The sequence below is a fragment of the Candoia aspera genome, chromosome 18 (assembly GCF_035149785.1).
Source record: "Candoia aspera isolate rCanAsp1 chromosome 18, rCanAsp1.hap2, whole genome shotgun sequence".
NCBI lineage: Eukaryota > Metazoa > Chordata > Lepidosauria > Squamata > Boidae > Candoia > Candoia aspera.
The window spans coordinates 1786692-1854355 of record NC_086170.1 but is presented as its reverse complement, the minus strand read 5'-3'; the positions used below and the strand labels follow the sequence as shown (position 1 = coordinate 1854355).

General features: G+C 51.3%; 5 protein-coding genes across 7 annotated transcripts; 3 read left to right on the top strand and 2 right to left on the bottom strand.

The window, feature by feature from the left end:
• Positions 1–15184: 15184 nt before the first annotated feature.
• Positions 15185–18012, bottom strand: LOC134507156 (F-box only protein 2-like). The gene is made up of 6 exons (XM_063317649.1): positions 17622–18012; positions 16682–16990; positions 16267–16393; positions 15931–16026; positions 15719–15854; positions 15185–15479 (listed from the first exon to the last, which is right to left on the bottom strand). Exons 1-6 carry the CDS (start codon positions 18010–18012, stop codon positions 15345–15347), a joined length of 1194 nt encoding a protein of 397 aa, XP_063173719.1. The 3' UTR covers positions 15185–15344.
• A 601-nt stretch (positions 18013–18613) lies between these two features.
• On the top strand, positions 18614–22199 carry LOC134507060 (F-box only protein 6-like). Its single transcript, XM_063317478.1, has 6 exons — positions 18614–18724; positions 19029–19295; positions 19690–19816; positions 20542–20637; positions 20878–21013; positions 21284–22199. Exons 2-6 carry the CDS (start codon positions 19037–19039, stop codon positions 21428–21430), a joined length of 765 nt encoding a protein of 254 aa, XP_063173548.1. The 5' UTR covers positions 18614–18724; positions 19029–19036; the 3' UTR covers positions 21431–22199.
• Positions 22200–22544: 345 nt separating this feature from the next.
• On the bottom strand, positions 22545–44642 carry MAD2L2 (mitotic arrest deficient 2 like 2). Of its 2 annotated transcripts, none has more exons than XM_063317445.1 (9): positions 44581–44642; positions 44253–44304; positions 43742–43860; positions 42897–42968; positions 42601–42701; positions 41769–41863; positions 41293–41366; positions 40676–40768; positions 22545–22606 (listed from the first exon to the last, which is right to left on the bottom strand). In XM_063317445.1, the coding sequence occupies exons 2-9, from the start codon at positions 44290–44292 to the stop codon at positions 22565–22567; spliced, it is 636 nt and encodes a 211-aa protein (XP_063173515.1). In that variant the 5' UTR covers positions 44293–44304; positions 44581–44642; the 3' UTR covers positions 22545–22564. The 2 variants fall into 2 exon arrangements, with proteins under 2 accessions (XP_063173515.1, XP_063173514.1); XM_063317444.1 differs by lacking the exon at positions 22545–22606 and adding an exon at positions 39429–39881.
• Positions 44643–50574: 5932 nt separating this feature from the next.
• DRAXIN (dorsal inhibitory axon guidance protein) lies at positions 50575–52756 on the top strand. Its single transcript, XM_063317394.1, has 5 exons — positions 50575–51084; positions 51540–51836; positions 52124–52207; positions 52369–52458; positions 52582–52756. The coding sequence occupies exons 1-5, from the start codon at positions 50631–50633 to the stop codon at positions 52692–52694; spliced, it is 1038 nt and encodes a 345-aa protein (XP_063173464.1). The 5' UTR covers positions 50575–50630; the 3' UTR covers positions 52695–52756.
• A 1572-nt stretch (positions 52757–54328) lies between these two features.
• On the top strand, positions 54329–64852 carry AGTRAP (angiotensin II receptor associated protein). 2 transcript variants are annotated; one of them, XM_063317456.1, is made up of 5 exons: positions 54329–54424; positions 60038–60072; positions 60695–60806; positions 61208–61409; positions 64099–64852. In XM_063317456.1, the coding sequence occupies exons 1-5, from the start codon at positions 54398–54400 to the stop codon at positions 64209–64211; spliced, it is 489 nt and encodes a 162-aa protein (XP_063173526.1). In that variant the 5' UTR covers positions 54329–54397; the 3' UTR covers positions 64212–64852. The 2 variants fall into 2 exon arrangements, with proteins under 2 accessions (XP_063173526.1, XP_063173527.1); XM_063317457.1 differs by lacking the exon at positions 60038–60072 and having other exon boundaries at positions 54371–54424.
• Positions 64853–67664: the final 2812 nt, after the last annotated feature.

Here is a 67664-nt window from a genome sequence, read left to right as displayed (position 1 = left end):
GGGAAAGCACGCCTGCTCACAAGTGACTAGTCCTCATGGTACCCCCAGCCCTCTAAGCTGTTCTTTTCCTGGGCAGCATGAGCAGGTTGATCATTGTATGAAACAAGGTATTCAGCTTTCGATACAGACCAAGAGGGCTTTTTTGAACGCTCCCTGAGTAAGCCAATACACTCAAATGATGCCCGGCTCCTGGCTACTACTTAGACACACAGAAAACTGCAGTTTCATTGTGAATTTCCTTGTGGTCTCTCATCCTGTTCTAACCTGGTGACCCTGCTCAGCTATCTTTGGGATCAGCCAAGATTGGCCAAGTGGCAAAACCAGACGGTCTGACCTAGCAGGGTCCCCACTGAGTTCTCCTCCCACTGAGGAAGGCAAATGTGAGCTCCCAACAACTACTTAGAAATCTGGTGCCTGGAATGGAAGGAAGAGCGCAGGAAAGGCCATGGAAGAGGCTCGCTGAATTCCGGGCAGCCGGAAGCACAGGATTTATGCATCCTGACTCTCCTCCAGCAATCCTAAACTTGGTTTTGGAATAAATGTTTGGCAGATCCATCTCGATCTGTCTGGCCTCTTGGGTTCTGAGGTTTTTGCTCCGAAAAAAGCCCATGGAAGATACGTGGGAAGGGACATCAGCTGCCACTTGCCAGCTGTGAGGGATGTGGGAATTTTCTTGCAGGAAAGAGCAAAGATGAAATTGGTGTCGGCACTGAGAGCTCGGGAAAACTAGTTGCCTTCCAATTACATGGAAATTCAGCATAAGGGAGAAGAAAAGCCCCAACACGGGGGGGGGGGGCTGTTTTGCAGCTGGGGAACATCTTCCTCTGTGGGAGAACCCCAAATCCCCAGCCTGCAAAGGGATTGCCCTCCCCATTCATTCCAGCAGCCCCATGTCTCACAAGTTCATTACCATTTAATTTAATCACTGGCTGTCACCCGGCCACCATTTATCCTTCCTGGTCACCGGAAAGATTTACCTATTTATTTTAGATTTCAAATGAACAGCTCGTTATTTCTGGCGAGGGTAGAAGGCGTTTTCTTCTGTAATTCATTTTGCCAATCTTGACAAGTCGAAAATGAAAACTCATCTCTGTTCCCCAATCCCCCGCTCGCTCGCCTGCTTCCTTGCATGTTAATATATTTCCTCCTCTGGGCCCGCCCTCTGAGGTAGGCTATTCATCATCTGCAAAAGAAAGCAGTCCTGTCCTTGGTTGATTCCTGCTGCAAGAAGTTAGCCGGGGCATTTTATCCACGCGCAGAAGCTGCATTTTAGGATCTTGGACCAATCGCTCAAAATGGGGGAGATCTTCCTCCCAAACATGGTAGTTCTTAGTTATCCACAGAGCTCCAGGTCGGTGCACAAGTCTTTGTGCCTGAAACTGACTCTGGAACAACGTTCCAGGCCCCTTGCCAATTTTTGGTCGAAATATTAAAATTGCTCTGATTTTAAGACGGGACAAAGTGGAAGGAAGAGCAGTCAATTGTGGGTGATGAATGAGTGGGAGATTAAGCGTCTGGCAGCACCCAACAAGCTGCCCTTTAAATTTGGCCCCACCCACATTTGCCTTTGCTCCACCCCCCACTGGGCCCCCAAGTCATTCTGCATGTGTAGCCATTGGCCCCCAAGCTTGTATGTCCATAACCTGTCAGATTCATTCGTGCCACAGCACCTGGTTTATTTTCTGCAGCAGTCCACAAAGTCATGTAGCACCACTTCCTGGATGGGTCCCATTTCTGGATTTAGTCACAGTCACCTCCATTACAGCAGTGCCAAAAACTAGCATGCTGCAGAAGACCTTTGTTGATCTGGATATCATGCATCATTCAACATAATCCCACTGCTGACACCTGCCCTCTACATCACAGTTCTTCTGCAGGGGTTATCTGCATTCAGAGCCTGGCTTTAATTTCCATTCAGGGTGAAATCCTGCCAGCATCTCTGCTCTTTTTCTCCTCTTCCTCCTCCTCTTCTCCCTTAATTGGCAGCAGGTAGCTGAAATTGATTTTTTTTTTCCCCTGCTACAATTTTTCCTTGGCACCCAGCAGTCTATTTCCTTCTGCTTTATCATTGCTTTCTCCATTCTTGGCTGTTGAATCCGCCACTGGGCTAACAACGAGAGAGCCGTGAGACGCCACTGGCCGGGAGGCAGGGAAGAGGCATTCAATATCAGGTCTTTGTGGGGTGTCAGCTCCAGAAATCACTGGCTCTTCTATTATGCAGAAAGGTGAGAAGTTAAGGAAACGTCTCTGCTGGCTTTCATTTTTGGCTTTCCTCCTCCCTCCCCATCCAACATGACGCATTGATTTTCTGTTTTGAGTTATGGCCCGCTTCCTTCCCCTGTCTGTAGGAGAAGGCCTCATTCTCCTCCAGGCTGCCAAGAATCCCAATCTCTCACGGCATGACAAGATGCCGAGAAGCTCCCTTGACTTCTGTCAAGGTAGTTCAACGACCTGGACTTTTATTATGAGTTCTGTGGGTGATGATCTTTTGCACATGGCCCTTGTTGTCTTACATGTTCCTCTTCCTCTTCTGGCATCTCTGCACGACACACACCACCTTGCAACACCCAGGAGGGACCCTTATTCCAGTTTCGGTGGCTATAATGGTCTGTCCTGGTCTAAAGCAGGTTTTTACAGCCCACCTCAACAAGCCAGTTGAATTAAGGTGGGTGGATGGGTGCAGAGTATGGTTGGGTTGAATGCCTGAGTGATTTTCCCCAGTTCTTCCCTCTCCTTGGCATGGAAACCATTCCAGTTCAGTCATGCTGGGTCCTGAAATCGTGAACATTTGGGAAGCGGCCCTTACAAAGAAGGTTAAAAGCCTCAAGGTCATTAATCTCAAAAATCAAGTCACGCCAGACGTCGGCTGTGGAGCCACCAAGCTCAATGCCAGGCGCTGGAAAGCCGCTTGCCAGCTGGAGTTTGATTCCAGTTCCTTCGCATCCCTTTGGGTCAGCCCAGACAAAGCGGATTTATTTGCATTGTGGCATTTTTCTTAATTATTCCTCCCCGTCGGAGCTTCATTGGGGATTAATTGGGAAAATTGCAGAGCAGTAGCACCACGCAGGGAATGAATTGTTGATTGTCATCCCAAACTCTGCAGGGAGAAAGCTCAGGTTCAGCTCTGGTTCCCCAAACTTTTGCTGGGGTTAATCGCAGCTTCGCGCACCAGTAGAGATTTCACCCAGCTCCCCTCTGCAGTGTTCATGCAAGCTGCATGGTTTTGCTACACCCAGCAATGCAACGTAGTTTGGAAAACTGACCTGCACCTTGTCTTAATTTTCCTCTCCTCTTTCCTGTGCGGCCAGTTCTCATAGTCCAGATCTGTGACTGGCAGTCCCCAAAATTTGGTGGCAGAGTCCACAGTAAATCCACTCGTGCAGATGCACGCGGTGGCTTTCTTTTGCATTCCTAAATTAAGAGGAAGCATCTGCTGGGAGTAGGGGCTGTCATCTTCAGCTCCACACCTCAGCAAGCCCACTTTCTATTTTACTTTCTCCCCTAGGAATGGGGAAGTCCCTCAAACAACTCAAGGAAGTGTGTTTTTCATACTTCCTCCTGTTCACTTACGCCTCGGTCAATACAAGGCACTCTACTCCTTCAATAAGGACAGGGGAGCCAAGGCCTGCAGGCCCGCAAATTTAATCATTACAGCATCTCTGGTGACGATAGTGGGGACAGATCCCCCGTGAACTGGACAGCTCCTGTTTGGTTCACCCTCTGCTAACTTCTTACGGATCAGGCCCTGGCGTTTTCCAGAGGAGAAAGCGTTAAGGGGTTGGATCTGCCTCGCGCAGCTTGGATAAGCTTTTGGGGTATGGACTGGATGTTAAAAAGCAGGAATATGTTGAACATACTTCTCCCCTGCTGAAAAAATAGGATGCCATGCTGTGTCCGCCTTTCTCTCTTCTGGACGCACGCAGCTGTGCAACATTCCTCCACTTTTCTCCCTTTCCACAAATGCGCAGCGGGGATCTTCTTCCCAGTCCCCGGCCGGCTCAACGTGAAACATTCTGGTGGCTTCTAAGCACCAAGCACCAAAGGGAGGGGGCTCCAGCAGGCGATTTCCAAACTTCTGGGCCTTTTGAATAGCTTGGTTGATCACAGAAGGAGCAATGGGGAGATCAGCAAGGAAGAATCGCTCCCCGGTTGCAGGCTGCAGAGTTGCTTGGGGCGGAAAGCAGGACATGTTGGACTAACCCTGGCCACCCCGGGCTAACGAGGGCACGGGGCTGGCTAAGCGCTTAATTGGAGAATGGAGGAGGCCGAGCAGATGGCTGGGGGCAGACGTTGCTGCCTCATTGAGCAATCTGCCTCCTGTTTCTGGATTTCTTGTCTGCCCTGCGCCAGACTTTTATTGCAAGGGCCGTTTATCGATGCCCGCAGCAGTCCAGGAGCTGCCTGACCAAGGAGGCTACATAATTGTGCCCATAGGTGGGTGGAGACGCTTCGGCTCACGGCAGGGTGAGCAAGGATCAAGCCTCGGCCTGCGTCAAGATCCCGGGGAGAGATCTCGAGGGCTGCCTCTGCTCGAGACGACTTGAGGGGGGGTGGATCCAGGACATGTCCTATGGAGAGCCCTGGTCCTCGGGGTGCATCCTCCATTGTGATACGCAGAGAGTTTAATCCCCAAGCAGATGGGAGATGTTTGACTTGAGTCAGAGTTGGGTTCCCTGATAGAAACTCAGGAAATCTCTTTATACACAGTGCAGATGAAAACCGTGGAACTCACTGCCACAAGGTTTTTCAGTAGCCTATGCTTTTGTGAACTAATGCAACTCTCTTTTGAAGGATCACTGATCAGTCTCCTAGCTGCTGTAAGAGAGCCCTTGCTCCTGGTTTTGTTGGTCTGATCCGGCATGATGCGTTGAGGGGTTTATTTTTGGTAATGGAAACAAGGCATTTTTCTGAGTTAAGATTTCTTTCCTAGTTCTAAAACCTGGAGGTGGGAAGACAGTCCAGTAAAGTGAACCCTTTCACTCTTGAGCTGTTATCCAACCACCCAACTCTTAAATACCAGTTCTAAGCTTGCTTAGGTTTTCCTTTGCCCTCCCCACCTTGTTTTCCTTTTGTGTCATGTCTTTCAGATCCTAAACCATTCTCCCCACTCAGTTGCATGAAAGCCATTTTGGGAAAGACAAAGAGCAAACTAAGCATGTGTTCGGCAACAATTAAGCAATTTTTTTTTTCCTTTTATTTTCTGCACCTTGAAGTCCCACCGATCCACTGTATGGGATTTCGGCAAAATTCGATCCAGCATTTCCTTTAGAAACGTTAAGTCTGAAAAATGGCATAAAAAAAAAAACAGGCTCTACTGTAGTCTTCCCCTGTATTTGTGCCAGCAAGCCTGTTAAACTGGTCGGAAAGTCTGTTTAATTGGAGAAGTGATTGGCAGACTTTTAAGAAAAGGCAATTAGCTCGTCCCGTTTGGGGACCCCCAAAATAAAAAGGTTGAGTCTGAGAGGCCCACAAAGAAGGCAAAAGCGGAATGGGGGACTACAGAAGATAGTTAATTACCAGAGGTCGGACTGAGCTATAAAATGTGTGAGTCTTTCCCTTCTGTTTTATTAGTATCTTTGTGGTTTCAGAGAAGAAGGATCTTGAGTTCCTGCATGTTGATCTTGCAGGAAACCAGACGAGGCCAGGGAACCCCTGGGGTTTTCTGACACCCATCTGAGCCAGGTACGAAGGCAGGGGAGGAAACCAGCAATGGGTACTTTTGGGGAGACATGCCAACAGGAAGGAAGAAGGGTTGGAAAAACCAGAGGGAGGCTGGCAGGACTGAAGAATTCTAGAAAAAAGGGGGGAAAGGGAAATGCGCAGCTAAGTCAGTCTTCAGGGACTGGATTGGACTGGGGTCCTGTGCCGTGATGAGGGAGGCCCAAACAGCCCAGCCAGGCCAGGGTTCAAGGTGGTGGGGGCTGCACATCCCCCCAGCCTACTTCTGCTGCCCCCAAATTCACATCCCTGAAATTATTTGCTACCCAAGGCAAATAATTTTCCTTATGTTTAGCAATTGTGACGTCACCACGATGTCCCCCAAAGGCCACCGTTGACGCATCCTAGGGAATTGCTCCCCCCCACACACCAATTTTTATGCCTCTAAAAGCAAAAATGACTTGCAGAGACTATGGAAGGCTCCAACGATCCAGCAGCATCTCTGCTTACCCAGTCTCTCTGCAGATATTCCTGACTGTAGTTGCTTTGCCCCTTCTGCTGTTGGGTTTGAGTTTTTTCCCCTCCCTTTTTTGGGCCTTGCATCTGGTGGCCCCCTTGCTTACCTGGGGTTTAATATTCCCAGAAATCAAGTGTGGCACCTCAGGGCTTCTCCAGCCGAATAAAACGGGGTAGGTTCCCATCTCGAAAACGGCGGCCTCTTTTTCTGGGCCACAACCCAGTTCCCCCCCTGTGGCTTCCTGCCCACCTTCCAATGTTCTCCACTTGTCTGCTTCCTGCGCCAGATAAAATGCTTTTCCCCATAAAACACATTGTCTGCCCACGAACCCTCACAAGGTAATTAATCAGCAAGACATTAAACCTTTTTGTAATGGCTAACGCTCCCTCTATGAGCATCGCTTGAAATTAATAAGTTTCGAACATCCCAGGAATCGGTCCTCTCTCTCCTCCCCCCTCCCCCTCCCATGCCCCCTACTCTACATTCCCCAAAATGAAATTATGGAATTTAAAAAGGACAGCCCTTTTCATTTATGAGCCCAAATCATTATTCATCAATGAATAATTGCAAGAAACAGAGAAAGAGAGAAATCTTTCTAGTTAATTAGGGAGCCTAAGAATTCTTTCTCTCTTTTCCAACAGGCCAACTTGGGTGGGGGGATACACACACACACACACACACACACACACACACACATGGAAATCCAGTTGAGTAGGAGAAAGTGTTTGGATGAAGGGGGGGATAGCATCACTCCAAGATCTCTTAAAATTGATGTTGGTTTGCCAGCCTAACTGCAGGAAACCAGCTGTAGAGAACAAGCTACCAAGCGAACGGAAGCGCCAACATAGCCGTGTTTTCCATTTATCGACCGGGAGATGTCAGGTTTTGAGATTTCTCCCCATTGTTTGCCTGGTGGAATGGACCGCAAGACCAAAGGCCAGGGAGCGCGGAGCGAGATGAGTGATGGAAGAGGCAGGAAGGGGACGTCACCGAAGACGGATTGAGGGCTGTGGATCTTTGGAGAGCCAACGTCTCCGCTGCACTTCTTACCCAATCCTCAGGGGCCCATTTAAAACACTGCCCTTCTACTTCTTTATTTTTACCATTACTGTGATGTTTATGGCCTTTTCCGACTTGATTTGTAAGCCACCCAGAGATGCATAACTGTGTCAGGGTGGAAAGAGGGGAAATGAAATTTGAAAATGAACAAGGAGGCAAAAGTAGCCGAGTTGGAGCGAGGAGACGGTCAAGAGGGCACCCTCTCGGCGCTTACCCAAGAGGGCGATGGGGAAAGCAAGATGGAGGCCAATGAAGGTGGGGCAGGGGTCTTCCCCTGGCACTTGTCTGCCCCGAGGAACACCCCTGCCTCGAGCCGAACCCCTCAGCTCTGGCCCTCTCCTTTGCTGCAAGGCCAGTCCTCGGCACCTTTGGCTGCCCACCGGAAGGCCTGATGAGTAAAATGTTGCGTTTGCCTGTGACAAACAGCCGGTTGGGATGAAGAGCCTGTTAAGGAAATTAATTGGCTGCACCCCTGACTGGAGGAAGCCTCTTTTAATGAACATTGTGGCAGTGGATGCGGGTTTTCTACCCCCTCTATCCCCTGCCACGCAGAGTCTGGCAATAGTAGAGGCTGCTGTACGTCTTCATTAGCAGACACTTGGCTTTGTCTGCTTGATTTTTATTTTTATTTTATTTTTTGTATAAAACATTGCAAGCAAAATCATCTCTCATCCGGCCTTCTTCCCCAGCAACTAGGAAAAGGTTCGTAGCTTGGGCATAATTATCTCATCATCTTAGCAATTTTTTTTCCTTCAGGGCAATTAAGGAGCAGCTCATTAAATTTGTAGTTACTGAGCTTCTCAAAACAAGACGGGGATGCATATTTATAAAGGCTTTTCTTTTAAAAAATGCCACCCTGTTTACCTAATGAAGCATAATGAATTTGACAATTCATACATGCTAAGCTGCAAATTCCTAGATGTTCAGAAAGAAGGAAGGGATGATTGAAGACTGGTACGATTTTTAAGGCAACGGGAAGCAGGTTAACCTGTGGCACTCCCTGCCACGAGATGTGGCAAAGATCACCATCTTCAAAAACAGACTGGGTGTGTTAAAGAAAGGGAGCAGGTTAATCTATTTATCTCTCGCCAATTTTATCATCGCAGCCTGCCAACCAGATTCGAAATAAGCTAATGTTATGGGATTAAGTTTAAAAATAGCCAATTTAAGGTAGGAAAAGGCAGGGAAAATAGACTTGTAGGGAGGAAGGAAAGCAGAGAAGGTCAACAAATGTGGGGCGCTCTACCCTCAATGCCCCCCTTCTTTTTAGAATTCTGGACATGCCCACATTTTGGCCCCACCCATTTCCCCACCCACACCTGGCCACCCAAGCATCCCTCATGGGCTGGGGGGGTCCACAGGGCAGGGTCAAAAAGGTCAAGATGGCAGCCATGACCGTGTGATGCATCTTAAAAACAGGCAGCGTTGATGTGCCGTAGGGGCCTCCATCTTGCCTTTTTTGACCCTGCCCTGTGGATACCCCCAGCGAGTTATTTTATTTCTTTGTCAAATTTTTTGCTTCCCTGCCGGCAGCTGAACCAGTTCCGAAGCAACACAGACTAAACTCAAAACCTTTAAAACTCTTTTTGATTTCTCCCGCTCTCTCTGCAATACCAACAGCTTTTCTTTTCTCTCTTCCCCCTTTTCTTTTACAGTACTGTAAATCTAATTACCATGCACTTTAGCGGAGTTAACGGAGGGAAGGGTTGGGATGCCCCCAAGCTCCTTTGCAGCCACCGTTCTTCTCCAGAGGCGTTTGCTAATTTCCTAATTATTTCCTTTTATCTCCCAGCGTTATAGATTTTCCGGGCAGTAAAATTAAAATCAGCCGGAGGAACACGGATGGCTTTTGCCTTTTCTAAGCCCAAAGAAAACGAGGCAGGACTTAAAAGGTCTTCCTTTTTTCCGTCCTCGGCTCTACTTATTTACTCCGTGATTCTGTCCTCCGTCACATTTCCAGGCCACCCATTCAGAACCACGCTGGGCAACAGATGACTTAAAAGCAGAAAACATCAGCTCAACAGCCAAGATCATCGCAAGGCCAAGCGGGCCAGACCGGCAGAGCCGAGGAGCGAAAGCTCTCCCCGTGGGCCCACCCCACACCTTCACCGGCGCTCGGGCAAAGCGGCTGGTCTTTGAGGCTCTGCCAGCGAAGAGCAGAAGAGTTGGGTCTCCGTGCGGATGCTGGTTACGTTGCTTGACGGGTGGGACCTGAGGCAGGCTGACCGGCAGGATGGGCAGACCCCAGGTGGAGAGACAGTCCCCCAGGGCACCACAGGGACCACCAGCCCCTTGAAGAGCACCCAAAGGCTCGCTGGGAACCAGGGCAGCCCCACAGCAGAGGGGCCGCATCAGGACATGCCCATCACCGCTTGCACCGCCCCATCCTGGACTGGCTGAAGCTTCAGAGCAGTCTCCAGGGCAGCCCCATTTGGAGCTCACGGCCCAGATGAAAGGTGAACAAGGCCTGGGTGCGAGGCTGAGGATCCCCCAAGCAGGAAAGGGCTCGGTTGGCACAGGAGACGGGCAAGTCCAAAGGCCCTCCCGGCCACAGCTGCCACCCGCTCCTCCGGCAGAAGCTGTGAGGCTCACGCAGCCCCCAGTTGCATGCCGGCTCCACCGAGGAGGGCGACCTGAACTAAGGATGGGAAACTGCCAGAAAGGGGGTCCCCCACGAACCCAGAGCCGCTCGTCTTGCCAGGGTCCGGCCCGTCGGCTTGAACGCCGGGGCGGCTTCTGACGCTTGTAAACTCCGCAAAGGCGCATCCCAAGTTGCAGGATCGAGATGGGCGGCCGTATAAATTACCGAGACAAAATAAAATGAGGGAGGAAGGAGAGGGAAATGTCCAGTCTAGCACAGGGGCTGCCTGCTGGAGGAAACTGCAAGGCATTCTAGATCGGAGAATATCTAAGTTTCGGAGCTGGTTTCGGCCGGCCGAGGACTTGGTTGTGCCGTGAGGCAGCCTGGGGTCTCGGGGTTCTCCCAGCTTGGGGGTTTTCCTGCAACCTGAGCTACGGATCCTCACCCCCGCAGGGGGTTGGTGGCCTTCCTCCCCCCCTGAACCGCCAGGCCAAGGCCTGCGTCTTGGATGCTTCGGGTGCGCCGAGCCACCGAGCCTCCCTGGGTCCCTCCTCGTCTCGCTTCCCTTCGAGCAGGGCACGTTGGAAGTCTGCAGCAGAGCCAGCGGCTGATTCCGACCCACAGAGGGGGCCCACCTAATTGAAAACACCATCTGTAATTTAAATGTCAGCCCTGAGATGGTTATTAGAGCCCCTCTCATCGCCGTGCCTGGCCGCGCGGTTTCAAAACAAGGCGAGCGAGCGCTGCAAATGGAGCGTGGAGGGAGCGCAGCTACGCAGGGCATAATTCTCCCCGCCTGCTGCGATCTCCATGTTTCTGACTCTGCCCTGATCCTTACGTCTCCCTCCAACTGGCACCGATGCCTCCCCTTGATGCTCCACTTGGGAACTTAAGAGGGGCGTGAAAGAACACCTCTGAACATGTGCCTCTTCCCTGCCACCTCTCAGAGGCCAAAGCTGAGCTTTCCCGGAAATCAGACTTTTGAGATCTGCCGTGCGGGAGGCGGAACCGTGCCCCCCTGCACCCTGCTTCCATGGTTTGGTCTTGTCCTCGGAGTAATCCTTGTTCCTCTCTCGGAAACGCTGTTGTTGGTCATGGAGTCCCCAGCTCTGCTTCCTGGGGTGGTTTCACGGGTAACATACGAAGGAAAAAACCCTGTCAGGTCAGCCACACCACAGGAAACAGCAGGTGCACTTTAGCTGTAATATATTGGATTATTTCGCTTGCTGGCGATGTTAAAAACAAGATTTAATTCCCCCAGCAAGGCTGGGAGAGAAAATCACTTTTCCTTCACCATTTCCCCCCCTTTTTTGGAGTCATTTTTCGTCTGTTGCCAGGGGAAGAACATGGCAGATACTGTGAGCTGAAAACCACAAGCTCCATTCTTCATCAGCAAGGAAAGGGACGGCTCCGAAGCCGTTTTTCTCCCGTTCCTGAAAGCTTTCCTGTTTCGTGGGGTTATCGATTTCTGGGTCTCTGGGACGCGATGGCTTAGATTTTTAAAAATCAGTCGAAAGAGCTGCGGGGGAGGCAGGAGCAGGAATGACTGTCAAAGGCGGAAGAAAGGCAGTGATTAAAAGTTGAGGATGTAAACTGGGCTCAGGGAGGCTGGCATTGTGGCTCTGCTCCAGAGTTTGAAAAATAAAAACAAAAATCCATTACTTGTCATTTTTAGACATCTGAAGCCTGCAGGACTCTGCCCTGTGGGAAGTCTTGGCAGATCCAGCATGCCTCATTAGCATGTTAATTAGCATGTAAATTGAGTTGTCCCACAATGCAACTCTGAGGAAGCTGTTTCTTGCCACTCCTACTTCCTCCCTTTCCCCTTCTTCCACCGAGGGAGAAGCAAGCATGCTGCTCTGCTCTCCATTCATCAGGGCCATGTGCTCAGACCTTGATGAAGGATTCTGCCCCTTTCTTCCACACAGCTCTTGGCAGCTGTAGGGCTGAGGGTTTAGGGCAAACTAAGTACTTAGAAAGAAAAGAAGAACAAAGGAACTTCATCTTTTCCACCAAGATGGATGTAACAGAAGCAACAATAAAGTCAGTAAGAAATTCTTTTACTAATCTTAACCTAATCTGTCTAAGCATGTGATTCTTTATGCTTGGGAGGACTGAGTGTGTAAGATCAATAACCTGGGTTTCCCTGACATGCTCACTGAAGCTATCTAAGATAATATTCTTTTTCTGTGCCAGCTTCTCAGCTGTGTTATAAGCTCTGCTCCATTTCAGTGGTTCTAGCAGGCCACTAAATTGGCTTCATGCCCCAACCTCCGCCGTTCACAAAAAGCAGGCTTGGGCTGAGCGAAAGCAGAATGGGACAAAAACGGGAGCAGCATTGCCAGAGGGTGGGAATGGCAAACCCAAACCGGGAAAATGTTTCCCTCCTTATTCCTGTGATTTGTGTCTGGTGTTGAGCTGGCAGTGGGGGGGGCATTTAGATCTCATGGGACTCCCGTATTCTGCAGTCTCTAAGAAGGGGGGCCAAGGAAGGATTGGGACCCAGCCTGCCATTTGGGGGCGAGAGGAGAATTAATAGGCCTTCCTGACCCGCTAGCGGTCGGCCATTTGGCGTTACTGGCTGTTGGGAACATCCTATCCAAGGACGGGCAGACTTGTCCCCCTCATCTTTCTCCCTTCAGGATTTTGATGGGGAGCATTCTGGGTTGCTTCCTTGTGTAAAAAAACAGGTTATCTCTATTTTGGTCGTAGGCCCCTGTTACCCGTTGTGCACTTCAACATGCTGGACAACCAGGTCTTCTTTGCCTGGGGCAGCCGCAAAGGGTGCAATGGCCGCAGGAGGGACAGATTGGGGGGGCCCGGTCTGGCCCTGAAGCAAAGCAGCCCCCCTCAATGCTCTCAACACTGGCTGCGTGCCTTGCAGCCGGCGCTCGTCGGCGGTCTCTGCCCACCAGCCCGCCAGCCAGGCCCCTCTGCCTGCCCAGTGCCAGGGCCTTGCTCCCGTCCCCTTTGTCTGCACCGCCTCCCACCGCCTGGGCCCTGTGCATTGCAGCCGGCACAACCCCTTCCCTCTTTCTTTGGGTACAGCAGAGCCCGCACAAGATATGTCTAATTGCTGCACAGGAATAATCATTGCAGAGTCCCCCCTCTTTTCCCTTGTTTGTTTTTCCCCAGAAAATTGATTGTGTGGTATTCATTTTCTCAGTGTGAAAGCAACAAATGATCTGCTGAATTAGCGGCTGGCAAACATTCAAGGGTGCCAGTCAAGTCCAAACCGAAAAAGGCAAATTGAGAAACCAGGAGACCGTGAGTTCTAGTCCCGCCTGAGGCACGGAAGCAGGCTGGGTGACCTTGGGCCAGTCCATCTCTCTCAGCCCAAGAGCCAATCAGGCGTGGTAGGAGAGCTCTAGTCCCGCCGGAGGCACAGAAGCCACCTGGGTGACTTTGGGCCAGTCCCACTCTCTCAGCTCAACCCACCTCGCAGGGTTGTTGTTGTGGGGAAAATAGGAGGAGGAAGGAGCATTAGGTATGTTCGCCACCTTGAGTTCTTTATAAAAATAATAAAGGCGGGATAGAAAATTAATTAACTAATTAATTAATTAACACTTCTCCAAAAGACCATTCCAGCTGGCTGAGGGAAAGAAGGAGGGCAGCTGTATGGAAAGGAGGGACCTGGGAGATCATCTACTCCAGCCCACCTGCTGGGGGTTCCGCTTGATAGCCACGTCCATTGGACTCCTGAGCATCTTTCCAGGTCAGTACTACAACAAGGTGCCTCCGCTGGCACATTGCTCTACATAAATATTCAGCTGAGACTCTGCCTTTCTCATAGGATGACACCTCAGGGCTCGTAAAAAGAAATTAAAAACTAAGGAATATCACAGAACCATCAATCCAAAGTCCATTTGGGTACCTTTAAAAACACCGTTGCACCAGGGATAGGACAGGAAAGGGGACCATTCAGAGGTGGATAATAAGGACGAAGATTATTACATCAGCACTATCCAGACAGGAACACAAAATTGGCAAACCATACATTAAAAGAAAAACCCCACACTATATCACCATTGCTCTTAGGATGGCAGACGACTCCTTAACTTTAAAATAATATTAATAAAAATAATACCAATGATAATATCACATTTCGTTACATTTCAAATGAAAAAACGTGTGAAAAAACATGATTTGAAATGAAATGAAAGCTCATAGACAAAAGTGTATAGAAAATTGCAAGGGTCAGAATAGCCTGCCCTCTTGTGGCCATTCCTCGCATCGCAGGTGGAGAAAAATAATCGCAAGAAATAACCCTAATAAACATAATCAGGATGATAATCCTTGCAAATCCCACGTCACCTTCTCCTCTGCGACCCCCTTTTCACGTTGGAGACGGAAAAATGGTGGAAAACCCTTGAAATTAAATTAAAGCCGCGCCCGTAAATGTCTATGGAAAATTGCATGGGACAGAATAGCCTGCCCTCCCGTGGCCATTCCTCATATTGCAGGTGGAGGAGAAGAATCTAAATAACAACAACAGTTGAAATAGTACTAAATATAACGATAAATGCTACATTTTATTTTGTCCTGATGGACTGTCAACCCCTTTATGTGTTTAGAGATTGAAAAGCTACAAGATAAGAACTGGTTTAAGTTAAGGCCGTGTTTGCAGCAAGAGGGAACCAGCCTGGCATGGGACGCCTTCAGGAGCCGCTGAATTTGTGTCTCCTTCTTGCCAATGTGGCCACGTACAGCCTTGCATGCGAGTAGTCAAACTTCTGACTCTTTCCTGGGAAGGAGAGGAAAGGCCCCTGGCATCCAGGGAAAGGCCCTGCCCAGATCTTTGGCATCAGGAAAGACTATGCAATGGAGAAGCTGAAGATTTCATTTCAACTGGCAACTGGGCAGCCTTTTCTTAAACCCTTGTTTGTTTCAGAAGCATGCTTACATTTTGGCGCCAAGAAATAATCCTAACAAACATAATCAGGATGATAATCCTTGCAAATCCCACGTCACCTTCTCCTCTGTGACCCACTTTTCATGTTGGAGACGGAAAAATGGTGGAAAACCCTTGAAATCAAATTAAAGCCGTGCCTGTAAATGTCTATGAAAAATTGCGTAGGGAATAATGCTGATTTTTAAAAGGAGGGCAGGAAGTAGAGACCTATTCCCAAATTTAGTGTTTGAGGAGGTCTCTCTCCCCCTCCTTCCCCTCCAAATTTTGCGGGTTCTTCTCCTTGGCTGCAACTGCTCTGCCACCTTTTGAAACTGAATTTAGGAGACAACTCACCATTTGCCCACCATGAATCTGGAATGGTAGGAACATTCCCTTCGGATTCCCAGCTCTATCTACATTTGCCAGGTATATATGCAGGATCTCGATTTTCCTCAGCCTGAAAAAGGGAAGCAGCCTCTCCATTGCTTTTTTTTTAATGTATGGGGATTTTTTAAAATTTGCATTTGCAAATTCCAAGGAATTGTTTCATAGCGAGGATTTCCTGTAGGATAGGTAGCGGGAGGCCTCTGCGAGGGAAGGGACGATGCCTCGGCCAGGCCGCCGCTCCGAGGGCAGAGCTAAGGCTCCACAAACACCGCGCTGTTGGTCACGCGTGCGCCGTACCAGCCCTTCCAGAAAACCGTGTCCTGGCCTCCATGCTCGAAACGGACGAAGTGAACTCCGGGGCCGTACTCGGTGAACGTGTGAGTGATCTGAAAGGAGGGGAAGGTGAGGCTTGGGTGGGAGCCTCAGAGAAAGCAAAACACAGTCCCTGCATTATTTTTGCCTTTTGGCTGAACATGTTAATGGGTGCTCTCCAAAACGTAGCCCCCACTGATTTTCTCTCCCAGAAGGGGCTGGGGGAGCAGCATCCCACCCTGGAGAGCAGATCCTTGGCCAAGGTCTTTCTCTTCTTCCTTTCCTTCTTGGGAGCTTCCTCCCGAGCACCAACCTCAGCCCAATCGCCTTCGTTGTCCTGGGGGACCGCAATGGTGTCGCTCACAAACTCGGCCACCACGTCTTCGTTGGCAGAGAGCAATTTCACCTTCAGGTTGTAGAGACAGCCGGCATCGCAGCGAGCAGCATACCTGGAGGAGGAAGAGGAGGCCGAGGCAAAGGTGACCCAGGGGGGAACCAGGAACTGGGGGACCCCCAGCCACTCACCAGTCTTTCACGACGATTTTGGGCTGCGTGGTGTCCATCAGCTCTTCCCAGTAGCCTTCTGCGCGCAGGTCAATCATTTGGGATTTACTGCACCAGCTGGGAAGCGAAAGGGTCACCTCAGTGGGGAAGCCCACCTGGAAACATTCGCATTCCAGCTGCTTCCAGGCCTGACGTTCTTTCTATATCAGAGGGACTAGGAGCTTGATTTTAAAAACTAAAGCGGACCGCCTTGGGTTCCATGGGTTTCCTGAGCAATTGGGACACTGCAGCACCCCCACCCTGCAGCACCCCCACCCTCCACCAAAGCTGCCCAGAAGACTTGAGAAATTGACTTACTCAAAAGATGAGACAAAATAGGTGTGGACTTCATCGCTGGGGAAGTCCTTTCCGAAATCGCCAGGCAGCTCTTCGACTTTCCAGCCGTCGCCCCCATTTTGCACGTCCTCCCAATGCTGGAGACCCCCTAAAACCGGGCGGAAAGCGGGAGCCTCAAACGTCCCTTCAGGCCGCCCCAAATATCCCCAAGCTGGGCGGGAGAATGATTCTCCTGCAGATAGAAGGGGCCTCCCCTCGCGTACTTGCGGGGTCTCCCCTGCTGTTCAAACGGCTCCCCTCCGCGGCCTTTGGTCCGGGGACCCCGGAAAGCCTGGCTCTAAGAAAGGAGTCCGGCAGGGGACGGTTTGGATCCAGGCCCATGGTCAAGCGGGGAGAACAGTGGCTGCCCCCCTCTAGGCTGGGTTCGGCCGTTTACCTTCGCCGTTTGGGTTCCTGATTAAATTCCGCTTCCTCTTATTCAGAAAGTAGAGGGTTTGCCAGCTGTCTGCGCCCTCGGCCTCTGCGCCCTCCCCGGCAAAGCCCTCTGCCTGGCATTTCAGGAGCCAGAGGGCCGCCCCGTCCACCAGGGCCTTCCACTGGGAGCAAACCAGGCGGCACTGCAGGACCAGGTCGGTGGCAGGCAGGCTGGCCAGGATCCGCACCAGCAGGGGCTCCGGGAGGGCTTCCTGGGAGGGGCACAGGGGGCAGTTGGACAGAACCTCGGAGGCAGGAAAGTGAATTCCCTCTTAGCTTTGCTCTGTTTTTAAAGTGATGTTGGCAACTGGAATAAACGCCATGGGCCAATTTCAGACCCTGGGAGGGTGCTGGATTTGTCCCCTGATTGCCAGTCGAAAAGCAAGAAAGGGAGAGCAGATGTGCTCCTTCAAATGTAACTTTCCGGCCGACCTAGTTGCCTATCAGGGATTTGTGTTCTGAAAGGGAGGCGAGGACGACTCCTCGGCAGGGCTGCCAACTGAGTGAGTCCCTGTGTGATGCTGAAGCCTCCTCCACCTTGGCTGCCCCCCCCCCGCATCCTGGGGCAAAACCCCTGCAGCAGGAGCCACATCAGTGTGTCCCAGTTCCATCCCAGAGTCTCATCCGGCAGGATTCCTGACCTTGAAGCCCCCTTTCCTCTCCCTCCCAGCAAGAAAGACCAAGAAATCCTGCACTCTTTTAGCTGCCTTTGAGGCATCCCCTGCAAGCGCCCGCCCTTTCCTGAACCCCTCCCCGAGGAAGAGACCTGCAGATCTCCAAAGCTTGCACAGTTGCAAGCACCGGGGAGGGGAGAGCTGGATCCTCCTGGGAAAACGACCAGCCCGGCCGCCGGAGTTTGCAGGCTCGAAAGGGCAAGAGAGAGGGGGATCCGGAGCGCTTACCATCGGGGTGCCCCGCGGGCGATGCCAGGAGCTGCAACGGGCGAGGGCGGCGAGTGACACAGCAGCAGCCTCTCCGGGAGGCCGACCGGAGAGACTCCGCCCCCCGCCCCGGCTGGGCTGGGCTGCCTTGTCGCAGGCAAGTAACTCCGACGGGACGCCGGCCAGGCGAGGCGAGGGCAGCGCGCCTTTGGGGGTGCTGGTTGGCTTGCGGGAGCCCAGGCGGGGGCCGGGGGGGCGGCGCGCCCCCGGAGTGCGCGAGGAAGCCACTTCGAGGGTGTGTGAGGGTGTGAGTGACTTGGCAGGAACTGGCCAGGAGGGAAGTAGCTAGAGTGCTGGAGGTTTCCACGCTCTTAATTGGGGTGGGGGGGCAGGGAAAGACACCAAGGACCATCCCTGCGAAGGGCTTGCCACTATCAACATCCCAGTTCGGTCACAGTCCGGGGATTTCCTGCTGGTCCCCCATCCTTCCCCTCCTAACCGGGTCACCCCGCCCAGCCTTCCGGATCAGCCAAGGTGAGTCAGGGGCTGATCACAATCGGGGTATAAACAGGGCGAAGCGAATCCTGCGCGATGGGAGCCCCCCCCCCAATTTCATTTGCCCTGCTAATGAAGCCCCGCGGATGCCTCTCCTCGGGGAAAGGGAAAGGGCGCTTTGCACACGCTCAGAAGCGCTCTTTCAGGCGTGCCGTTGATCCAGCTGGGCGGATTCTCCGTGGCCGCGGGTCTCACTTTGGTCTGGCCCTCCTCCGCCGGTCCCTGCCCCGCGGGGGCTGCAGCAGCGGAGAAGAGAAGGGCGGCGGGGCGGGGCGGGGCGGGGCGGAGGAGGGAATCCCGGCTGCTTTGCATCCGATGACGCGGCCGCCGGGCCACGCCCCTCCCGCTGGGAGGTCGCTCCGGGACGCCCCGCCTTCCTTTTCTTGGCTCCTCCTCCCGGGAGGCTCCTGGGCTTGGAGCGGCTGCCCGAACCCGGAAGCGCCGCCTCTTCCCTCTCCTAGCTCTGCGGGCCCCGGCGGCGGTTCAGACTTGGTCCTGCAAGGCGGCGCCCGCCGGGCATCTGCGGCGCCCCTCCGGCGCCCCTGGAGGCAGCCGCCGCCTTCCTCCGGGTAGGACGCGGGGGGGGTGCGGGGTGGCCCCGAGGCGGGCGGGGCCGCGCAGGAGCGGGGGCCAGGGCGGCGGCGGCCCCACCCGTGTCCCCGTTGGACGGTTCCCGGGCTCTTCCCCACTCTGCCGCCGCGTGGGAGCTCCGGGGAGGGTCGGCGGGGCCGTCCAGCCGCTGGAGCCCCCCGCCCGCCCGCCTGCCCGCCCGCCTGCCCGCTTCCGGCACAGCCTGCCCCCTGCTTAGGCGTGGCTCGGCTAGACTGCTCCTGGCCAGGGGGGTTCCAGCTGGAGAAACTCCTCTCTCGGCAGCCGGCGGGATGGCGAGCATCGCGGCCCTGCCCGAGGACGTCCTCATCGCGGTGCTGGTGCTGGTGCCGGCGCGGGACCTGGTGCGCCGCTGCCGGCTGGTGTGTTCCCTGTGGCGCGGGCTGGTGGACCTGCCCTCGCTCTGGCGGCGCAAGAGCCAGCGGGAGGGCTACTGGCCGGAGCCGCCGGGCCGCCCCGTCCCGGACTGGAGAGTCTTCTACTTCCTCTGCAGCCTGAAGAGGAACCTGATCCGGAGCCCCTGCGCCGAAGGTGGGCCGGGCTGTCGGACCGCGGGTCCCCGCGAGGAACTCCGGGTGCGCCTCGGTGGGGCGGGAGCGGGCGGCCCTCTGTCTTTCCGGAGGATTTTCCCTGCAGCTCCTGGCCAGCCTCGCCTGCTCTCGGATAACACTAAGCAGAGCCAGCTTTGCCTTGTCCTTGGATGGGAGACCACCAGGAAATCCCCCCGGGTTGCCAAGTGCCTGAGAAAATAAAAAATATCCTGAAAGAAAGCTGTGCCACCAGTTCCACAACGCCGCCCAGAAAAGTTAGCCTATTTTAGGGCATTCCCTCCCGGTTTTGTTTTCTTCCCCCCTGAAGTGTTCGAAAAGGGCTGAAAATCCAAACTGCAGTAGGGGATCCTTAGTGTTCCTCTTTCCTGCTGCAGAAGGCTTTGATCCCTGGCTGAAAGAATCCGACGGAGGCGACCAGTGGAAAATCGAGCAGCTTCCCGGGGATCACGGAAGGAACTTTCCACACCCACCCATTCAGAAATACTTCGTGACTTCTTTTCAGTGAGCTACGGGGCGTGGGGGTCCCTGCCTTTTTGCAATGGGGGGCGGGATCCTTTTCCTGATTATGGGTGTGGCCGTCAGAGCACAAACAGGTCTCGTTTTCTTGAGCTTTAGGGAAGGGTGAACGATGGCGGGTTTTCCTAGATGCAGCTCTGAAACCTGCAATCGCTCAGCTCTTAAAGTTCAGCCGTTGCGGTGCAAAGATTTGCACAGGATGGGACATTGGTCCTTTTGGTCATTGTCAAAAGAGAGCAATTTGAGAATTGTTTGTTTGTTTGTTTATCAAATTTGTCACTCCCCATCTCCTCCCATCAGAGGGACCCTGATTGCCATTTTGCACTCCACATGGAGGCCTGTAACAACCTGGAGTAAAGACCTGGCTCTGCCATCTTGCATGGGGGGGGGGGCGGTGAAGAGGGGTGGCCAACCCTGAAGTCGCTCCCTGGAGTTTAATCAAGAACTTTTACCAGCCATCTTTTGGAACACAGTATTTATTAAGAAGACTGTTCTTACTACACTGTTTCATTGTACAGTATTTTAATTAATGTGTTATTCCTGTTTTATGTAACCTGCCCAGGGTCGCTCTCGGAGTGAGATGGGCAGGGAATACATTTTATATATGATATGATTGATATGATATGATATGATATGATATGATATATATATATATATATGAATGAATGAATGAATGAATGACAAACCTGTGACTTTCTGCCCCCTCCCAGACTTTGCCTCAAAAGCCAGCTCATCACCTTGAGGGATCACGGCTACTGGGATGAGCTGATGGACAAAGCCAGGCCTGACATTGTGGTGAAGGACTGGTGAGTGCCGGGGGGGAAAGTTTAAGAAAGTGGGAGCAAAACCAGCAGGTGGGCACAGAAAACGGCACATTCAAAGCAAGAGGCAGAATCTTGCGTGCAACCCGTTTCGTGTTTTGATCTAAAATGGACATCTTGCCCCCCTACTGCCTACTTGCTCTGACCTACCAATACTGGAAGGACTCTGCTTATTGGTCTCTTTTAGGATTTGACGTCCTCTTGTTCTGCCCCGCCCACCCCCAGGTACGCTGCGCGTTTTGACTGCGGCTGTCGGTACCAAGTCTGTGTGAGGCTCCTGTCCAAAAATTACATCGTTCTCCAGGAGTTTATGCCCGAGGACGTCGTGATCCAGCAGTGGAGTGATGCAGAATGGTGCGAGGTAAAGAAGAGGGGTGGAGCAGAGCCCCTTCCTGCCAGCCGCATTCAGCCGTTGGCATCACTTCGGGGCTGGGGAGTTATAAGGTAGGGTATGTAACCTGCAGGATGTGGGGCCTTCAGAGCAAGGAAGGAGCTGATTGTTGGTTTAAAAATTCTCTCCATGATTAGGAATCGGATTAGTCTGAATCTTGTCATGGACTGGGAATCGGGCAAAATGCAGTTTTTTCACCCACCTCTCTCTCTCTCTTTCCCTCGCTTCCCATTTTCCCAGGTTTCGTACACTTTTCACAACTACCCTTCGGGAGTCCGTCACATCTTGTTTAAGCATGGGGGCCAAGATACCCAATTCTGGGCTGGCTGGTACGGTGTCAGAGTGACCAACAGCAGCATCACCCTGGGCCCCCAAGTGGCAGATTAACGAAGAGTCGAGGCTTTGGTTTGTGTGGAAAAGGAGAGACGCAAAGCCCTTTTCTTCAGCCCTCCCTCATGAGGCTTCCTGCCAGCTTCTCATGGGGTGGAAGAGATTACTTGGCATCATAAAGTTCAAGGAGAGAACCTGTTTTTCTAGCTGGCAACCATAACATGGATTCTTACGATGCCAACTGGTTGGACCAATTTCCTGCCCAGGCACACTGATTGTTTGAGCCTGGATATCAGTTATGAAATCTTTTCTGGTTATTTTTTTAGGATGTGGCCTTGCAAGGAGTGGGGGCAGGGGGCACCCTCAGGCTGTTTGTGTAAACCGTCCCTTTGGGCTGTGGCCTTTGCATACCTGCTATAGGAATCAATCCAAGCTGAGTGGCCAGCTGTTAAATCAGTGGTCAGCCCCAGGTGGCTGTCCTGGGAACTTTGAGTCCACTCCAGCTGGGCTCTTCTGCCATCTCGTGTGATGACTACAATTCCCATCATGCCCAGTAAATGGCTCTGGGGAAGGCTAGTCCAACACGCTTGGAAGCTGCCGGATTGAGGCGAGTGAGCCTGCCTTTTGGCCTGGGGGGGAGGACATGTAGAGACCCCCCCGGCCTGAATTCTGGTCACCTCCAGGTGCCCCTGCAGGTCCACCAGGATGTTTTTCTGCAGCTCAGAAAAGTAAATGCGTAGGAGAGACGCCGTTGACTGTGAGTAATGGTTATTTTTCCTTGCCTTTTTGGCAATGTCCGGAAAGTTGTATAACTTTGGCACCTAATAATAATTTTAAAAAATCAAAATCTTTTTGTGTGGCTCCAAATCCCTGCTCTCGGTTTAGCGGCGGGGCCAAGGGACAAGCGTGTGTTCACAGAAACAACTTTTCAAGAGTCACATGAAGTTTATTTGCACCGGATTAATCGTCCCAGAGAGTCGTTCTACATCAGCACCTTGGGACACAATAATCAACATTCACTTCAAAGATTACGGATGAGCGTTTGCACCAGCCCAGTTACACGCTTGGTTTCACGGCAAACAAAGATCGCCGCTTTCCAGGCCGAGTTGTGTAATGCCCCTCCCTCAGGTCTAGCAACTTGAAAAGTACACGATTCTTCGGGCTTCCAAAACCCCTGGGAAAGGCCGGGGCTCAGGTGCCTTTCGGCGCCCGCTCCTCCACGTAGAGCTGCATCTGGAAGGAGGAGGGAAACTTGGCCTTTCTCGGGCACTCCGGGCGGGCGTTTTTGCAAAGAGGCGGCAGCCCGCTCGGGAGGTTTGGGGTAAGAGACGGGGGGAGAGGCGGGATGTGGGAACCGGAAAGGGGGCCACTCGGGACCCGCTTCCCACCGGCGGGACAGCTGAGCTGCCCCTTGGAAAGGGTCTCCAGCTGCAAAATCCAGGGATCTCCGGGCATTCGGGAAACGGAGGGCACGTTGAACGGCTCGGCCCCTTTGCTGCCTGGCAGCCGCACACACACACGGCACGAAGGGGGGCGGGGTGTGAGTGTGCAAAGGCGCTGGCTGGCTCCACGCTGCGGCTGCTGCTCTGGGGCCTGATGGGTTGTGTGAATCCAAAGAACTGGGACCGAGTCCGCAAGCTGGCTGAGCCCCGCCCTGTGGTGCAAATGCAACCAGGGAGGCGGCTGGGGGGCCACGTTCGGCAGGGAGAGGGGGGCAACACTGTCAAACCCCCCCCACACCCCCCCTTCCAGGCAGCAACTGAGCTGGGGGTCCATAGCTTCACCCTGTAGAGCAGCTGCCCCCTGGCGGCCAAAGCGAGGAACCGCAGGCCCAGCTGCCTAGACCCCTCCTGGGATCAGGGTCAGCTGACCCCAGGCAGCCAATCCCGAGCCGCTCAGAGGTCTTAAAAGGAGCAAATGCCGCCAGTTTTTCTCGGTTGGAGCAAATTCGCAGCAGGTGTTTGTCTCCGCCTGCGAAGCTGGCCTGGGGCGGGGCTGCGCCCTGGGGCGGACGGTGCGCCTGCGCAGCTCCGAAGGGTCCGACGTCCTGGTCTGGGGGGGGGTCGGCCGCGGCTCGCACGTGTGGACGTCCTGAAAACGAACAGGTATGGCTGCCTGTGCGGTTAAGGGGAGTTTAGGGGCTTGTGTGCATTTCCCATATGTCCTCCCTGCCGCAGTGCTGACTAAAATGCGTGGGAGTTGTAGTTTGCCTGCATTTGCCATCCCGTATACCTGAGAGTAACCCATGAGGAAGCAGAGTCAGGTTTAGGAAAGCGTGTACCTCCCTAACCCTGACTTGGCTTACTCCTGACTTACTTTCAAAGTGTGTGGAACATATTGCCCAATCATACTTTTAAATAATGGGAAGGATGTCCAAGCAACAGTCGTGGAATTCTTAAACCTGGCTTGTGCCCTGTATTAAACCATGGCTTGTTGAATCAGCCACAAGGCCCTGGATTTGTAAAATGAGATGCTAGAAACCATGGTTTACAAACCACAGTGTCTAGCTTTGTTGCTGGCCCAACAAACTAAAGTTGTATTTGACTTGGCGTGGTGCACAGATAGCGTGACCCACAACTCCTGCGTGGGTCTTGTGATTCTGGGATTCCTTACCTTACCCCTTCTTTTTTTATTATTTTCTTGCTATTTCTGCACTTGCTTTGTTTTTCTTTGCGGGCATGGGTGTGGGACCCCAACCAGCCAGGGGTGCTAGCCAATCCCAGCCAATTAGGAATTGCGGGGCGGCACTGCCAAGCGCAGGGAGACCTGAGCAGACTGAATAATACGGATGACCAGGAGCCCTGTGTCTCCATAAGGCTGCTTAGTGCAGGGTCTCAAACAGTGTTTCTCAACCTGGCTGGGGGATTCTGGGAGCCAAAGTCCACACACCTTCCAGCTGCCAAGGCTGAGAAGCCCTGCTTTAGAGCCTGTGGCTGATGCCAGGCGGGCCCACTCTTTCTGGCAGAGCAGTTGCAGTTCTCTGGTTCGGCTTTGGAAGGAGGACGGATGATGCCGGATTGTGGGCACCCTTTTTGCTTTACTTTTTATTCCCCAAGTCCTTGCAAGCTCAGCCCACCTTGGGCTGGGAGTCAGTTCCCAAATGCCCAGTAGTTGGCCACGCCCGAATCCACGCAGGGGCTTCACTCAGGGGCGCACTCCCTTCTCAGGCTCACAAGCACCGTTTCCCCTTGTGCTCTCTCCCCAGGTGGCCAAGCGGGTGGGCCGCGTGTTCTGCGTGGCCAGCTTCCCGGTGGCCTTTCCGCTGCAGCCCCCGGCCCTGCGGCCCACCGATGGCAACTTGCCTCCCATGGAGCTTCGCCTGGCCTCCACCGGAAGCGTGGCTTCGTCGCCCTACAGCGGGACGCTTCTCCCCAGCCGGGTCTCACCAAAGCAGGAGAACGGGACCCCCTTGATGGCTCTCGGCGACCCCACCAAGCCCCCGTCGTAATCCCCTGCCTCTCCTCCGGGATCTGACATTTCATGATCTGAAGAAGCAAGCCCACCCAGGAGGCCACATGGGACTTTTCTGAATTGGGGAGTTGAAAGAACGGACGGGATGTTTTTCTGGATTAGGGAGGGTGGGAGGAACTAATCCAGAGGGAGGGAGGGAGGGAGGAAGACACACATGCCTGGAGAGGGAGGGGGCCCGCCTGCGAACACACCTCGGCAGAAGGGCCAACAGCGGATCCCAAGGAGAAAGGAACTCCCCCACCTTCCTTTTTCTGGGGAGAACATCCCTGGCTGGAACCGGTACGACGCAGTTCCCTCCTCGGGAGATCTACGCATCGCTGGCAACTTTTGAAATAATACCAAAGACAGACAAACTGATCCGGCACTGAAAACTCCTCCGGTCCGTGTTTACTTCAGCTCGGATGGTACAGCACAGCCAAGCTCTCTGGGGCACCTTCTCTCTTTCTCTTTGGCTTTCTGTGTCTCTCTCGGTGTGCGTTGTTGGTTTTTTCCCCCATCCTCGCATATCTGGGTGTTCGCTGGTGGGAGGCTGCAGGTGGTCCATTCAACGGTTGGAGACCTGCCTGGGAATTGTCGGGAGGGGGAGAAGAAGGAAGCAGAAGGATGTTGTAGTGGGGTGGGGGTCCTGTTGCTCCCTCCTGGAATGGGGTGTGTGTGTACACATAGAGAGTTATGCTCCGTTTTAATTGGATTTTGCGTGGAGGATGTGTGCAGTTTTTCCCGGCAGGGCCGCCTGGCTGAGGATGCGAAATTGCACATTTTCCCTGGCATCCACACTCGGGCGTTGCCTATCCATGTTTAGCCCTTGCCAGCTTTCCACCAACCTGTGTGGGAGTTGGTGTGAATGGGAGTGTGTGTGTGTGTGTGTGGCTCCCCAGTTTGTACAGCGGTGGAAAAAGAACGTGTGGCCAAGCTTGCCTGTTCTGTTTCAAGACACCCACAGGTCCTTTTTCCCCCTTGTGCGTTTTCAAGAGCACCAAAATCAACCCAAGACAGCTCAGGGGTACCTTAGCTTCTTACGATATACATACACACAGCCTTAATTTTAAAGTGATGGACGGTTGGACAATATACATACACAGGTATGTATGCATATTGTCCAGCTCTCCATCACTTTAAATTAAGGCTTTCCAGCAAAGCAGTTGAAAATAACGGTCAAAACACCTCCACCATCTTTGGTCAAAACAAAGAACCTGCTCAATGTATGAAACGGGGGTGGGGTGCGTCCTTCAGAACAGCCATTCCTGGGGGAAGGTTTTGTGGGCAGTAGAACTATTGGGGGTGGGAGGGGGAGGAGGGTAAATGTAGCCTTGCTTGTTAGATCAAGCCTTGGCCTAACGAACCAGGTTAGGCCAAAGTAAGTATGAAAGGGCTTTTGTGTTGCTGGCACCTGTGGAAACCCAGCCGGATGGGCAGCGGAGAGGACGGGACTCACAGGTAAGAGGGGTAAGTGGGGTGTGGGGGAAGGGGGCCTGGCAGGAAGATTGGGGGGGCAAGCGGGCCAGCCGGTTGGAGGGGCCGGGCGTAAAGCCAAGGGCGTCGCTTGGCAAGGGCTCTCTGACTGGCTGGCCTGCCTGCCCCCCCAATCTTGCCAGTGCCTGCCTTTCTCTGCCTCACCTTGGCCACCTCCACCATCTTTGGCCTCAAGGGTGGCCCAAGGGGGGGGTAGGGAGAGGCAGGCCCTGGGTGGCCCCCAGAGGCCTGCCAGAGGCAGGAATGGCCCATCCGTCTCACCAGGGCCTTCCTCTTCCCCCCGTCTCCCCAGGAGGGCTGCTGATGGTGGCAGCTGAGTTGGGGTGGGGAAAGGAAGGCGCTGAGTGGGGGTCAGAGGCAAGCTGGGGAGGGGATCACTGGCAAATGTCTGCTGCTCCCTTTCCCCAGCCCTCCTTATGCCAGGCTTGTGGGCAGGGGCATTGGTGAAGGAGGGAATGGGAGGTCTTGGCATTGAGGGTGGGGGGACAGGCAGAGGCGCCTCCCTTGGAAACTTGGGTGGGGGCACTCTGACCTGCCTGTCCCTCTGCCCCTCTTTGGTCCAGGGTTTCCCAACCTTGGCAGGTTGAGGATGGGTGGACTTCAGCTGGGAGTTGAAGTCCACACACACCTCAGAAGTTGCCAAGGTTGAGAAATGCTGCTCGGATCTTCCTTTCCCTCCTTCGCCTTTGCTGCCAACAGTCTCCCTGCAAGCCTGGCATGAGGGGGCTGGGGAAAGGGAGCAGCGGGCGCTTGGCAGAGCCCCCCTCGCCAGCCTGCCTCTAGCCCCCTCCCAGCGCCTTCCCTTCCCTGCTCTGACTCAGCCACCACCAGCAGCCCTCCTGGGGAGATGGGGGGGGAGAGGAAGGCCCTGGGAAGATGGGAGGGGCCACCCTAGCCCCTGGCAGACCTCTGGGGGGGCTGCCCAGGGCCTGGCCCTCCCCACCTAGGGCCCCCCTTCAAGCCAAAGATGGTGGAGGTGGCCAAGGGGAGGGAGGGAGGGAGGGAGGGAGGGAGGGAGGGAGGGGGGGGGAGAACAAAGCCAGACAGCAGGAGGCATTCAATTTTTTTATTGAAATTCAAGAAAACAAGCAGTACACCCCCCCTTTGGGGAAACCCCCTCCTCCCAGGACTCCCTCCCCTGCCTCTCCCCCCCCAGGATTGAAGCCAAGGGCCTTGGCAGGGGGAGGCCCAGGGAGGAGGGGGTGGGGGCAGGTCAGCTGCTGGGAGGTGCCAAGTGGCACAACCCAGCAGCCCTCATGCCCCCAACCCATCCTCCCCAGGCCTCCCCCTGCCAAGGCCCTTGGCTTCAATCCTGGCCTAGGGAAAATGGGGATGGGGCAGAAGGGCCAGCTGGAGACCAAGGGGCATCTCCCAGCAGCCCACCTGCCCCCACCCCATCTTGCCTGGGCCTTCCCCAGCCCCTGCCAAGGCCCTTGGCTTCAACCATGGGATGAAGGCAGGCTGGAGGGGGGGGGGCACTCTGACAAGACCAGGGCTGCTGCTGGTGCCTTGGATGCCCCCAAGCTTTCTAGGGCCTCCCTCTGCCAGCCTCCCTTTATGCCAGGGTTGGCTCCTTGGCCCTCTACCCCACCAGCCCACCATGCACAGCATCTTCTCTGTGCATCCCTTGCTGCAAGTAGCGGTGCACAACACAGCCAGGGCTTGAAATGAAGTGCAGAGCCCCTGCCAGGCTCAGCAGACACAGGAGGGGCCTATTTCAAACACTGCCTGCCTTGTGCATCCCTAGTTATGAGCAAGGCAGGAACCTCAAGACACAAGGATTTTTCCCTCTGACTGCTCTCTACCCTGGGGGGAAAAATGGGGGAGGGTCTTTCCTTACACAAAATGAATCCAAGTGAGGCCCTCACAACAGCTGTGTCTCAGCCTTGGCACCCTGAAGGGGTGTGGCGCTGAAGTCCAGTCACCTTGAGGTTGCCAAGGTGCACCCACTTGAGCTTACAATTCCCACAATCTGCAGGAGTGTTCTGGGAGCAGAGGCCCACACCTCCAGAGCCCTGATGCCTCCCAGGTGGATGGATTTCATTCTCCAGCCCCATTGCTAGGAATTCTGGGGGCTGAGGTTCAGGTGGCAGTTCCATGCTGAACTTCAGTTCCCAGAATACAGAAAGAGGCTGGGGAATTGTGGGTTGCATGTCTGTTCACCCACTGTTTAGATGGGGGGACTTCAGTCCCCAGAATTCTTAAGTGGGCTAGAGAATCCTGGGAACGGGGCTCTCCCATCCAGATACAGGGACTCAGGGTTGTGTGCCCCTGGGGTGGTGGACCTCATTCCCAGAATCCAAGGGAATTCTGGGGGTGGAGGCCCACCTCCTAGTGGGCATGGGGCTTCCCTGTCTCCCAGATGGGTGAATGTCAATTTCCAGAATTCTTCAGCCCACCATCAAGAATTCTGGGAACAGAAGTCCACTGTTAGAAGGCACAGAATTTCAAAGCCTCCAAGTTTGACTTCTGCTCCCATAACTTTTAATGTGCTGGAGAATGCTGAAAAGAGTGGCAGCCATCCGGTGGTCTCCAAACCAGGGGCAGTGGCCTCAATTCCCATGATTCTCTAGCTCGCCATTGCTAAGAATTCTGGGAGCCAAAACCCACCCCCTCTGGAAATAGTCTCTTCCAGTGGATGGACTGCAGCTTCCAGAGTTCTTAAATATGCTGCAGAATTCTGGGAATTGCGGGGCAACCATCTGGCACTCTCTGCTGGGGGGGGAAGGGGGGCTCAACTCCCATAGTTCTCCAGCTCACTATTGCTAAGAATTCTGGGAACAGAAATCCAACCCTCTGGAGGATGCCTCTTCCAATGGGCAGACTGGAGTTCCCAGAATTCTGAGATGTGCTGCAGAATGCTGGGAATTGAGTGGCAGCCATCTGATGCCTTCTACATGGGAGAACTTCAATTCCCAGAATTTCCAAGAGAAATTAAGCTGGAAAATTCTGAGCACTGAAGTCTGCCCATCTAAAAGCCACTTGGCTTAATGAAAGCAGAGTTCACATCCACCCGCATCTGGCACCTACCTGGGGTTGGTGGGCATTTGTGACCTTCCAGGTCAGTGTTCCTCAACCGTGGTGACTTGGAAGACGTGCGGACAGTTCAACTCCCAGAATCCCCCAGCCAGCATGGGAGTTGAACTGTCTGCACGTCTTCCAAGTCACCACGGTTGGGAACGCTGCTCTAGGCTCTTCTGACACCTCAACTCTGTCCCAGCACCTGAAGCTTCCACTTGGGCCACCCGAGGCTCCCAGACAAGATGAACGGTCTTCGCCCAGGGCACGGGGGCCCACAACGGCTGTTGCACCCACCCGCCACTCCCCACAGCTTAAAGCCAGGGAAGCCGCCATTTGGGATTCACGGGACCCAAAGGCTTCCGCCAAGGGCTCTCTGGGTTTCAGCCCCGTTCCCACAAGCCACAAAACGTGGCTGTCCTAGCCAGGCTTAAGACCTAAGGACCTCTCAGGGATCTCCAATGCCCTCCCCCACCTGACTTGCAAACTGCAGAAACACATCCTGACTCGCTTAGGACTAAATCAAGACCAAAACTGTAAGGTTTGCAGGCTCAACAGCTAGCTCTGATCTGCTGGGCGACCTCAAACAACAAGCTGGTGGGTCTCGGTTCCTGGTGGGCCCGGTTTGGTGCCAAGAGACGTGGGCACGGATCACAACACGGTGAAAGCCGCAGGGGACAACGGTGCTCCCTCGGGATCCGGCCGTTTTGCCCTCTGTGGTTTCAGCACACTGAGATCCACACACGAGAAATAAATCCACACGGCAGGCTGTTTTTACAAGCCATTTCTGCCAGTGAGACAGAACGAACCCGCACAAATTTCCCCATCCCCTTCAAGTCTTCCGCACATACAGAAATGAAAATGGACAATTGCAAGAATTGGGGGGGGAATTCAAAGCAAGCATCGTGTTGCCCTGGAGATACAGTCCAACTTTTCTTGCTGTGGGCTCCAAAAATGTACAAAGTATTTTTCACCTGAGGGTGCTGGCAAGGAAACAGAGAAGTCCTTCAAAAAAACAGCAGCTTTTACAGCCACAGCTGAGTCTTTTTACTGCTCCCTTGCCGGATTGCAAATTTTATGGTGCATCTCCCCAAGCGCATAAAGGCCACTCCAGGGCCAGCTTGAGCAATGCAGCCTCGGCACCCCCACGGGGAACAGCTATCCGATCATCCCCCCCAGCCCGTCCATCAGTCCCCGTCGGAGAAGGCCAAGTCTTCCACTGCGTCCTCTCCTCGTGCCAGCTGTTGCAGCTCTGACCCAGATGGCGCTTTTCGGCCCCAGCCTCCAGTCACAGCCCTTTCGCCCCCTGGGGAGGGAAGAGGAGGCGTAAATTCCACCTTATCAAGAAGAGGAGGGAACAGAAAAGGCAGCTGGGGGCTAATTAATCACCAGCACTAATTAATTTATCATTGATTGATTAATTGATCAGCACCGCCACATCTGCAGACGGAGAGGCTGCAGGACAGAAAGACATCTGGGTGTCTCTAATGCAGGGCGGGGGACAGGGGAAGAAAGCCTGGCTGGTCCGAATCTTAATTTCCCCCCATTTTCTTTTGGGCGACATGCCCCTGTAAGGGGGAAAGGAGGCTTCCCAGAGAGACAGCCTAGAAACAAGGGGGCAAAGGCCGCCACCCCAAATGTTTGGAGGCACTTAAGAACAGGGATGGGCTGTTCCAACCTAGGGAGGTGGATCTAGATCAGTGTCTCTCACCCTGGGCAGCTTGAAGATGGGTGGACTTCAACTCCCAGAATCCCCCAGCCAGCTTTGCTTCTGGAGTTGAAGCCCACCCATCTTCAAGTTGCCCAGGTTGAGAAATGCTGCTCTATTCCACCATCCTGGTTCTTGAATATATTATACAGGCCGACCTTCACAATAAATCTTGGGGGTGCCTTACTGCCCCCCACAAATTGAAGACAAATTTTTAAAATTTCAGTATTTTAAAAAAAGGAAGCTTTCAAAAAATATATTGGGATTTTGGAAACAAGGAATAAAAAGGGAGCTCGCAAAAATAATTTTCTGGCTGCGAACTGCCTTGTGACATTTCTGCGTGCAAAATACGGGCAGCTAAAGCCAAGGGGAGTCTCCCCGGCAGACCTGCTGTGATTTATCTGCCACAACAGGTGAAAAATGGCCTTAAGCGGCGGAAAGACGTCTTGGGGGAAGAGGGATTGGCGGGCGGGGAAGAAGCTGACACTGAAACCATTTAGAACTGAACTACTCCAAATCCAACATGCTTTTAGTCCTACCCACAATCGCTGACTGTTTCTGAATCTGACCCTCTGGATGCCACCACGGGGCCAAGGGGGTGCCCGAGAGGGGAAGCGATCAGCAGCTACTTACTCAGCGCAGCCAGTGACGACTTGGGCCAAGGGGTAAGTCAGAGGTCGCCTGACTTCGTTCGGATGCATCGCACTCAGAACCCGGCACCGGAAATATGGGCAGCGGATGAAGGTGACAACAGCGGACGTACTCTAGCCGGGAGATCCGTAGGACGCACCGCCGGTTGCAAATGGACTGATAGTTTTCCTATCGGAAAAAGAGAAGCGGAAGGTAAAATTGAAAAATTAACGAAGGACGCTGTAAGATCCGTAATTGTTCAGAATTGTGATTGGAGTACTTTTGTTTTCCTTTTCCCTCCCCCTCCCCTTTTCCTTTTGCACTGTGACATGTTAAACTAAGCCTACAAAGTTTGTTTTTTTAACTGAGCTGTCAACTGTACACTAAGTCTTTCTGGATGAAAAGCAAAATAAAAAACATTTATATGAAGATGAATCTGAATTAGCATCTGTCCTAGAATACATTAATCACGACATCCTTATTGAAACACTGAGTTTAGACGCAGGCTAAAAGGGGACTGTACAGTTCACGGTTCAAGAGGCTGTATGAATTCGGCCACTTGGCAGGTTGTGCGAACCAGCCTGCCACGTTACACCTCAGTAGAGTTAAAAGTTGGGAAACTGCTTGTTACGCAACACAGACACGGTGTTTTCCAAATCCAGCCAACACCACAGACCTGCAGCCCATGATCCTATTATAAATTGACAATCAAATTAAAAAGGAGCAAAGATATTTGGGAGAACAAGTTGGAGGAAAGATTCGCTCTCCAAATGTAATTTCAGCCAATATCTCACGTGGCAGGCAGACTCGTCCTTATATTACTATACTTCAATGATGTGGCCATCTTTCTTACGTTAGCCCATTATTTTGGTATTTCCTAAATAAAATAAATAAAACTTAAAATTCTGAAACTTTTTTTTTAAAAACCCTGCCTAGACTGTCATTTTTCCCCTACCACTTGGTGGCAGTGACTCTTTCCTGGTTAAAATTTTATTTCAGGTCCCCCTGTAGGAGGGAGAAATTCTCATCATTTGTGCCTCAAATCCACTGCTTATCCCGAGGCACCACCAGGCAAGAGAATCCAAGACATTTTCTATTACTTGGCTTTCAGTATAGTTTCAGACCCTGACCCCAAAACCAGCCTTAGTTTGGACATTGAAAAGGATCTGCAAAGGGAGAGAAGCCAGACCCCCCGTCTAGGGGCTTTTTTGATGGGTCTCTGCTCATTAATGGAGCCACATACAGTCCTTTGCCCACCTTCGCTTTAGAGCAGGGTTTCCGAACCTCGGCAACTTTAAGATGCACGGACTTCGACTCCCAGAATCCCCCAGCCAGCAAGTCCACGCATCCCACAGTTGCCGAGGTTCAGAAACCCTGCTTTAGAGGAAGCCCCTTCTCATCTCCCCCCAGGAAAGACAGTGGAGACAAGGCAGAGTTGGTCTGCTCTTACCCTCTGCTCAGCTAGGAGCTTCGGTCAGCTCCCAAACTGAGATTCTAGGCACACGGTTTAATAGCCACCGGAAATAAATCTATACATCTATTTATCCATCTGTCCAAGTCACGGAAACTCACCTTTTCGCTGGTCTCAAATTACACCCTGGTTTTTTCTGCTGTCAAGCTTTGAAGGCGGCTTTCTACTCTCATCTTCCCCAGAATCTGGAGCATCTTCCACCGAATCCTCAGCCACGTTGGAATCAAATCCAGGGGTTAAAAACAAATCCACACTCAAGTCACCCAGTTTTTTGCACCTGAAAAGGCAAGGGAAAGATATACAGGAGGTTTTCAAAAACAAGACATCTTTTATTTTAACTGCTCTAATTTAGAAAGGCCAGAGTGTTATTACGATAGCCTAGTCTAGCTGCTTCCCCATTCAGCAAATACAGGTAGTCCTCATTTAGCGACCACAATTGGGATGGCAATTTAGTTAAGCAAAGCGGTCGCTACATGAAACCATGACTGTGCTGTGATCTTACTTCAGCTTTCCTTTGCTTTACAGACCTCCTGTACAGACCTTCATCAACGTTGTAACTGCAAACAGTCGCTAAACGAGGCAGTCGCTAAACGAGGATTACCTGTATGCTGGACCCTCATCTCCAACTTTGCTAGTGAAGTTAACGCTATTTGCACTGCAGCTTTAAATCCCGTAAATGAGAAAACCTGAGAGGCAACCAGAACAAATCAGAGCTCCCTGAGGACCTCCAAGTAAAGTTCAGGGTTTAACATTCTTTAATTCTTGATTGTTGAAGAAAAAGAGAATCGGTTTTAAAAATTATTAAAACCATCCAAAAGAAATGAGCAATAATCACAGATGCCAAAGCATAGTACAAAAAGTAGCAATTAGCGGGGCGGGAGGGAGAAGAGGAGGCTACTAGAATGCTTTTTCCTATAATTTTTTATTTTTTCCCTTTTTTCCCCTTTTGTTTTGCTTTAATTTTTTTATGACCCAATTTCCCCTTCAACCTTTGCTGTAGCTTGAAGTTTATTTTATGTATGTATCTGTATTCCTTTTCTTTTGCTTTGTTTCTGTTTTCTTGTTTGTTTTGCTAAATAAAAATACATTTTTACAAAGAAAAAATACATCTTACAAGTCTGCAATCTTCTGGAAAGGAGCTAAATAAAGAGAAAGCAGGTGAAGAAAAAGGCAACCCAGATGGGGAGCAAAAGGGGTCCCTCAATCCTTGGGGCCCCAAAATAAACCATACTAATAAATATATATATATTTTAAAGTAGTTTTCTGTGGCCATCCATCTCACAATAACAGCTCTGGGAGGCTGATACAACAGAAAACTCCAAATATGCCAACACAACAAACACAGTGACAATTTAAGCCTCTGTTTTAAATACTTTTGCTTTAATTGTACGCCACACATCTGAGAGATGGGTGGCTATATAAATTTGATAAATATAATAAATACAATATTACAAATATTATATTAATATTATATTATATAAGAGAGGGCAAAAACCATCAACAAAATCCTGGACTACTTTATAATTTATAAGTAACTACCTACAACTTATAAATTATGTATACCAATTTACTATGCAGGGGGCATTGTTACTGGCATGCTTCTACGGGGTTTTTAATCCCATTTAATGCCCAGCTCACAGTGGCGACTCAATAAATAAGGGTAAATGAAACAAACCGATCAGGGCTTGCTCCTCTCAGAGGCCTCTCCGAAGCCGTTCTGCTGCCTTCAGAAGAAACGGCAAAGGCCTGATTCGAATTAAGCACCACCTGGGGGTTTCGGGTGCCCCTCCAGGTGTGGCTCATTTCCCGACTATTCCTCCCAAGCAAGTTTGCTTTTTTTCTCTAAGAATTTTGTTAAGTTTGCGGCAAAGGTAAAACTACAAAAAAACTAAGAAGTGTAAAACACAAGAAAAAAGTGATAATATCCGCCACTCTCAGAATTTTAAACAGGCGACTCGACTCAGTCCTCCGTCCGACCCTCCCAAAAAATTAATGGGGGTTGATTAATTAATTAATTAATGGGCAGTCTCTGCTGAGTCGCGTGCAAAAGTGTTTGCCCGGCCCGTTCCGTTCCGCCTCGCCTTCCCACCTCGGGGGAGACGGGACGGGGCACAACCCCTTCTTCGGTTTGCGACCGACGGGGAGCCGAACGCGCGCAAGCCCGAGGCGGAAGCCGCCGCAACCCGCCCCCCCGAGCCCCGCAGGCGCCCTACCTGGGCGGGCGGCGCTGCCCTCCGCGGCCGCAGCAACGTGGGAACGGCGCTGGCCGCCCGCGAGTGCAAGAGTGGCGAGGCGGCGGAAGCGCGCGGCCGGGCCGGCTTTGAGGCGCGCGGGCGCGAGCGGAAACCCGGCGGGGGGCTGCGCGTTCCTGCAGGAGCCGGACAGAAAGAATCGCGAGAAGTCATCCTAATAACCGTAATCAGGATGATAATCCTCGTAGATCACACGGCACCACTTAGCCTCGGCGATGCAGCCCGGAACCGGCTTTTTAGCTCGGTCTAACGTGATTTAACCCGCTTTCCCTTGTCTAAGCCTGCTCTCCAGCACCTGGGCCCCTCATGGCAATATTAATATTAAAAATCCCGTGCATAATAATAAAAATAATTAAGAATATTAGTCCTACGCGATAAAAAGTTTATCTCCTTTTGTGGCTGTACCGCCACAAATGGCCACAGGAGGGCACTGTTTTCTGTCCCTTAGCATAGGCGATGCAGCCTGGAACCGGCTTTTAGCTCGGTCTAACGTGATTTAACTGGTTTCCCTTGTCTAAGCCTACTCTCCAGCACCTGGGCCCCTCATGGCAATATTAATATTAATAATCCCGTGCATAATAATAAAAATAATGAAGAATATCAATCCCACGCGATAAAAAGCCGTTTATTTCCTTTTAGGGCTGTACCGCCACAAATGGCCACAGGAGGGCAGTGTTTTCCGTCCCTTAGCATAGGCGATGCAGCCCGGAACTAGCGTTTTAGCTCAGTTTCAGGTGATTTAACTCGGTTTCCCTTGCCTAAGCCTACTCTCCAGCACCTGGGCCCCTTGTGGCAACATTAATATTAACAATCGCGTGCATAATAATGAAAAGAATGAAGGATATTAATCCCACGGGATAAGAAGCCGTTTATTTCCTTTTGCGGCTGTACCGCCAGAAATGGCCACAGGAGGGCACTGTTTTCTGTCCCTTAGCATAGGCGATGCAGCCCGGAACAGGCGTTTTAGCTCAGTTTCAGGTGATTTAACTCGGTTTCCCTTGTCTAAGCCTACTCTCCAGCACCTGGGCCCCTCGTGGCAATATTAATATTAATAATCACGTTCATAATAATGAAAAGAATGAAGGATATTAATCCCACGGGATAAGAAGCCGTTTATTTCCTTTCACGGCTGTACCGCCAGAAATGGCCACAGGAGGGCACTGTTTTCTGTCCCTTAGCATAGGCGATACAGCCTGCAACAGGCGTTTTATCTGTTTCAGATGATTTAACCCGGTTTCCGTTGTCTAAGCCTGGTCTCTAGCACCTGGGCCCCTTATGCCTATACTAATATTAATAATCAGGTTCATAATAATGAAATGATGAAGAATATTAATGCCGTGCGTTAAAAAGCCGTTTATTTCCTTTTACGGCTGTAACGCCACAAATGGCCACAGGAGGGCAGTGTTTTCTGTCCCTTAGCATAGGCGATGCAGCCTGCAACAGGCGTTTTAACTCAGTTTCACGTGTTTTAACTCGGTTTCCCTTGTCTAAGCCTGTTCTGCAGCACCTGGGCCCCTTATGGCAATATTAATATTAAAAATCCCGTGCATAATAATAAAAATAATTAAGAATATTAGTCCTACGCGATAAAAAGTTTATCTCCTTTTGTGGCTGTACCGCCACAAATGGCCACAGGAGGGCACTGTTTTCTGTCCCTTAGCATAGGCGATGCAGCCTGGAACCGGCTTTTAGCTCGGTCTAACGTGATTTAACTGGTTTCCCTTGTCTAAGCCTACTCTCCAGCACCTGGGCCCCTCATGGCAATATTAATATTAATAATCCCGTGCATAATAATAAAAATAATGAAGAATATCAATCCCACGCGATAAAAAGCCGTTTATTTCCTTTTAGGGCTGTACCGCCACAAATGGCCACAGGAGGGCAGTGTTTTCCGTCCCTTAGCATAGGCGATGCAGCCCGGAACTAGCGTTTTAGCTCAGTTTCAGGTGATTTAACTCGGTTTCCCTTGCCTAAGCCTACTCTCCAGCACCTGGGCCCCTCGTGGCAATATTAATATTAATAATCACGTTCATAATAATGAAAAGAATGAAGGATATTAATCCCACGGGATAAGAAGCCGTTTATTTCCTTTCACGGCTGTACCGCCAGAAATGGCCACAGGAGGGCACAGTTTTCTGTCCCTTAGCATAGGCGATACAGCCTGCAACAGGCGTTTTATCTGTTTCAGATGATTTAACCCGGTTTCCGTTGTCTAAGCCTGGTCTCTAGCACCTGGGCCCCTTATGCCTATACTAATATTAATAATCAGGTTCATAATAATGAAATGATGAAGAATATTAATGCCGTGCGTTAAAAAGCCGTTTATTTCCTTTTACGGCTGTAACGCCACAAATGGCCACAGGAGGGCACTGTTTTCTGTCCCTTAGCATAGGCGATGCAGCCCGGAACAGACGTTTTAGCTCAGTTTCAGGTGATTTAACTCGGTTTCCCTTGCCTAAGCCTGCTCTCCAGCACCTGGGGCCCTCATGGCAACATTAATATTAATAATCACGTGCATAATAACGAGAAGAATGAAGGATATTAATCCCACGGGATAAGAAGCCGTTTATTTCCTTTTGCGGCTGTATCGCCACAAATGGCCACAGGAGGGCACTGTTTTCTGTCCCTTAGCATAGGCGATGCAGCCCGGAACTAGCGTTTTAGCTCAGTTTCAGGTGATTTAACTCGGTTTCCCTTGCCTAAGCCTACTCTCCAGCACCTGGGCCCCTTGTGGCAACATTAATATTAACAATCGCGTGCATAATAATGAAAAGAATGAAGGATATTAATCCCACGGGATAAGAAGCCGTTTATTTCCTTTTGCGGCTGTAACGCCACAAATGGCCACAGGAGGGCACTGTTTTCTGTCCACTAGCATAGGCGATGCAGCCCAGAACAGGCGTTTTAGCTCAGTTTCAGGTGATTTAACTCGGTTTCCCTTGTCTAAGCCTACTCTCCAGCACCTGGGCCCCTCGTGGCAATATTAATATTAATAATCACGTTCATAATAATGAAAAGAATGAAGGATATTAATCCCACGGGATAAGAAGCCGTTTATTTCCTTTCACGGCTGTACCGCCAGAAATGGCCACAGGAGGGCACTGTTTTCTGTCCCTTAGCATAGGCGATACAGCCCGGAACTGGCGTTTTAGCTCAGTTTCAGGTGATTTAACTCGGTTTCCCTTGTCTAAGCCTGCTCTCCAGCACCTGGGCCCCTCGTGGCAACATTAATATTAATAATCACGTTCATAATAATGAAAAGAATGAAGGATATTAATCCCACGGAATAAGAAGCCGTTTATTTCCTTTCACGGCTGTACCGCCAGAAATGGCCACAGGAGGGCACTGTTTTCTGTCCCTTAGCCTCGGCGATGCAGCCCGGAACAGACGTTTTATCTCAGTTTCAGGTGATTTAACTCGGTTTCCCTTGCCTAAGCCTGCTCTCCAGCACCTGGGGCCCTCATGGCAACATTAATATTAATAATCACGTGCATAATAACGAGAAGAATGAAGGATATTAATCCCACGGGATAAGAAGCCGTTTATTTCCTTTTGCGGCTGTATCGCCACAAATGGCCACAGGAGGGCAGTGTTATCTGTCCCTTAGCATAGGCTGGGCTCTCCTGTGATCTCGCCTGACTAGTGTGATGACTACAATTCCCATCATGCCCAGTAAGTGGCTCTGGCGAAGGCTAGTCCAACACGCTCGGAAGCTGCCGGATTGGGGCGAGCGAGCCTGCCTTTTGGCCTGGGGGGGAGGACATGTAGAGACCCCCCGCCTGAATTCCGGTCATCTCCAGGTGCCCCTGCAGGTCCGCCAGGATGTTTTTCTGCAGCTCAGAAAAGTAAATCCGTAGGAGAGACGCCGTTGACAGTGAGTAATGGTTATTTTTCCTTGCCTTTTGTCTGGAAAGTTGTATAACTTTGGTACCTAATAATAATTTTTAAAAATCGAGATCTTTTTGTGTGGCTCCAAATCCCTGCTCTCGGTTTAGCCGCGGGGCCAAGGGACAAGCGTGTGTTCACAGAAACAACTTTTCAAGAGTCACATGAAGTTTATTTGCAGCGGATTAATCGTCACAGATAGTCTTTCTACATCAGCACCTTGGGACACAATAATCAACATTCACTTCAAAGATTACGGATGAGCGTTTGCACCAGCCCAGTTACACGCTTGGTTTCATTTCTAGGCACAGTTGTGTAATGCCCCTCCCTCAGGTCTAGCAACTTGAAAAGTACACGACTTGTGAATCCGCTGAAGAAGTGAGAATGGTCTGGCAGGATTTAAGGGCACTTGCAAAAGCACAGGTGTGCCGCAGCAAGGAAGGGCCCGGCACATGCGTGTCAACAGGCTGAGCACCAATCTTGCCAGGCAGGCGGGGGGCAGCTTGGCAATGCGCCGCCCTGGAAGAAGGTCAGGCTTCCAGAACCCCCAGGAAAGGCTCAGGTGCCTTTCTGTGCTCGCTCCTCCACGTAGAGCTGCATCTGGAAGGAGGAGGGAAACTTGGCGTTTCTCGGGCACTCTGGGCGGGCATTTTTGCGAAGAGGCGGCAGCCCGCTCGGGAGGCTTGGGGTAAGAGACGGGGGGAGAGGCGGGATGTGGGAACCGGAAAGGGGGCCACTCGGGACCCGCTTCCCACCGGCGGGACAGCTGAGCTGCCCCTTGGAAAGGGTCTCCAGCTGCAAAATCCAGGGATCTCCGGGCATTCGGGAAACGGAGGGCACGTTGAACGGCTCGGCCCCTTTGCTGCCTGGCAGCCGCACACACACACGGCACGAAGGGGGGCGGGGTGTGAGTGTGCAAAGGCGCTGGCTGGCTCCACGCTGCGGCTGCTGCTCTGGGGCCTGATGGGTTGTGTGAATCCAAAGAACTGGGACCGAGTCCGCAAGCTGGCTGAGCCCCGCCCTGTGGTGCAAATGCAACCAGGGAGGCGGCTGGGGGGCCACGTTTGGCAGGGAGAGGGGGGCAACACTGTCAACCCCCACACACACCCCCCTTCCAGGCAGCAACTGAGCTGGGGGTCCATAGCTTCACCCTGTAGAGCAGCTGCCCCCTGGTGGCCAAAGCAAGGAACCGCAGGCCCAGCTGCCTAGACCCCTCCTGGGATCAGGGTCAGCTGACCCCAGGCAGCCAATTCTGAGCCACTCAGATGTATTAAAAGGAGCAAATGCCGCCAGATTTTCTTGGTTGGAGCAAATTTGCAGCAGGTGTTTCTCTCAGTCTGCAAAGCTGGCCTGTGGCAGGGCTGCGATCTGGGGCAGAAGGTGGGCCTGCTCACCTTTAAAAGGTCCGATGTCATGGTCTTCAGGGGGATCAGCCGTGGCTCGCGCATGTGGACATCCTGTTCATCAGCCAGAATCCAAGGGAAGTCCTACAGGTTGGAAAACAATGGCTGCCTGTGTGTGTAATATGAGTTTAGCGGTTGTTTGTGTGCATTTCCCATATGTCCTCCCTGCTGCAGTGCTGACTAAAATGCGTGGGAGTTGTAGTTTGCCTGCATTTGCCATCCCATATACTTGAAAGTAACCCATGAGTAAGCAGAGTCAGGTTTAGGAAAGCATATACCTTCCTAACCCTGACTTGGCTTACTCCTGATTTACTTTCAAAGTGTGTGGAACATATTGCCCAATCATACTTTTAAATAATGGGAAGGATGTCCAAACAACAATCATGGAATTCTTAAACCTGGCTTGTGCCCTGTATTAAACTATGGCTTGTTGAATCAGCCACAAGGGCCTGGATCTGCAAAATGAGATGCTAAAAACCATGGTCCACAAACCAGTGTCTAGCTTTGTTGCTGGCCCAACAAACCAAAGTTGTATTTGACTTGGCATGGTGCATAGATAGCATGACACACAACTCCTGTGTGGGTCTTGTGATTCTGGGATTCCTTACCTTGATCACTTGGATTTTCTCCATGTTGCGAGTGGCAGCCTCACGGGTGTGTACCAGGATGGTGAAGGTGCAGCCTGCAGAAAACAAGGCCCAGGGAGAGAGATGGTTAAGTAGAAGGAGCCACAGCTCTGGGGATATACAACCTGTGAGTAAATATATTTTGGTCCCTGCTAAGCTTCAGCCTTACCAGTTTAATGGGGAAATGGGGAGGCACTCCGCTACAGTAGCTCTTTAGTTATAAGCCTTCCTAAAAATACTCCTTCCCATTTTCCCAGAATTGCTAGAAGAAAAACTCACATTCGAGACGGCTGTTTAAAACCAACCAACCCCTGCCTTCAAAACTGAATGTAAAACTTGGTGTCTTCTTTTAGGCTGGAGGAAAAACGTGTGAGCCCAGATAAGGCCTTCCTGCCATGTCAGCCTGCACCCCCATCACCGCCTGCCAGCTGGATTACATGCTGCGATGGCTGGCCTACCTGGAGGGTTGTTGTCCAGCACAGCATCACAGACACTGATCTTCAGAATGAAAGCCCGCAGGAGCTGCTCCACGTGGTTGAGAAGGGAATCTGAGCTGGGGAGGGAAAAGGCAGATGAAATTACCGGTAGCTGGTTTGGTTCAGAGAATTCTGCTCCTTTAAGAATGAGCAAGTCATTACTGCTTTCCTGGGTGTTACACCTAACCCCAGATGAAATGGTGTTTTAAGATTATATTTCTCCCTCCCCTGCTCCATATTTCTAAGTTTTAATGCTACAAAGAGTAATACAGTTTTCCAGCATTTTCACATGGCTATTGCAAGTATTTCTGGGGGAAATGGCTGAGGAGGACAGCCTTCTTATCTGTGGTAGCCAAGAACCAGAGGGAGCCCGGTAGCACTTTTTCAGAGTAATCCATTTGATTAAAAGGCCCAAGTTTTGGTGAGCTTTGGCTCACTTCATCAGGGGCCATGGGGTGGCTAGACCAGCGTTTCTCGACCTCAGCAGGTCTAAGATGTGCAGACTTCAAATCCCAGAATTCCCCAGCCAGCAATGTAGATGTACAATCGGCCTGGCCAATCAGATCTCAAAGCAGCTTGCTGAAATGGGTTTAATTTCTTTTATTCCCAAATCAATACTTTTCTTTTGTTCCTAAATTCAGCAGCCTAGATATTTGCTATCCTTGCCTTCTGCAGGATAACCCAGAGCTACTGGCTGGGTTTTTGCAAGGCCAGACTGATGCACCAAGCTCTCCTCCCTCCCAGCATTATGGAATTTGGATGGTGTGATGAGGGCCGAGCAGGCGTTTGGGATGGTGGAAGCAAGGGGCCTCACCTGATTGCCAGCAAGGGTGGCTGCATGATCTCAAAGACAAATCTTTCCACTGGATGATGTTCCTTATCAAGGATGACCACCACCACCTTTTCCACATCATTCTGAAAAATATTGGGAAACCAGGACACTTCCAGAAACATCTTCTCTGAAGAAAAACTCTGTGAATTTCGAAAGTCTGCACACAGGTATACCACATGAAGCTGGTTCCCAAGGACTGAGGTTTTACACAAGCAGGTTTGCTATGAAAAGAGGCTGGATGAAATACAAGGGAATTCTCCTGTTCTCCCAAGACTCACCTTCTCTAGTAGAGGTTTGATGCAGTGGAGGGTGTCCTGGATATATTGATTGAGTTCGGGGTGGCAGGACATCTGTGTCAAGAAGGCATTTGGTTCAGGTATAAATAGAAATCAGTCCTGCCTGAGTAACTCTCTGTTTCTCTCCTTAAAACAAACCTGGTTTTAGTTGATAGTGGGAATGCAAGCGCTATAATTTATCTTGATTTCAGCCAGAAGGAGATATAGTTCTTAACAGGTTCACTGGAAAGCTAAGCACTGAATTTTTGGTTTTAGATCAATTATTTTCCCCTTCTACCAAACTGCAATTCTAAATAGTAGATCACCCAATTTGTTCCACATTTCAGTGCTTACAGGTGAGATTTGATCCAACATAAAAGCCTGTGCAGAGTTTGGGGGAAAATATTGTGCATTTAACTGCACTCCATGCCTTTTATTTTCACTTCCTTTTTTGTTGTTTTTCTTGTAGATATGCATGGTGAAACTAAGTGGCATTTTTTTTTAGTTTCTACCTGCCTCCTTTTTAAAGCGTTCTCTACTTATTTTCATACAATATAAGCCATTTATTTCATCCCAACCCACTTGCTTTGACCCATATTTAAGAATGTATGTTTTGGATGCTTTGAAAAATGTGTAAACAGGCGAATAAATGTGTGAAAAGGAGAACTGGGGGCTTGAACCTCATCTGATAGACTTTTTTTTTTTAATTTGCAGCTTTTCTTCCAATTCTGACATAGAAGAGCAGTTTAAAAAACGACCCTCTGCAGTACTGGCAAAAGTGGAACAGTCCCCCATCTTGTTCTGCCCCATGATTTGGATTCTTCCAAGGCATAACGTATGTCTCTTACCTGAACGGGTACGTTATATTTTTTCCGCTTCTGAAAAATTCCAGTGGGGTAAACTTCTCGGACATAAAGAATGAGGTGAATGGCTACTTCCAAAAACTCAGAAAGGACATCAGCGACCACTAGAAAGAAGGAGAAAGGAATTAGGGGATGGGGAAAAAAGTGCAAGAGGATTAAAAAAAGAAAAAAATCAGTGCAATTGACAAACTCAGCTTAAACTGTATTGAAAGTTGGTATCGGAGCTGTGAGTGTTAAATTATCCATTTAAATTGCAAGGCTGCCCCCACTTTATGTGGGGAAGGCCCCACTTGAGTAAAAGCAGGACTCTTTGGCTGGTCTGGCGGATCGATCAACAGAAAGCACACAGAATAGGTAAGCGGGAAGACGGCTGACGTCCGATCGGGGCGGTTTGGATTGAAAACTGCAGCATCCTAGGATCCAGAGGAACCTCCGAAGGCCTTAAGGCGCTCCGATCCCCAGCTCCAGTGGGAACCCCAAGATCTCCTGGTGGTACCTTGTCCAAAATTGAGGTCCTGGCGCGTTAGAGTGGTCATCCTTCCAGAGGGCTTGAAAAGAAACAGAGAGCATCGCTCAGGACCAGAGTCCGGCCGTAGCCCCCCACGCCCCGGAGGGGGCCTTGCCCGGGAGCAAAACGGCCGGGAAAAGCGCGGACGCCTCCTCCGTGGCGCGGGAGGACGCTTTCCCCAACCGGGCGCCCTCCATCCAGGTGGGTGCCCGGGACGAGCCAAGCAGGCGGGAGGGGAGGGGGCGGCGGGGCAGCGGCCTGGCTTGCTCCGGAGCAGGCCCCGGGAGCGGGTCCCCCCCGCCGGCCCTGCGCCCACCTCCCCGGGACGCGCGGCGGAGGCTCCTCCGGGCCGATGGCGGCGGGGCGCTGGGAGGCGGAGCGGCTGTTGGACGCGCCCGCCCCGCCGCCCGCCGCGCCGCCCGCGGTCTTAGCGCCCGGGCGCCCCGGCTCCCTGGCCGCCTGTCTCCGCGGGGCGCGGAGGAGGGGCGCAGGCGTCCCTGGCTGGGGATGATGGGCCGCGCAGTGCAAGCAGCCGGAGCTGGCGGGCGGAGGAGGAGGAAGAGGGGGCCCCCGCCTCCCTTGCGCGGTCGGCTCCGCGGCGCCGCTGCTCCGGAGCAGCCAGGAAAAGCGGGTCTTTCCCCCCTCGCCTCTTGGGGGCCCGCTGCCCCAAAGTCAGAGCCTGAGGCGCACCCCCCCGCTCCCCAAAGCTGCCTGAAGCCCCACGCCGGAGCCTAGGCGAGGAAGGTGAGGTTCCCCCTCCCTATTTGGGGGGGGCTTTTCCCTGCTCAGCAGCCCCCTCCCTCGAGGCTATTGTTCCCGGCCAGTAGCCTAAACTCCTTTTTCTAAACATCCTTTCTTACTTTCGGGAGTTTCCCACAATCCACCGGGGGAGGACTTGAGGATGGAGGCTGGGGAGAAAGAGGGGCTGCGAGGTAGGCAGATGCGGGGAGGGGCAGGCCGTTAAATCCCCCCAATCCTTCCCTCGCCCCGGGAGAGAATAGACCCGCTCCTTCCAATCTGCATTTCCCAATGGTGCCCTTTTCTTCTCCGGTTTTGATGTCCGCTGGCTTGATCCCAGTTCCCTTTGTTTCCTTTGTTGAGCGCCGGTCCCGATGGGGGGGAGTGCCTGGCTGTGAGCGCGCCCCTCCCCTCTTTGCGATGCCCAGCTATCGCTTCTCTCCCCCCTGCCCAATAAAAATAAATAAATTAAGCGGGCCAAAACACACCCCTCACAGCCCAGCGGAGTCTTCACACCCTTCTTCCTCTGCTTCTCTTCCCCTGCCCTCCTCTGCTTCTGCTCCCTCCTGGGGGGAGCGTCCCAGCGCCAGCCTCCCCCCCTCCGCCTTTCCACCAGCCAGGCCAGTAGCCAAGCCCCAACCCGGGATTCTCCACCACTTAGGAGCGTAGTAGGTAAGTCTGTCTCTGGCGCTCTGGGTGGTGGGTAGCCAAAAGTGCCTTGGAGGGGGGCGGAGGAGAGGCAGGGTGCCCCCTAGACCTGCATTTCTAACCTGCCTTAAATCCCAGATTTGGGGTTAAAAAAAATGAGCTGTTGAAAATGTTCTGCTTGTGCCAACTGATTCAGGAAATGGAGGTTTCCAAAAAAAATGGGGGGTGAGGGGAGAAGAAAATAAAGAGCAAGATGCATATTTCATAGTGGAAAAATGAATATTTTGCTCCATGGGGGGGAGAGAGGGCTGAGGAAGGGCTCTGGAGCCCAAATTTATTGACTGCACTTTCAGAACAGATCCTTTCCCTCCCTTCCACCTCGCGGCTCAGCAAAGGTGAGCTGAGACAATAACATCCGTGAATATAACCCAGGATCAGGCTAAGGCAACCTGGGGACAGAGAGGCGGCTGGGGAGGAAATTAGAAACTTGGTTCATCATAATTCCATTCAGTATTTGTAGGTGCGTGAGTTTTGCCTCATTTCAGTGGCCCCCCTGGTTGGTTTTTGAAAACTCTGCTGTAGTTATAACAAAGGAAATGAAATCAAGCGTTCTTCCGTTTGGCTCAGGGACAACCCTATCAGTCAACACACCCCCAAATAATGATAATATTATTGTAACTATTGGGCTCTTGCACGATACCATCCATCCCGTCTCCTCCCCGGAGGATGGAAACAAAAGCGCCCTTTCCATCTCCTTTTGCCTCCCTTTGGAAAAGAAAAGAAAAAAAAGATGGATTTATGCTTGAAAAAAATCTCCCAAATTGGAGGTTAGAGTTGAAGGGTTGAGGGAGGGTGGGAAGTTGCAGATAAAACCTATAATATTATCAATTTGAGGCTGGGAACAATTGTGGCACAGAGTTGCTTTATCCCCCTTTTGTCAAATTCCTTTTAGAGGGCTTTATCTATTCTTTTGACAACCTTACACAATCCCAGCTCTCCCCCCACCCCTGAGTTGGTTCGATTGCCAGTTTTATTCCTCCTCTTGTGACCAGGCTGCCTGGCTTTCAGAGGGCTGGTTGGGACCTGATTTTTACAAATATGAAAGAGAAGAGGTCCAGAGAGAAAAAAGAGGGTTAGGGCAGTCCCAGGTGTGGGTTAAATTTGCGAAACTGTGGTTTGCTTTGGAGTTTGCAGATTATGTCAGTGCTTGGCTTGGGCATGTCGTCTGAGCCCAGCCAATTGTGTGTTTTTTTTCCCTGCAAACCTCAGTTTCACAGATTCTGCATTTTCTAACAGTGATTGTATCTGTGTTGACCCCGAATGTGAGTTTTTGCTTCGGAAAATAAAACTGCATCTTTGCAGTTCACTTAACTGAAACATGCAGTTTGCACAGCATGCTAAGAGTTAGGCGTTTTTTCTTTTTTTTGTCAGCTTGGTTTTTTGATGGTTATTGTGGTATTTCCTACAATATTAAGTGCAGGAAGCTGTTTTAGCCCCAATTGGCTGCAACAAATTTTGCTCCAGAATAAACCACACAGTATTCACTCTGCTTAAAATTTGTTGCAGCCAATTGGGGCTAAAACAGCTTCCTGCACTTAATATTGTAGGAAATACCACAATAACCATCTACTGTCTTACTTTCAAACTTTGCAGATCTCCACCACCAACAAAACTTCCATGCAGTTTGTCCAACTGTCACTGCTGATTGCTTAATGTATTGAGTGTTTTTTCCCAAGCTTCATTTAGGGTTACCTTCCAGGATATTTAAAGCTGCAATCTAATACTAGCCATTTTGGAAAATATGCCCCTTCCGTGTCCAGATTATTCTTGTTCTTCCCCTCTTATACTGTACTTGGCTGATTTCAGGAAGCTAGGTAGTGTCAGCCCTGGTTATTGTGTGGATGGGCAACATCACAAAATCCCCAGGTGGGAACGTAGACTGGGGAGTCAAAAAACTAACCTCAGAAGAGATTTTGGTTCTGTGGCCAGGAAAACCCCACGGAGGAGCCGATGGAGTTAACTGAAGGAAACTTTATCTAGTTTAAGTATCTTTGGAATTATGCTTAACACATGGAAAAGTGGCAAAGCTCACTTTTTGTCGCTAGGGGCCAATGACAACATCCCAAGTTGCCTGGCACAACTGAAGGGAGCCTTGCCCAATCTGAGACCTCCCTTGCCAGCGTGAGCTTCACCCTCACCCAGTCCAGGGTCTCCCTCTGTAACTAACCCAATGGGAAAGAGATTCTCTGGGTTTTCAGAAATGCTTAGGCCCCTGGCATTTACCTTGTGGGCATTCAGACAATGCAAAAAGAGACTCTGGTGGGTTAAAGATAGTTGGCATGGGCAGATTTCCTTGCTGAAGTTTGGGCAGGGATGGGATCCTGTTCTCTGCTGCACCCAGGAAACCCTTGACTTCTATTATGGTTCAAAATATGCTGATGGAGCGATGCATTGCTGGGCAGCAAGACAGGATATAAATCAAACGAACAAACAACACAGGTGAATTATGCCCAGCTGGAATTCTTTCAGGCTTGTGTGAAACCTTGCAGATATTCTGGTTGGTGGGTCCTATCTCTCTTCTCTCCCCGAAAGACCACACAGCAGCCGTTTACAAAATAAGAGCAGTGCAATGCCAAAATCCTGGAGTCTTAAAAGTATAGAAGGCGATTGAAATATTTAATGAGTTTCTGTGAGTGTGCGTGCATGCGGGCAAGGGGGGGTTGCTTAGAGCTATCCCTATCTGAATGCAAGGGGTGTGGGGAAACTGCCCTGCACAATCCCGAACTGATTGAAAAGGGGCAAATTTCGGCAGCAAAGCCCAGCCCAGACTGGAGCTTCTGAATTCAGGTGGGGTGGGGGCATTTCACTGAAATCAGTGCAGGAGTTGGCCTGGAAAGCAGGCCAGACTGAGATTTAAAAACCCCTCTTTGCAAGCCTGATTCAATACTCCGGAAATAATGAAGAGTAATTGCAAGAACAGGGATGCCAGAAGCGTCTGGGGGCATCTTCCCTGGCAAGGGAGAAATGAGGAGGGGGCTGTCAATTTGCAGAAGCTGCTGTGTCTCTCCCTGCTCTGGCCCAAACATCTGCCCTTGGAATCTGAGCCAGCAGATGGAGGCTGGCTCAGCAGGGCAGGAAAGAAACTCATTTTGCCGACAATGGGGGCTTCCCACTTCCCAGTCGCTCGCGGCATGGTGGCTGGCGAGCACAGCTTGGCTTTGCGCCGTCTCATACATCATCCCGGCCCCTGCCAAGTCCCGCTGATGCGCTCCTTTGGCAACATAGGTAGAGCTGTTGCTGCCCATCGGCTCGGAAACGCAACTCTGGGCCCGCTCACAGCCAGCAACAATAGGAGCCGGGCCTGTCTGGGAGCAGCGATTGTGGGCTTTTGTCGTCTTTTCAGCATCCTTCCAAGCAAAGTTGTCGTACAGACGGTGGGGCATCGCTCAGCCAGGCGGTGGCATGAATGCTGCACCTGTGCCGTGCCTTGGCAGGATGACCAGCTCGCTCGACACGATGCCCGGGGGAATTCGGGCTCCCATTTAGGTGACATTGAACCCATAGCAAAATTCTTTGCTTGGCATATGTATGAAAGCTGCCGTGGACCCCTCGGGAAGAAGGATGGTGTGGTTGGCATACTGTTGCTAGCTGTTTATGCAACGAACAGAACAAAGTTGTGTTTTCCCAGGCTTTTGGAAACTGCCACTTTCCCATCCGATCCACCATTTTGCAGCTGCTTCTGTAGTTGGCAGTTGCACCTTTGTTCAACGTTTCTGTCCCTGCTTTTGTTGCTTTTTGCTAGTTCTTTCGCCTTGGAGAGCGAAGAGCATGAAGTAGCTGGTTTCTCTTTAGGACTGGCCCTTGAAGTGCTTGGGGTGGAAAGGAAATGGCAGGGCGGGCCTGGCAAGCGGAATTTGGAGAGCTGATTTTGTTTGGCGTGAAAGAGAAGAAAAGGATTCCTTGGGAGGTGGTTATATTTTGACTGCAAAGGAGGAAGACAGGGCTTAGATACTTCCTTGTGCCCGGTCTTTGGTGGCAGAGGCACGTTGCTTTTTGTGCGAGGCAGTAAAATATTGTGGGCTGGCCCAAAAGTGGGGAGATTGGTAGCTTCCTGCCAGGTTTGAAAGTTTGCCATCTGCTCTAGTTCTTGCATTCTCCCTCCTGAAGTTTTGAGCTCAAGGCAGAGCAGCTGGTAGGTGGAAACAGACCAAGAATGCCAGCTAGTCTTGCCTCCCCCCCCAAAAAAAAACACTTTGAGCAACAGCTGGCGCACGGCGATGTGTCACGCAGTCCTCTGGCACTGAGGTGGGGACTGCCTCTCAAAGGGGGACGCCGCACTTGATTAATGACCCCATTTGCATCCAGCACGCTTCCCATGGGGCAGCTCTTGTACATGCCCAGGCTGAAACCCAGCATGGAAGGTGCCTATGTGTGGGGAGGGGGTGCTGCGTCCCTTGATGCTTGGTGGGAATGCCAAGATGGGGGTCCATTGTTTGGAAACGGAAGACGTGACCCATCGCGTGGCGGCCTGGAAAACGGGGGCAAGGCGCCGACTCCCTAAAAGCGTTGCCCGGAAATGTTCTGTCGCTGCGTGACCTCTGAAATAAATTCCAGTAGAAAAGATGGCTTGCTTGGAGTTTTCGGCCGCCCTGTTGTACCTGTGCTCCGGCGAGGTTGGTGCCAAAGGCGCCACGGCTGCAGCATTGGGGGCCCTTGGCCAGTGATGGAGTGCATAGTCCAGTTTGAAAGAGGATGGTGGTGCTGTGCACGCAAAGCCTCCCTGCCGCTTTTTCCCTTTTCATCTCCTTGAAAAGATCAGCTCTCAAGTGGAATTGCTTAAAATAAATGCTGGTTTAGGGGGACCGATAGCCGCTCTGCACGTTCCCCAACCTTCCGTCAGTGCCTCTCTAGGCAGACTCTCTCTGATCCCGGAGGTTCGTAATTTCTGTTTTGCTTTTTGCAGGTAAGGGAGCTGGAAACATGGCCTGCTCTCCCCTTTGGCTCTTCTCCGTCCTCCTCCTCCGTCCAACGGCCACCGGCGCGCTCAGCTCGGGACCCAGGATGGCCTCTAACTCCCCTGAAGATGACAATAGCTTCCCGAGCCGGGACCCTTGGATGCATTCCCTGAGGGTCGCCCCGTACCCCCACAAACAAGGGCCGGAGAACCAGCACGTGGACCACGACGGGATGCTCCCCGGGTCCCCAGGCTCCAGCGAAGTCGGCAATCCTCTGCTCCCGAGCTGGCCTGGCTTGGAGGGGCCAGAACTGAGGGTGATGGAACGCCCCGCCGACCTCCGGCAGAAAGATGCCTTCGTGGGCTTTGCGTTCCCATATCCCGAGCAGGAGAACCGCGCCCCGGCGCCCGAGAGGGGGAAGAAGCCGGCCCAGGCGCATCGGCGGCACAGCCGCAGGAAGAGACTGAAGCAGCATCGAGGTAGCCAGCCGCCACGGGGGGCAGAGGAAAGTGGGGTCCCCGATTTTCCACAAGGGGAGGGAAAACAAGGGAGGCGGCACGTTTTCCTGCACTGGAGGCATTTAGAAAACAGCTGGCTGGCCAACACCCCTCCCCATATTGGGTTGAGCGAGGGGTGGTTATAGATGATCTCTGAGATCCCTTTTCGGGCTCTCTTATGGCTTTTTCTGTTGGCTCCATTGTACTAGTGGCTGACAGTCACCCACTGAGAGCATACCCCTAGCATGAGGAGCAGTCTACCTGCTGGGCCCCAAAGCAAAGGCACTTTTGTAAATGGCTCGTCAGCTGCCTCAGAGCCCTTCCAGGGCCTAACTGCCAGCTGCGAGACTGTTTTGTAAAGCCTCCATGATCAGGGGCACTCTTCCACAGAATGGCAGACTGGAGAGGTCCCCTGCTACGGTTCTCGCCTCTTTCAGGGAAAGGCTCCAAGCTGAGACCGAGGGCCTTGGTGAAGAAGCCGGGCAACCTTGCTGAGCACCTCCGGCCCCTCCATGGGGAAGGGGCTTCGGCTGGCTTGGTCCCCACCTCCCTCCCCAGCCCCGCCCCCCAGATGTTGACCGAGGAGCCCTTCCCTGCCCGAGCCATCTCCTCTCGGCCCCAGCTCCACGCCTGGCAAGAGGGCGACGTCATGCCCACCCTGGACATGGCCCTCTTCGACTGGACCGACTACGAAGACCTCCGGCTGGACATGTGGCCGTCCAGCAGGAAGAAAGGTAACTGCTGCTTGTCAAGCAGGTGTCCAGAAAGGAGACCCAGCTGGGTTGGGGAAATCCGTGATGGGCCTGATGGTTAGATGGAGCCTCCATGGTTAGAAAATGTCTACCCCTTTTGAGCTGTTTCCCCTTCCTTCCTTCCTTCCTTCCTTCCTTCCTTCCTTCCTTCCTTCCTTCCTTCCTTTCTTTTTCTTTTTCCTTCTTCCCTCCCTCCCTCTTTCTTTTTTTCCTCCCTCCCTCCTCCTTCCTTCTTTCTTTCTTTCTTACCCACACTTTTGTTGTGCCAGAGAAATGGCAGAGCCAGAGAGGGGGCAACGAGACGTCGTCCGCCGAAGGGGAGCCCTGCGATCATCACCTCGACTGCCTCTCAGGTGGGTGCCACTTTCCATGAGGACTAGCCTCGCCAGAAGGGGGAGCCGCAAGCCAGGGAGACGAGAGAGCCGAGCTTCCCCACCTGGCTGATTTGCAGGGGGGGAGAAACGATTCCATGCTAGTTCGGGGGTGCGTTAAACTGGGGTGTTTGCCCCGGCAGGCAGCTGCTGTGATCTGCGAGGACGCCTCTGCAAGCTGCATAACCGTGGCCTGAACAACAAGTGTTATGACGACTGCATGTGCAGTGAAGGTACGGGGAGGTGTGTCCCGGCAAGGCGGCCCGTCGCTTGGGGACACAATGGGGGGGTCGCACCTTCCTTCTTTGGAGACCCCTCCCCTAAATGTGGCTCAAAGCTTTTCTCTCCCCCGCTAGGTCTCCGCTGCTACGCCAAATTCCACCGGAATCGAAGGGTCATCCGACGGAAAGGCCGCTGCGTAGAGCCAGAATCCGCAGACAGAGATCAAGGATCGTTTGTTAATGTCTAGGACAGGGTTTCTCAACCTTGGCGGCTTTCAGATGCGTGGACTTCAACTCCCAGAATTCCCCAGCCAGCAGCTGGCTGGGGAATTCTGGAGTTGAAATCCACGCATCTGAAAGCCGCCAAGGTTGAGAAACCCTGTTCTAGAAAGAGACTCCTGGGTTGAGGGGGCTGAGCAGTGGGCACTGTTAAGTCATCTGTCTGCACCCAAGTTATAAATTGAGTGCTGTAGGCCGAGCCCATCTGGGGTTGGCAGGGAAAACTTTCTGAAATAAATGGAGAAATTGGGTGTTTCTTCCCAAGGGATGAGGTTGCCTGCTGTGTGTCTCTGTGAGTCAGCGCTCTGGGGATATCTCTTTCCCTGCGCTGGGAGAGACTGGAGGCTGCCAGCTGAGCCAAGGAGGGCAGGACTTGCAAAAAGAGAGGCAGGTTCATCAGGGACTCATCCAGAGATGCAGGAGGCACCCTCTCATGGCCAAGGATTTCTTGAGAAAACATGGAAGGCTGTGAAACTCAATTGCTACGAAAGGCTAGTTTAACCTCCCCAATGGAGGGGCTACCCCCACCCCCAGGTCACCAGGCACTATTTGCCTGCTGTAGTGCACTTAGCTGCTTAAGAAACCATCAGGTCTAGAAACCTGACTCACAGCACATGAGTGAAGGACTCCCCCCCCTGCCCTATTTATTTCTGGTTTGTCTTTGTACACCTCTCCTGTTTGAGACTGATTTTTTCTGGCCAGTTTGCAGCAGCCAATTCATGGGGTCAGCTCCTTTGATTCTCCATCATTTGTCATGATTTCAGGAGACCCTTTCAGTGGGGGAGGGAGGAGGGAGAGAGAAATTAGCCTGGGTATGCCCGACACTCCATCGTGCGGACCCTGTGCCATGCTTGCATGTTTCGGTTTCGATGAGATGTAAATAAATACACTTCTCACAACATCACCTCTGGGTCTCCTTCCCTGAATGCGCTTAGATAAACCTGCGTGGGGGGGTTTAAAACTTATCTCAGCTTTTTCCCATCCACTGCCCCCACCCCCCGCGCTTGGAGCTCATTCTGCCAACCCTGACCTTGCGTTTTTGGCCATTCTTTGGCCAACCTTGACCTTGCATTCTCTGCACCGGAAAATCTTTGAATATCCCGTTGCCGCACCTTCCTGGTGGGGGTGGGTGGGGGGAGCTGCAGGTTATTCCTCAGCCAGCATATTCCTCCAAGGAAGACAAACAGCCTCTGGGCGGGGCAGGGGGGCATCTTTCAAACCTTCCCTGTATATAAATTGCTAAACACTTTTATAAATAAAAGTTTATTTTAGAAATACCCTTGGCCACAACATGTATGCATTGGTGCATCCAGTGCAATCTGCCCCCCGCCCGCCCCCGGTAGAAAACGCTGCTACACTGGGTGGAGGGTGATCAGTTTGCTATATTATTTATAGCAATATTACCCTGTCGCGATGGTGACGCTTCCTGTCCCGCAGCTGGCGGCGCGGAAGGGAGAGCCCTCTGCACGGGCTCAGAGGCTCCCTGCTCCGGAGTGGCTCCGCGTCCCAGCCTGGCCGCGCTTTGACGCTGCCCCTTCCCGGATGCGGAGAGCGGGAGGGAGGCAGGCCGGGGGGCCGGCCGGCAGCCGCGGGGCGGGGCTGGCCGGGAAAGAAGAAGGGGAAGGCGGCAGCGGCGGCTCCAGCTGTGTTACGCTGCCCGGGCTCCGTCGGCATGGAGGTCCCCGCCGTTAACCTGAAGGTAGGTCGAGGCTGAAGCCGGCCAAACCCGGGTGCGGAGGCTGCGGGCATGCCCTTCGCGGCCGCGTCCCCACGACCTCTTAACCCGGGAGGGGACCCGGTCTGCCAGCGGGCTCAGCTTGCACAGCGGGAACGTGGGGCCGTTTCCTCGCGGCTCGGCGTGTCGGAGGAACCCGGAAGGTGGGTGGATGCGGGCGACGGGAGAAGAAGCGGGTTGTGCGAACGCTGACCGGCCGCCGCCGCCTCTCCAGCGTGGGAAAAGGGGTGGGTGGGCGCTGCAGGGATGCAAAACGCGGGGCGCGTTGGAGAAGAGGTGGGGAGAGCGCCTGGATTGGGGTGAAGGTGGGAGCCGAGCCTGTGCCGGCAAGAAGAGTGGGGCGGCGCGAGGGTGTGCAAAGGGGAGGGTGTGATGGCAGCGGAGTGCAAGCAAGCCTGTGGAAGTGTGCAGGGAAGCGGGAAGGCACACGGGGGTGCAAGGGGGGTAACTAGGGGGCTGTGGGGCGAAGATGCAAACAGCCAGGCCTTTGGGCTCCTGGGGTAGCTTCAGGCGTTTCTATCCATCTGACACCCCTGCAAGGTAGGCACCCTTCGGCTCCATCTTTCAATGGGGAAAAGGGAGAGCCCTTTAAAGTCTTGTGAATGCCTCCACGGCTGTTGGGCGGGATTGGAGCTGCAAGTTTCCTGGCACATGCTCAGCAGCAGACCTCTGCAGGAAGCCAGTGCGCGATAGGGAGCAGAGCGGCGAGCGTGGAAGCTGGTGGCCGAGCAAGGAACTCTGATGGGCCGGGAAGAGGGTGCCTGTTGGGGTGGGGGACTGGGAATTTCTCTTGGCCCATCTCCAAGTGACGGCCGCCTTGTGCGGGCAGCCCGTGGTGCAACACAGCAGGTGTATTGGGCAGTTTCTCAGCCGGAAAGGGGGAAAACGCTACTTTGCAGCACATCCAATGCTGGTTTGCACCAACGGCATCTGAAGACCAATCTCATGGGCCCCAAACCATGGCTTAGACCTTCTCCCCCACTTTAGCAGGCTGTTCAGTGTCACACGGTTTCATTCACATGCAGCTGAACTGTGCACTGTAAATAGAAAGGCAGCACTACAGGGCCACTTGAGACTCCCACCTTGATGTGCTAGCTTTTTAAATGCAGGGAGGCTGCTGCATGGTAACCTTGCAAATAGGACGCCCAGTTTCCAAGAGATTCCAGCGGGGTGATGCTGTTATACTTTGTTTCTGAAATCACAGAAACCTTGAGGGGGGAGGGTTTGAATAAAATGGGTGTCTTTGTCTGTGAGAAGTTACACTTTCTTTTTCTCCCTGCTGTTTAGTCCTAGCATTCAGGGCAGAGAGCTGGCTCGGGTTCAAGGCAGAGTGGAAGACGTTGACCAACAATTATTAACTTTATACTGTATGGGGAAAAAGAAGATGGTGTGGTGCATCTTAACTACTTGCCTGGCTGTTAATTAACACTCTTGATTTCTCTGCAAAGGAAGGGCACGTACCAGGAGAAGGGGCATTGATCAGCAGAGCTTTTAAAAAATATTTTTTCTGGGCCTTAATTGGGTTGTGTTGTTTGTAGATGTTTTGAGGAAAGTCCCTAGCATTGGGAAACAGGCTGTGCTTGGAACTCACCTGCTGAAGAGGCAAGCCAGGAGTAGCTTGCTGAAAAGGCAAGCCACTGGTAGAAATTTGGTTCCCTGTTGTGGGATGTGTGTCAGATCCCTATCCCAGCCAGCTTGGCCATGCGGACAAAGGTGGATTAATGGAGCCTCCTTGTTCAGAGCTAATCTACATTGAAATGGCATGACGTTTTGGGCAAACGCTGATGGAGCGTTATCTTGGTTTGCTTAGAGGCTCAGCCAGAAGCTGGCTCCGAGGAAACTGTTAATGCAGCAGCCCATCTTGCGATCTTATCATCTGCAAAAATTTCACAATTGCCTAAAGCGACAGAATCCATGGAGTTCCCCACCCCCTGGCGCGTTTCTTTCTGAGTATGTGGAAATAGAGAGTTGAGTCATTTGTTTTTAAGGGAATGGTTCGGATGCAGCAGAAGCAAAGCGTGACATCAGAAAGCGGGGAAGACACCAGCAGGGTGGAGAAAAACAGAATCACCGGATTTTTTACCTGTCAGAGTCACTAGGTTTTCCTGGGGTGGAAAAAAGCTGACTCCATGAGCAGCACCCAATTTTTTTTTTCCTTCCTCATTCCAGGTCTGTGTGTGTGTGGTGGCTCTGGTTTATATTCTGGTTTATAAACCTTCCTGGTTTATATTTTGGCTGTGGACAATAATGATTTGGAAAACCTGCTCTCTACAATTGTGCAAAGCAAAAAGCTTTTTTCCTTCCTTCCTTCCTCTCTCCAAAGATAGGATATAAATATATAAATAATATAATATATTACAATGTAAATCACATAACAACAACAGTCTTAAGCCATGATTTACATTTTCTTCAAGCAACTCAGCTTTGCTGAAAGAATCTGCGAGTTTGGGAACTGCACGGAAGTGTTAAAGCTTGTGGCTTCTGTGATCCTGGGAAAGTTTACACACCCATGTTGAAGAGATTGGCTTGCGGCATGAGGGCCTGGTGATGCCCTAGACGTAAGTGAGCCTGTTTGGAGCCCTGAAGTGGAAAGGCCAGGCGGGGTCGTCCTCGACTGCTATTGGCCGAATTGCTCTGATGTCAGAGCAGTACAAGAAGCTGGAAATCTTCCTTTGAATACATCCTATATATCACTGATCTATTTCCTCTTAAATGAGGACAATAACCAGATCAGATAAATTCAAGGAGAATGCAATGGTTATGTCTTTAGGGAGCTTATGGAATATAGCAGCAAATTTATTTGTTTATTTATTATTTTAAACGCCACCCAACCTCAGATCAACATTGGGTTGCCCACAGCATAAATACAAAACCAGAAAAATAGAGCGTATAGCAGTAAAAAGGATGGTGAGTCTGGTGAATAAGACCCACACATGGGAAAAACATAGACCGTGGAGCCACCCAGATCTCAGGAATAACCTCATTCCAGAGGGCAGGTGCTATGACAGGTGCTCTGTTGGGTCGAATCAGCTGGGCTGACCCCACAGGGGATAGGCAGGCCCTCAAGGAACCAGGCCCGCTGCCATGTTGGTCTTTAGAGTCATAACCAGCACCGTGAATCGCACCCAGAAGCAAACGGAAGCAGTGCAGCTCGCGAAAGAGGGGTGCCACGTGGGCATACCGAATGCACTGTTGCATTCTGGACCAGTTGAAGCCTCCAGGTGGTCTTCAAGGGCAGCCCCAGGCAGAGTGTGTTGCAGCAATCAAATCATGAGGGGGCAAGGGCATGAGTGACTGTCCTGATCTAGGAAAAGGCACAATTGGCACATTGGATGACGCTGGGCAAAAGTCTTCCTGGCCACAGCTGCTCTTGAGTCCAGGAAGACCCCCAATTGCACAGCACTTGTGAATGGGAAGGTACAACCCCATCCAAGGTCAGAGAAGAAATATCCCACATCTAGGTTGACCCCCCTGCACAGCCACTCGGTCTTGGCAGGGTGGAGTCAGCCATTTCCCCCCGATCCAGATCCACACAGGCTCCGGAACAGGCTGAAAAGCATCCGTAAAAATTATGCTTTTGGAACTGAGAATGTTTTCAACAAGGTCTTGATGTTGTGAAAGCTACCATCCCTGGTTGGGTTTTTTGTTTCCTTGGGGAAAAATGCAATTAAGGATTATGAAACATTTATTTCCCTCCCTGTAGTCACACAACCCTCCCCCTCCTATTTTAATTTTGGAAGCCGCAAGGGGGCAATTAAGTTTGTCAAATGTGGGCTGTGCGTGCACCATGCTTTTCATTTTAATAACCCTGCTCTCCAAACACCGTGGGTGGGGGCCACGTTTTTAATTAGTTGAGGGGTTTTTTTTATGAGTGTTACTTCTGTGAGATCCCTCTAGCCCTTGAAGTCTTGCTGGTTCGTATAAGCAGATTTTTTTTCCAGCTGTCGAAATGATAAATACATCACAATATATTTCTCTCTCTCCTTTCTTGAATTAGGACTTTTGAATGAGAATTAATAGCAGGTAGTTGGCGTAGAAACAAGCCAGTTTATGACCTCCAATTTGTCCAAATTTCAATCTTTGTCATCTAAGTTTCAGCTACAACTGGCACCTAAGAAGAGCTTAATCTCTTTGAGAAATTTATTTAGGAACATTTATTTGTTTGTTTATTTATTCGATTTCTATAGCCGCCCATCTCAACAAGTGACAATAATTTGTATTATTTCCAGAGCCAACCAGTATTTTAAGCTAGTATAGAAGCAGTCTAGAGGTTAAAGAAGGCTGTTTGACACTTGCTTAGAAGCATTTTTTAGGAATGCAAGACCCATATTCTTGCTGCGTCAAGGAAAAGCCTTAACCATCTATTAGCAAATACTGGCGTCTGGCATTTAGGATGGGCAGCTGTTCAGCAATAGAAAGTGAAATGTGTTTCAATGTAAGTCTGGCTGTGGGAAGGAAGAAATTGTGGGGGAAAACCAAAAGGAAGTTTTGCATAAAAGGAGTGATTTATGGTTTTTAAGCAGATGCTGTTCACTTGGCCTGCTGGACTTTTAGGAACTAGCCATTTTTTAAAAAAAGGATCCATTTCTGCAGATATTATTCAGAGGTGGTGCAGCTGTGTTCAGGACGCATCTCCCTATCTAGCCTTCCAGTTTTCCAGATGTGTTCATAGACAGCTGCCCCACTGGTTTATTGTTCCTGAATTTTAGGGCACAGCATTCATTTATTGGTTGCTGGGTAGCTTTTTGTCATTCTGGGAATGCAAACCAGGTGTGATTCCTGCCACAGACTTAAATTAAATTATGCTCTGGATCTGAATTGTTCTTATTTTTTAATCCTCTCGGCTTAATGTTCCTATGCAGATGTTTTCAGCTTTGCCGGATCTGCCATCTCATGGTATTACTAATTGTCTTACATTTAGTTTTTTTAAACTGCCTAGAACCAGCAATGGGGAATGTGTGGTATGTGAAAAAAACATATTTTAAAAAATGAATAAAACCAGAATTCTTGCTTGCTTGCTCATTTTAGGTCAAGGTACAAACTTCCTGCTTCCCTGGCTTTCTAGTTTTCAGTGAATTCCTCTCTGCCATAACCAAGATAATTCATTGAGTAAATTATGCCTGAGATCAATATTATGCATGGCATAAAACTGGCTTGTAAGCCCTTTTCACATAAAATAAATGTTCCTGTGAAATAATTAGGCCACATTTTTTGTCGCTGGGCTTGGAGAAAACGCCTAGGAATGCAGCAGGAATATATCTCAGGGTGGTGCAGATTTGTTGTACTAGTGTAAAGCTTTTTTGAAGTGTGTGTACGAGTGAGTGAGCATGTATGCTTATGCGCCATGCCTTTCCCCAACCTGGTACCCCCCAGATGAGCTCAGATCCAAAATTGTGAGTTTGGCAGCCCAGCATGCTTTTAAACAGTTGCCTTAAAAAAAAAAATCTGGAATTGGTAGGGACTTGGGCAAAAGGGGGCAATGGTGGAAGTTCCCAGTTGAAACCTTGAGACAAGAAAAGTTGGTCAAAATGGGTATTTTAAGAAAGTTCGTGCCAATTATTCCTTTTTTGCTTTTAGGCCATTGTCCTGGTTCACTGGCTGCTGACCATATGGTGAGTGACTTGGATGCCCTCTGGAGCTTTGCGATTTCTGGGAATGGTCGCCTATGATGTCTGCCACAGACGCATCTTGCGTCCTGGGCCGTAAACTTATTTCTTAAAAGTAGCACGGTGACCCTGTCCTTAAAGCTGTGGGTAGAAAGTCTGACTTTGATATAAAAGTCAGGGTTAAACAGCTGCAGGTTGGCGAAAGGTGTTAGTCACAAGGGAAACCAGAGAACCCTGTGCGGGGCAGGGAAAGTGCAGCTGGTCGGCAACAAGACGGGGGTAGTTTTGGGAAATGGGCCAAGCTTCTGGATTTTCTCAGTCTTCTGAAAGCGTCACTATTTTAAAAGACATTGCAGCTTTCTCCTGCCTTGTCTTTCAAGATGGCAAGGCCCCTCGCACATTTTAAAGGGTTATGAATAGGTTGATCTCATGTGCCAACTGGGGAGAAAACAGCTGTCTCAGATGCCTTCGAGTTACATTACTATTGTTATTAATATATTTATTATTTAGATTTATATCCCACTCGAGGCAGTGTTTCTAGTGCAGTCTCCTACTTTTCCTCACAACAGCCCTGTGAGGTAGACTGGGATGGGAGAGCGCATGGATGAAAGGTCTTCTCTGCTCACAGGGGCTGCATGGTGCAATGGCTGCCAAGCACCTACGCCTGGAGCAACTTCACCATTCTCGCCCTGGGCGTCTGGGCGATCGCTCAGAGGGATTCGGTTGATGCCATCTTCATGGTTCGTGAATCTTTGTTTGAGGTGGAAAACTGAAAGGAGGGTCGTCGGGAGGGTGTCAGGGCAAAACCTGGGCTGGCTGGCCCTGATTGCCTTGAAAGTGTCATCTTTCGGGAGCCTCTGAAGGCGCACAGATTGCAACCCTAACCCTGATCAGTGTCCAATGTTTGCTCCCATCCTCCTGGCCAGCTGGGGACGATGGGAACTGCTGTCTGCAGCATCGGCAGGCAGCTGGCTCTATTGGTTTGGCCTTGTAAGGTCTGAAGAAAGAGCCGAATCGGTCCAGAGTCTGACGCCCAACCAGGGCAGGCCAGCCCAAATTCGCCAGCGTGGACGAGAACGGGGGCCGTGGCAGCGGCCGGGGTGGGCAGCGATGATGTCTCCCGTGTGTTTCTCCTCCCCAGTTCCTCACCGGCCTGCTGCTCACCATCCTGACGGACATTGTCCACTTCAGCCTCTACTACCAGCGCTCGGAGAAGTGGCTGACCGACACCGTGCGCTTCTGCACCGGCATGGCCATTTTCAGCCTGCTCCTCAAGCCGTTGTCCTGCTTCTTCGCCTACCAGATGTACCGAGAGCGGGGCGGGGAGTACGCCCTGAGCCTAGGTAGGCCGGGAAGGTCTCGCCTCTCCAAGCACATCCTGGGCACGGTCCCGTCTCCTCCGCGAGCGCGGTTTTCGTCCCCTTGGTCTGTTTTTGTGCACAACTGGGAATGGTTGTTGCCCTCTGCTTTTCCATCGCTCCCCTCGCTGGTCCATCTCTGGCCCTCGGTTCTTCTGCTTTCTCCATTTCCACCAGGCGCTCCAGCCCTTTCTGTTTTTTTTTTCTCTTCTTCTTTTATTCGGTTTCTCTTCCGTTGCAGAGCTGGAGACCCCACCGGACAGCCGCTTGATCCGGGATAATAGTGATTGCAACGCTTTGCCCCTCCTGCGTCGCTTTTGAAGTCAGCTTTCCCTTTAATTTATTGGTTGTTTCCCTTTGCCTGTGGCTCACTGTTTGCAAAATGCCTCCTTCTCCTCCACCTTCTCCACCTCCTTCATCTTCTCCCCCATCTTTTCTCCATTTCCCCCTCCTCCTGCTGTTAGAAGGTCCACAGACCGGAGGCACAAAGCCCTCTGAAACTGAAGAATTTCTCCGGGGCTGCAGAAGTTTAATCATCTTCCGAGGGCCTAAGGAAGCTGGCTTTTTGCCTTGTACAAAGGTGCAGAACTGGGACTTTATCAAGATACCTTTCTGCCCTTTACCACGTTACCATCCCATGAAGGAAGCCATTGAAGCACTGTCGTTACCGTTGTAATTAAGTCGGCCTCGGTGGGTCTACCTTCATGTGTCAAGAGCACCTCTGCAGGGACAGGCAATTCAGTTTTATCCCTTTCTTCTCTCCGCATGATTCATGACTGGGGCCCCAGCCATGCACACACCCCTGTGCCACAACCGCAAGCTACGCTTTTTCTTTTTGCCAGCAGGACAAGTGCTCTCTCTCCTTGTGGTGAGGTTTCCCTGTGGTTGAGATCAGTGTCAAAACTCACCCGTGGTTCTGAATGTTCATAAGCTCTTAATGTACTTTGTATATCTAAACACCCCCCAAAATTAAATCTACTCCAAGGTTATTTCACCTGCCTTCAAACAGCTGTTACAATGCTTTTTCTAAAAGTTCTCTTAAAAGGTCATCTTGCTTACTGGGGAAAGAAAATCAGCCTTTCTTCAAATTACATTTTCACCTACAATTCAATGCGGCGGGCGGGGGTTAGTTTATTGGGTTTAATATTTGCGGGCTGAAAAAGGATGATAAAGCTGTTCTTTCTGAAATGGTGATTGAAAGAACATTTTACTAATTTTACTCTCAAACTGTGGCTCAGTAGATGTCTGGCTGTGCCACAGTTGTGATGCTCCTTGGAGTACAGTGTGCAGGTTTGTACTTAAAGCGCAGCGCATCGCCAGAGGATCAGACGTAGCTGGAAGTAGCTGACAAGCCGGCTGTGTTCTTCAAATATTTATTTCTTTGTCTGCTTTTCCAACTCTGAGACCTTCCTGAATTATCTCTTCTTTCCTTGATGTGGAGGATGCATGAAGAAACGTTGCCCGCTTGGATGAGAGATCTGTGCGCACGCCAGTGTGATCTCTTTCCACCCCACGTTCTTTTTCAAAATCCAGCAATATGGAGGCTGCAAATATGCAATATTAAAGCAGTCTTTTGCAAAGCTGTGTTACCAGCTGCATCCTCATACCGAACACAGCTATTAACAGTTTCTTCATATGGGGGCATTGGCTTTGGAGAAGAGTGAGGGGTTCTTAAGGGGGCGTAATGGTGCAAATGTCCGGGTGTTCCTTTGCACAGTTCTTTGCACTTTCTAAGAAGACAGGAAGAGCTTTGCTAGATCAGGCCTCGCCTCTCAAGCCTGGCACACGTTTCCAATTCCTTAGGAAAAGTGCACACAGGAGGTGGCTTCCAGACATATTCCTCCGTGTGTCTTTGGCCAATCTGACCATCAAATTGGTTACTACGATACGGTGCCAATGGGAATGTGCAGTTGTTAGACCACAAGTCCCATAATTCTCTACCCTCGCCAGGTAAATTGGAACTCTTGGGGTTTAGGGATCCCATAATATTTGGATGGCTCCCTGTTCAGACTTGGAGCTGTGTTTTTCTTGGATTCTTCAAAATGGGGCAGTATTAGCAGTCCCTAAAGCTATTCCCAAAGGATATGAGCTCTGTGTCTTGAAACCAATTCGGCACAAATTTATCGGTTGTTCTCTGGACCTGTTTACGGGCGTCTCAAAGACCCATGGAAATACCAAGGTACTTTGAAGGTTGGCTGCCTCCATCTTGGGAGGTTTTGTTATTTTTCACGCATCAGAAGCATCCATCGGTCTGGCTTCTGTTAATCTGTGGAATTTAGTGAATGTTCTCAGATCGCATGGAGGCAACCTCAGCTAATGGGTGGTGCAACGGGCTGAAGCGAGGGCCCCTGTACAAATGGGATTTGGGCCACGCTAAAGTGAAGTCAACCCAACCCACAACAGGGTGGTTTAACTGGCACCTGGGGTTTCAAGGGATGTGCGGTACCTAAAGACAAACACATTTCCCCACGCAGAGATTGCCAGTCTCATGCATCTGTGGCCCAGCTGAGCTGCTTAAGAGACGCCCCTGCTCGTGAACAGATTGTGCTTTCGGACACCGATTCTGATGGCTGGTGGTTTTGGGCCACTTCTACGTTTGTTGATCCTCTGCTGGGAAGAACTGGGACCAAAGTGAGGCTTTGCCACTAAAGATGTTTCAATGTCGCCCCTGCAGGTGTGCTCGGCGTCAGCCAGGATACTAGTGCCTACCAGTCCATTGACACGCCAGGCCCACCACGCCCGTACCCCGACGTGGCCAGCAAAGTCACCCAGCCACTCCCTTACTGATGCCCGCTTGGGGGGCCGAAGAGGCCGACCGCTCTCCACACCGTCTTTGGAAAGCAGCTGGGGCCCTCCCTCCCTGTACACTGTTCCTGCTGGAGGGAAAGTTTTTTTTCTGGACAAAAGTCTGGCAGCCCTCTCCGACCCAGCATAGAACTGCCAGCCGCTTGGAAAATTGCGGTGTTTTAAAGTGTGAATATCCCCGGGGTCCCTCCAGCTTTAATTCCCCTGCCTTGTGGGATGCAGTTGCTGATAGTTTCTAAATCAGGGCAAAGGGATGGTGCGCCACCCTGGAATTCTTTGCACAGACTTCGCTGCCTTAAAGGGGTGCTTTTAATGATGCAAGGGGTGCCTGTTTCAAGCACAACTTTTCTGCGGCGGTGTCCAGCCCTGTTTGGATGTCGGCGCATGGAATTTGTGGCCAACCTGGCCTGGCTGGTGTTTGCAGAAGACGGATGTTGGAGGGATGGACAGATGGCTACCGAGGGCGGTAGCAGGAGGCGGTGAACTTCTCCCCGAGCACTGCCTTGGACAACGGCTTCTCTGCCCATGAGCCACCACTGTGCCTTCACATTCTTTTCCCTGGGCTTTGATTTTCAAGGTGCCTGAGAATTAAGATGGTTTTTAATAAAATGTTTCTCAACCCATTCTCAAAGGTCTCAATTGCTTAGAATTGTTTTTTATTGGGACTGAGTTTTCAGATTTCCTTGGGCCTGCCAAGAAGCACTCTGGGGGAGGAAGAAAAAGAGGAGAAGGCTAAATTGGGGAGGGGGTCTTTGGCCCATCAAAGACAGATGTACTCCAGCTCCCATCAGCCACTCTCAATAAGGCCTGGGACTGCATCGACTAAAAAATGGTGAATTTGGAGGAGAGAGGCCTCTGAGTCCTGTTTTTTTTTAAAGTCCTGTTTTTGCTGATGATTTACCCCCACGTGCAGCCTAAAACCCTTTTAAAATTTCCCCTACTAATGTTTTCTTTTGATTATAATTTTCTCTGACTTGGTTTGTTTCTGGAGTTTGGGGGCAGCTCGGATTACAGCTCCCAGCATTCCCAGTGAGGATGGGAATGATGGGTGCTGTAGCTGAACACATTGGAAGGGAAGATTGTGGCAAATTATAATACAGCGTTGAACCACATAAGAACAGAAAAAGGATATAGAGTGAGCGGAAAAGGCAGCCTGGTTTGATTGAATGTCGATTTTTTAAAAATAGAAATGTTTTGCTGTGTTTTAGGTGACTAAAAAGCAGTAAATTGCCCGTTTAGGAAAAATGCAAGGGTTGGGGTTGGATGGTGTGATTCTGCATCCTAGTTTTCTTCTCGTGCTTTGGATATCTTTTAGAGGCCTTGTTTCTGTTTTGCTTTTTGTCCTAGCAAGTTTGGGGGATTTATTTTATCAATTGAAACACTAGTTTTTAGAACAAACCAGATTTGCTGGCCTGGAGAAACATAGGCCAGTTTTTTTCTGCCCTGATGTCTCCATCATGGGGCTGAATGGGAATTGTGAACTCTTGAAGTCCTTGGCTTGGGAGGGGAAAGCTTCAGTGCAAGAATCTCCCCCAGTGCTTGAAAAAATGGTGAATGATGGACAAGGAGGCTGATGTCCCTTGTCTGCACTGCCCCTGATGTCAGTGATGTACGAGACTGTACTAGTGGATTCTGATCAAACTTTTAATGGTTTTAATTGTTTTTAATTTTATTCACATGAGTTTGCTTCTGTTGTCTGGATCTGTGAGCCGTCCAGTCACTGTGTGAGATGGGCGGCTATATAAATTGAAATAAATAGAAATAAGTAAATTTATATGAGTTTGGTTTTGTTGCTTTAATTTGTGAGCCACCCAGAGTCCCGTAGGTGAGACGGGCGGCTATATAAATTGAAATAAATTGAAATAAACTGGGAAGTGATTGGGGTACAAAACTGAAACATTCCTTTAGGTTCGCCAGATTCCATTTCATGGATTTTTTTTTTTCCCTAAGTGGGGGAACGAAGACTTCCTTCACACGTATTTCCCCTCCCGGGTCTTCCTCTTCAAGAAATGCTCGCATCCGAGGCTAAACGCTCTCGGCGCTGCCGGCCGTCGCGGGCTCCCTGCCGGGTCCCTTCACGGAGCATTAGGCGCGGCGGCCGTGCGAAGCCCCCCTGAGTCCCCCCGTTGCATTTCCGTCCGTTTAAAAGCCGGCGCGGGGAGTAAGGTGTGGGAGAGAAGCTGCAACGGAAAGCGGGGGGGGGGTCTTCCTAGCGGCCCCCCAGCCCGTTTCCCCCCGCCTCGCTTTTCCAGCAGGTGCACATCTGTTTTCTAAGCGAGGCTGCCGCGCAGGTAAGGTGTCCCCCCCGACGCCCTTTGCAAACTTCCTGAGAAGGAGGCTGTCATGTTTAGCTGCCTTGTGCCTAGCGCTTCCCATTCCCCAAATAAATCTGCAGTATTTTCTTTCTTTCTTTCTTTCTTTCTTTCTTTCTTTCTTTCTTTCTTTCTTTCTTTCTTTCTTTCTTTTTCTTTCTTTCTTTCTTTCTTTCTTTCTTTCCCAAATTATCAATAAATAAACATAAAGCCAACTGGGGAAAAAACTGACTTAAATGAAGCAGGATGGAATTATATAAAGGACACGAAGTATTTTTTCCAGTGCCTCCACTGTTGACTTAAAAGGGTTTGCAGTCTTTTGTTTGGGAAAACAGGCAGGTTTGCAAAAGAAAACAAAACTTCTGGAGCCTGTATCAGTGTTAGCATATACAGTCCTAAATATTGTGACTCACAGTGTATACTTTAAAAAAAATAAACAAGGAAGAGGCAGCCCTGTACCTTAAAAAAAGTGGGTTTCAGTAGTATGGCTAGTGGGAAGGGATTGTGGATGCTGTAGTGCGAAATATCTGGAGGGCAGCAGGTTGAGAGAGGCTAATGCCTGTAGAAAATGCTGAGACAGCGGATGCCATTTATGCGTTTATTTATGTGTGAAATTTATTTATTTATGAAAAAAAAACCATACGCCCAAGTTTCTAGTCCTCATGGCTGGCGAGGAGGTGCCTGGAATGTTAATGCTGTTTGCCTCCCTGGTTGTACCCCGTTTGCAGAGAGGGAAGCACCTCGCCAAAACTTCATTGCAGCCAAAGGCGGCTGCGAGGCTGGCCTTCCTGTGTTTCAGGCAACGCTTCTCCCCAGAGATGGAATTTCCCGAAAGGATCCAAACAGCTGCGAGGAAAGAGAACATCCCCCCGGCTTTAAGTTGCTGCGTGACCCCAAGGGGTAAGCTGCAGCCCCTTGAGGATTTGCGGTGAGGGTTTGGGATATAATTATATGTGACCCTAGAAGCAGCTTTCCTTTCTTGCTGATGCGCAGCGTGTGGGGGTTTCAGGTAGACTACCCCTGAACATGGAAGCTCTGCTTCTCTTTGTCGGAAATGCGGTGCTGGGTTAAATTAAAGCTCCGTGCCGTATTGAGGCTCTCTTCACACCCGCTGGAGTTTTCA

Coding starts and splice junctions, on each gene's coding strand:
- LOC134507060 (XM_063317478.1), top strand. CDS start 19,037: ATGGCGAGCATCGCGGCCCTGCCCGAGGACGTCCTCATCGCGGTGCTG. Junction 19,296..19,689: donor CCGGAGCCCCTGCGCCGAAG/GTGGGCCGGGCT, acceptor TTCCTGCTGCAG/AAGGCTTTGATCCCTGGCTG. Junction 21,014..21,283: donor GTGATGCAGAATGGTGCGAG/GTAAAGAAGAGG, acceptor CCATTTTCCCAG/GTTTCGTACACTTTTCACAA.
- DRAXIN (XM_063317394.1), top strand. CDS start 50,631: ATGGCCTGCTCTCCCCTTTGGCTCTTCTCCGTCCTCCTCCTCCGTCCA. Junction 51,085..51,539: donor GAGACTGAAGCAGCATCGAG/GTAGCCAGCCGC, acceptor CGCCTCTTTCAG/GGAAAGGCTCCAAGCTGAGA. Junction 52,208..52,368: donor TCACCTCGACTGCCTCTCAG/GTGGGTGCCACT, acceptor TTGCCCCGGCAG/GCAGCTGCTGTGATCTGCGA.
- MAD2L2 (XM_063317445.1), bottom strand. CDS start 44,292: ATGACCACTCTAACGCGCCAGGACCTCAATTTTGGACAAG. Junction 42,969..43,741: donor AATATAACGTACCCGTTCAG/GTAAGAGACATA, acceptor TTCTTGACACAG/ATGTCCTGCCACCCCGAACT. Junction 41,864..42,600: donor CCACCCTTGCTGGCAATCAG/GTGAGGCCCCTT, acceptor TTCCCTCCCCAG/CTCAGATTCCCTTCTCAACC.
- AGTRAP (XM_063317456.1), top strand. CDS start 54,398: ATGGAGGTCCCCGCCGTTAACCTGAAG. Junction 54,425..60,037: donor TCCCCGCCGTTAACCTGAAG/GTAGGTCGAGGC, acceptor TTTTGCTTTTAG/GCCATTGTCCTGGTTCACTG. Junction 60,807..61,207: donor CGGTTGATGCCATCTTCATG/GTTCGTGAATCT, acceptor TCTCCTCCCCAG/TTCCTCACCGGCCTGCTGCT.
- LOC134507156 (XM_063317649.1), bottom strand. CDS start 18,012: ATGGTCCTTGGTGTCTTTCCCTGCCCCCCCACCCCAATTAAGAGCGTG. Junction 16,394..16,681: donor CAGGAACCCAAACGGCGAAG/GTAAACGGCCGA, acceptor GCCCGGTTTTAG/GGGGTCTCCAGCATTGGGAG. Junction 15,480..15,718: donor ACGAAGGCGATTGGGCTGAG/GTTGGTGCTCGG, acceptor CCCTCCTTTCAG/ATCACTCACACGTTCACCGA.